The sequence below is a fragment of the Caloenas nicobarica genome, chromosome 15 (genome assembly GCF_036013445.1).
Source record: "Caloenas nicobarica isolate bCalNic1 chromosome 15, bCalNic1.hap1, whole genome shotgun sequence".
NCBI classification, from domain to species: Eukaryota; Metazoa; Chordata; class Aves; order Columbiformes; family Columbidae; genus Caloenas; species Caloenas nicobarica.
In genome coordinates, this window is record NC_088259.1 from 12,972,454 (window position 1) to 13,043,851 (window position 71,398).

Genomic DNA, 71,398 nt, shown 5'->3' on the forward strand with positions numbered 1-71,398 from the left:
GGAGGACGGCCATGGTAAAGCACGATATACACCAGGAGAGCTGAACAACAGTTTCGGACAGAGTGGGGTTTTGTTGGAAAATACTACCTGATCAAAAGCACTAAGACTCCTCAGAAAAGACAACAAATATCATATGAAAACAAGGAATTGTAGTAAGATCAAAACCACAATTTAAGTTAAATTAGACTTTAAAGTCTTTAAAAAAAGATAGAAGACGACCCATATTACTGTCGCCAACGAGAAAGCACATGCAGAATGGAATTGTTTTACAGCAAAGTTTAAAATCTTTTCCCCCATAAGCACACACTTTCCATTTTAAAGCCAGGATTGTTCTCAAACAAAAAACAACCCCACGCACTGCAAATCACTCTGCAACACCCAGTAGTAGCCCTGAATTCACACTACATTGCCAACATAACAACAATCGTAATCTTGAAGTTGTGACTTGTACGGTACACTAAACAAAATCCAATGAGACTACACCTGATTGTGCATTGTCCTTTCACGAAAACAAAGCAAAAAAACTATTCTCCTGCAAGAGCAAGGTTAGATTATTGCTTCAAAAATAGAGCAGATGTAAGATCTTCGCTCTACTGAAATTAGGAGAAGATTCACTGATCTGTAGTTTACCTAGTATATCTGTGGTGATTAAGAAGGATTAAAAAAAATATGAAAAAGATCCAAAAATCAAGTAACTGGACATATAGATATCCATTGGGCAACTACAGCCGTGCACTGCACAGCCCTGAGCGCTCCGATAAAGTGAGGAACTTTCCTTCCAAAAAAGGAACTGTAACATGGAAACATAAGCATCAGTTGTGCTAAAGAGCACTAATCTGAGTGAGACTTTAAGTAAGAAACCAGAGTTTACAGCTGTAAAGTATGTTATATACACACCACAACATCAAACCACATGCAGGAACAGACACCTGTGACTTCGTCCACTCCCTGTATTCTGTACAGCCGAACACATGACGGGAGGAAACATTCTCGATTTCTAGTGCAACTTTGCAGCCCTCAAAAGTATACGAGCTAATGCAGCCATACGTTAAAAATAATTCGGTCTTGGGGACAGACCAGACTTGAAGCACCAGCGTAATCTTCATTAAAATTCTCTTGCTCTCAAAGAAACAGCAGCCACCTGTGCTGTCCTCTGCTGCCCGCATCAGCAACGTGCTCCTGCATGAACACAGCAACCTAAAAAGCTAGGAACACAAGGATTAAACCATGAGTACTTACTGCAGCTTTTGCCATTGAGCCTACAGCCCCCAGCGAGGAGACATCCCTGGCTCTGCACTTCTTCAGGCTCTTTTCTCCTCACTCTAACTCCATTCCTTGGATGAAGACTCAGTTGCAGCTTCAAGTCCCAGCTCCTCCTGCCCCCCTCACTCAATTTTACTGTCCTGGACTATTTGTTTCTGCAATCCATAAGCATCTAGGTGAAATCCCAGCACAGAGACACTCAGCTATGGCAGCAATACCTGCAGATGTACCTAAAGTATAACTAAATACACCCCAAACTTCTGATTCCAGTTTAGAAATAGAAAATTGACAAAGCAAAAGTGAGAGTGGGATGCAGGGGAGAAGCAGCAAGGGAAGGAAGCTGCCTGGAAAAGTGACAGTCCCTGCGCAAGGAGCAGGGAAATGGGTCACTCAGGCATCCCAAGATTTACAAGAGGGCCAAAAAGTGACTTCCTGCTATTCAAGTACAGGCTGAAATGTCATAAACCACTGCCAGCACAACACTGACTCATATCCATCAGATTTATAAATCAGTACTTTGACAATGAACGCTCTCTCCATTGGCTTCATCATAGATAAGTCTGAACTGCTAAGATGTTGTTTAACCCACTCAATGTTTACTGCCGAAAATGTTTACTGCTGAAACAAACAGTTCTGTGGCACATGTTAGAAGCAATATTAAAAAACGGGCAACTGAAATACTGCCTACTGCAAATACAGAAGGCTATCAGATAGCCTTTATGACTTAAAGACTTGCAGATTAACATCAAAATTAGCCCTACTGGGTTTTTCCTTTTCCAAATTATTTAATCTACAAAGAAAAAAAAAACAACAACTCTCAAAGCTCCTTCTTCAATCACTTGTTCACTACAAAACAAACTCAAAATACATTTTAAAAAACAAACACCCCCCCCTCCAAACAAACGAACAAACAAAACCCAAACCAAACTAAACACAAATGCAACCAACCAACCAACAAAAACCATAAAATACCTACAGCATAGCCTGTACTTAGAAGGAAAGCCACATTGGTTGGAAGTGTGATTTCTTACCAATACACTCAGAGCACACAAGCTTTAGTCTTTACACAAGAGGTGCTCAACCCCCTTCTCCTAAGAAGAAAGTACACCTTCATGGACGCTTACACAAGTACAGCTACAACCACATCAAAAGAGGCTGTACTTCCAGAATAAAAACTTGGAGCACTAGGACTCAGAAAACCATGTTTTCTAAACATCCTTAGAATTCATCTCCTCTCTTACAGGCTACAAACAGATACTGAAAAGACCGGGGCCAAATCTTGCCATTTATCACATGCGGTACCACGCATGCCTCGAGCGGGTAGAAGGCTCTTAAGTTATTCGCAGACATTTGAAAATATCTTCTACTATTCCAAGACGTCCAGAGTTTAGCAATCCACCTGTGCAGGACAATCTGTGCTCCACCTGCAGCATGCTGGGGGAAGGGGGAGTGGAAACATTTCCAAACCCCTTTGACTTACCTGAAGGCCAATACATGACTTCTATGACCGTTTGTGTTGGGGTCACATAACAGACAAGCTCAGATACCACAGCACACAGGCAGGTAAGGAGAAGGTGCCTTTCCATAGGGCTTCCCCAAGGAAGGGAGCCCAGTGCGGAGCTGGGAGCCCCCACAGCCCAGGGGTCGCGACGAGCGGCGGTGCCGCAGACAGCTGCTAGCGCGATGAATCAAACAAGCCTCAGCCTTAGAGCCTGAAACTCCCCCGGCGTGTATTTTAGGAGGCAGAGAAGGCGACAGCAAAAAATTAACACACGTATAAAAATTTCGGCTTTCCCCGTACAGAAAAATTCCATCAGCTCAATGAACTCTCCTCCTCCTGCAGTCTCAGTGAGTGGCTTCATGTCGACAACTAGTTGTGGGGGAGCGGACACGGCACCTTTCGCGGGGGGGAGCAGGCACCTTTAGGCGGGGTGCGGAGGGATGTCACTTCCCTCGGGCGGCCACAGCGACAGCTGCACCCGCCGCCGGGCACGGCCCCCCCGCAGCGGCGGGACCCCACGGAGCCCCCCGGGGCCGGGGACCCCCCGCACCCGCCGAGGTGCGGCCGCCCACGTGAGCGCGGCCCCAGCCCGGCCCGCCCGCGGCCGCCGCCCACCGCACCCCCGCGGGGCCGCCGGGCACCGGCGCTGACAGCGGCTTCCGGGCCGCCCCGCACCTGCCGCGCCGCGCCGCGCCGCCCCGCTCCCGCCCGCACTCACCGAGCAGCAGCAGCCGGTGCGTCTGCTTGTACTCCCGCTTCTCCGCCTTCAGCGTCTTGTCGATGCTCTTGCTCCGCTTCTTGTCCGCCCGCTCCTTGGCCACCAGGTCCTGCCGCAGCCGGTGCCGCACCTGCGGGTCCCCGTGCTCCGCCGCCGCGGAGGACGCGATGTCCACCTCGCCGCGGCCGCCGTAGGGCGCGGAGGGGTGCGCGGCGGCCAGGCGGGAGCGCAGGCTGTAGCACAGCCCCATGGTGCCGGAGCTGCCCGCCCTACCGCGCCGCGGACATGCTCTCCGCCGGGCCGGGCAGAGCAGAGCGAGGCGGCGGCGCCCGGCGGCCTCTTAAAGCGCCCCCGGTGCGGCGGGGCTGCGGAGCGCGGTGTCCCGGCCCGCCCCTCCCCTCGGCCGGTCCCCGCGCCGCGGCCGGCGGGAGGTGGCCACACGTGATGCGGACATGTTTACCGTATTCTCTGGAAAGCGGCCCCCGCCGCCGCCTCCCGCCTGTGCTGGGGAGAGGGGGGAGCGGCCGCCGCCCCCCCCGCCCAGCGCCGCGTGTCCCCGCGGGGTGGACGTGTCGGCGTCCGGCCCCGGCGGGGGCCCTGCGGGGTCCCCCCTCGCTTCTGCCCCGCGGGGAAGCCACCGGCCAGCATGTCCCTGCGGACAGGGTACGGGCTGGGGGAGCCGGGAGACCCTCGGGCAGCAATTCCCATTTCCAGCACCCCAAACCGCCGCAGCTCTCGCTGGTTGGATGTTTCACCTGGCCTCGGTGAGGCTCTCGCCCCAGCCGTGGATCCAGGTTGGGAGTTGAGGCAACATCTCAGCCTCTGGCATGTCGTGGGGATGCTGCAGCGGGCGGGGAGGACCATGAGAGAGCTCACGCCCAGTTTGAGCACTGCTGCTGAGATGCTCCACCACAGCACCTCAGCCCACTGGAAATAAGGATGAGACACCAAGACATGCGCCATTTTCATGCCCCAGTTTGTCTTCACTTCCTGCCACGCACACTCATGTTTGTCAGTGGCTTCTTGTTATTTTCTGTTGACACCGTCATCCAGTGGAGAAGTTAATGATGGAGCTTGCTCCCTCACTCACCGCCTCCCTTCTGGACGTACCACATCTGCTTTCGAACAACAAACTTCAAATTCACCTCGGTTGCTATCCATTTACCTGGCTTGGAGTGACGGTGGCTGTGGTAACATCCGCCCCACTGGCAGCACGCTCCCTGCACAGCACTGCCAACTTTGTCATACTGGATTTTATACTCATCTCCGGCCAGCTCTGAACATTCACTTACAATATGACTAATACTCTCTGGGGCCTGGCCACACATCCTGCACTCTGGAGTGAGCTCTTTCCAAGCAGCTATCTGTGCCGTAGCCTATCTGCAAACAGCCTGCGTGGTTCTCACTGAAATCCCGTAGAATCTCGGTTTCTCCTTTCAGTGTTTTATCACAAGTTAGATGTCTTCTTGATACATTTTTATCTTTCAGACTCTTCTGTGAGTCTGAGAAGGACAGATCCGTTAAGAGGGCTGCAGTGACCTTCTCTTCCCTCTTCAATAGCACCATCTAAAAGGCTGAGCGGGTCGAATCCCATGTGAAACCTTCAGGTGTTTCTGTTGCTGACTCAGCAGGAATGATAGAGCTGCCCACGGCGCTCACTGTTAACCAGGTGAGCTGACCAGCTCTCTTTTTTGTACTTCTTGTTACTCCTAGTCTTGGGACCCAGCCTTAAATCAACCCGTTTGCCATTGCTCCCCCTGAGCCCTGTCCTGCAGGAGGGAGCTCAGGCTTCTCTGCAAACTGGTTCCCTGGCATCCTGTTCCCAGAGTGGTTCCAGGAACAATCAGTGACGGCAAATGGCGATGCCAGAACAAAGTTCAGGAAACATGTTTAAACGGTCTGTGAGTTTGGGCTCAGGCAGAGACATGAGCAAATGCTTCACAGTGGGAACGTGCCTGGAAAGACTTGCACCTATTCCATAAGGCGACTGTGTGTGTGCGTGTCCCTCATAGGAAGGACGTTAGTTATTTCAACAAGTTTATTTCTGTTTCACTCACTTTCTGGTGACCGGTGGCCTGATTTCTACCTCATCACTCCTGGAAGTTACACTATGGAAAGTCAGTGAGCCTCTTACAGGAGAAAGGCATCACCTGAGCGAAGGGAGAGAACATCTCCTTCTTCCCATTTATCGAGCTGCCTATGCACCACTCAAGGCACCTAATCAATACCCTGCTGCCTGGCTGTTACAGCAATTAGTAAGTGCACAAATTAAACCATTATACAGCAGACAAGTTCACTTTACACATCACTATGAGCCCAAGCTTCAGCAACAGTTGCCGCGTGTTGCAAGAATTAATCCATCTCACATTAGGCTCGAGATGCCGACGACTCACTCTCTGTCTCCCCTGCTGCAATGCCTTTTCCTCTTGGACTGAGAACTCGTCCTTCTGATGAATACACCCCTGAGAATGTAATGTACCAAGAAAATGTAAAGGTCAGCCTAGAGGATTATGAATAGCAGTTTTCTTTTTCTTCCTGTGCTTTTTGGAGAGGCACTGGAACATGAGGAAGGTCATACTTACAGACAGGACAGTTCTGTAAAGCATGCTATGTTGTGGGGATCTATCAATGTAGCACCTGCAAAAGGAAATCAAAAAGGCTGCAAACTACCAAAAAAAAAAAAGGTCAAAACAAACCCAAAAGGTAAAATGTGAAACTAGAAAGCAGCACTCAGTCTATGAATTCCTTCCTCTGGCTCTGTAGGTAGACAAGCAGAGTTTTGCTGCTTGTGCAGCTCATAGCAAGACAAGTTTAAGATCAGTCCATCTTGGTTTTGTTACCTGGAAAACCTTTCTAGTGCAGGTGACAAGTTCTGCAAAGCACACCAAGCCTACCTTTGCTGCAATGCCCACCCTCTCCCAGGTATGACCTGAAGTAGAAATCCAAAAATGAAGTAGGATTTAAAAGTGGAAGACAGGCTTTCCCTCATCCTATTATTCTAAACACCTAGAATAACTCATAAAACTTACGAATTACTCGTTTCAGGAAATCAGAAATTTCATGTCCTGGTATACTCCTGGCTACAGTCCTGCCTATAGTTACAGTATAGATGTAGTTTCTCAAATTCCAGCTGTTAACAATGTCAGAGACGCTGTTCATCGGCTTCCCAGCTTACACCGGTTTTAGTTGGTGGCAAAAATGACAGTAAGTATAAGGTCACATATTTCATCTGGGTAAAGAGTGCATGACACAGGTTGACAACTTTCTGAAACTGACACAGGTTTCAAAGATCAAGAAAATTACCTCAAAAATCAAACCATCTTCTGCCATATATGAATATTGTTCATCTGCATAGTACTTGGAGCATCTGGGAATGCAAAAAATACCGAGAAAGAGAGGCAATAACTGTGACACTGCAGTGTTTAAAGAAAGAGACATGGACACACAAGAAAAAAAAAACCCACACAAACCTTGGATCAACACCAGGAAATAAGTCAGCAAGGAAATGCGAATGAGTAAAATTTGCATTTATTTGTACCTTGGGATGGAAAATGATTGATTGAGCTCAAACTCCCACCCCTGTTACTGTAAATGATCTGTACATGCAATGTTCACTTCTTGTTGCGAACACTCCTGTGTCAGACCTGCTCATGACCTCGCGGTGCTGCCCTCCCACAGACCGTCCTCCCTCCGGGGCGCCGACCTGCGCTCAGCTTTTCCAGTGTGGGTGGCTGCAGCCTGGCACCTCTGGTAAAGGCATCTCAAGTAAAGGAGTCAGCTTTTCAAACAGGCCCCATAACTGCTGTTCGTGATGTGGCTGGAGGAACAAAAGGTGCTGAGCACCCCTGAAAAATAAGTGATACCACTGAATTGCAAAACAAGGCTTTTAGGGCATAAGGAGAGGAATCTACATTTATGAAGTTTGCTCAGCATCTGTGCGACTGACCACCCACTACGGGCTGTGAGTGTTTTCCGTTAATTTTAGTGGAAGCAGGTTCTGTCTGGTCTTCGTGTTTGGTCCTTTGCTTCAGGTCAATACTTATTTTTCTGTCCTTTCTCTGGTTCCTACACTGAAGTCTAGATTTAAAAGGGGGACTGAGCACCTAACTTCAATTATGGATTCATAGATTCACAGAATAGTTTGGGTTGAAGGGACCTTCAAAGCTCATCCAGTTCCCCCCAGCCATGAGCAGGGACATCTGCACCAGCTCCGGTTGCTCAGAGCCCCGTCCAGCCTGGCCTGGGATGTCTCCAGGGATGGTTCATCCACCACCTCTCTGGCCAACCTGGGCCAGGCTCTCACCAGCCTCACTGTAAAAAATTTCTTCCTTAAATCTAGTCTGATTCCTCAATCCTCATTTAAATATCAATCGAAACTGTTAACCTTTCGTCTTCTTTCAGATAGTGTGAGAGCCAAGAATTCCTGATACCTATAACCACAAAGCCACTGCCAGTGGCCTTGTGACATCTCTTAACTTAAAAGCCAGTTCACCTCTAAAATAAACATCATGATACACCAAAAAGGCAGAATGGCAGAATGACCTGCATTAGTCTCTAGGGAGACCAGCTGCTCCCTGACAGGTCAGCTTCACTGGGCACAGAACCAGCCAGTGTCACCATCCAAACTCCAAAGTACAAACTTTTCACTCTGTTGAATACAATAACATTTGCTACCTTTCCCCTTGACTATCTCTATGGACACTTGGTTTTCAGCATCATGCCCCAGTTTTCCTTCAGGAATATGAAAATATTTTCCCCTTTTTTCTTTTTACCCACTGCAGACCATATGTGAGGTTCCCTACAGTGGCTTTCTGGGTCCTAGAGCTGTCACCTGAAAAAATATTTATGACTTCAGGTGGAAAAAAAAGCATATTGTGAAATTCCTTCCATTCAGAAATCACTTAACCAGATGACCTACCCAGTTCCACTAATTTTACTGAGCATTAACCTGCTGTGTAAAAGGTGCCGCAAGCTGGGCTGGAAAGCCACTGGGATTTCACTTGTAAAAAAAGCAAAGCGATATTTTGATAAAGCAGCTTATTTCCATTTCTTAACTGCTTTTCCTCCAGCCTGCAGATACTTCCTGCTTCCCCTCCGTCCTTCTCCAGCAGATAAAGTGACACGTTTGTTGTTGAGATCATTGTGGCACCTTTAGCAAGCCGGGGTTGTCATGGGACTCCCTGCACAAACAGAGCAGGATTTCAAGGATAATACACAGCACAAATGAACAGTCTTGTTCTGTCAACAGATGTCTGTGTGTTTATAAGGACCCTCAAATGTGTTTTTAAAAATACTTGGGCGAGTATTTTTAGCTGTGAGAGCTTCTCCAGCCTCCCCCAACACACCGATGCTGTTTTGGGTGCCGTTCTCCCCCTCTCCCAGGCATGCCGCAGCATCTGATGCTGAAACTCCCACCGAGGGATGTTTCTGCAGGAGCAGAGCCCTGAGCAGCACCACGGCCTCCTGTTACTCAGGCTGCACTGACATCTGTTGGCTCTTATCAACCAAGGTAGGAAAAAACAAACCTGGTCGGTTTTATACACTGAGATAGCGCTTGTGGGCAGAAAAAAATAACTGGGTGAGCAGTCCTGCAATAACACTGGCTTGCATCCAGGGGTGATAAGTAATTCATAGACGGGACTGTCCAGTGGGCAGGGTCAAATAAGTTTAAAAGCTCTTATACAGCTGGTGATGTCCCGTGTTCCCTGTGAAACATGCCATCCCCAGCGATCTTTCCAATTCTGTGGCTCTCCTCATACCCTGAAACACCGGGAGTTGCCTTTCTGAAGGATAAGGCTCGAGCCAGCTTGAAGAAGCTGTGGGCTTCTCTTCAAGCGTGTTGTTCCAACTGTGTGACTAATTAAACCAGTAGGACATGAACACTCATTTCTGAATCAGTGTCTGAAAAGATCACACAACCTTTTGGAAAAAACAAGTAAGAACTGAGCAAAGCATTTTATTTGAACTAGTGAAGTCTTACTCAGATGTACAATTCTGATAATACAACTGTATGTTCAGTGTTATAAGCAAAGAACAACTGGATGTCCTGGAGTTCAGCCAGCATCCTGCTTTCGTTAAAAGCTCCATCCTGCAAATACTGTACTCATATGTCAGAGCTCTTATTCACAGAATTAACACAAGACTTAACTGAAGTAGATAACAGTGCTACCCACTTCTCCATCAGGCTCAGCAATGAACCAATTACAGGTCTCCCTTTTTTTTTTTTTTAAGTGACTAGTGCCCTAAGTGTGGCAAGTCCCAAATCTGACGGTGCAGTCCAAGGGGTTTTCTGAGAAACGCTCTGCAAACACGGTGCCCAGCTGATCTGGGCACTGATGTGACCACAGCACTTTGGAGAGAAAGAGCAAAGAAGTAGCACAGAGGTATTGTGAGCATGGGAGGAAGTTACACAAAGAGGACTTCTAGGATGGTATGGACAGGAGGGCAGACTTGAGAGAGGTGGAGACTACCATCAGTTTCCTTTTTGAGTGGAAACAATTCCAGAAATCCTTCTCCCTGCTGTTCCTCACAAATATTTGTTAAATACCGGGGTCAAGAGCATTTAATTTTGGCCTTACAAAGTATAATCTCATTTTAAAAAGTCAAATCTGCCCTTTAATTTTAAAGACAGTTTGTGCTGTTCAGGTTTTGAAATAATTTAAAACAGAATTAGCTTATTTTTCAGCTTTATAAATATCTCCTGGTTTGCTCCAGTGTAAGCAGGTTGTTAAATTCTACCAGTAAAGATGTCATCATTTCTCTGAGCACCACAGCTTAATATTTCCCATGGAAGCATTGAGCCAGGCTGACTTTGCCTGCAAAACTTCGATGTTCTCATGGAGCTTTAAAGGAGAAAATGGCACGGAAACAAGGGATCTACTTTCTTGGTAAAAACCAAAACCAAAACCAAAACAATCCTAAACACTGAACATGAAAGTATTGCTAGCTGCACAGGACAGAGAGGTATCTCCACCGCCGGCAAGCCCCGGAGCAGCCTGGCAGCTCTGCCGCTCAACAGTTCTGTGCCAAGACACTCAAGAGCCAAGGTAAAGAGTTGGAGCTGCCAGGACCAACCGGGGCTCTCAGGACAGTACTGCAGCGGCACGCCTCAAAGAAATGGGAAGCAGCAGCCCTGCAGAGGAGTTAAAGCTCCCACTTACACCTTCTCTTCATATACTCGCATTGCCTGAACACCTGCCTCTTGCCTTTTGTTAGGACTGCGGAAAACAGAGGCATCAATTCACCGTAGCTGCAGCTGTAGTCATAACTCTGATTATTTGTGCACTGCTTCCAGGGCAAGAGACTGTCGGTGATTGGGAACAGTGGAAATACTCCCCAGAGCACAACAGTGTCTGCTCTGCATCACACACCGTCACTTGACCCGGCTCTGGGAACCGTGTCAGGGAGTTTCCCCAGGCACAGACCTTTGATAAGTCAATCAATCATAGTAGTGAAGGAACAGATTTTGCCTTTCTATTCTTTGCTTGCAGTAGTACAGCTCACACTATTAGTTAATGAAATCTGAAACTACAGTGAGGGCTGCAGGATGAGGAAAGCACAGTGTTTTCTCAGGGGGCAGTTTCATGTGCACACAGAAGGGTTTTTGGGGTTTTTTTAAAGTTTTCCTCTGCTACATCACTGTGCAATGAGTTTATCTGGCAGCAGAAAACGGCACATGATGGGAAGGGCCATCATTCCAGCAGCGTGAAGCTGCGGCCGATGCAAGAGCACGAGTCCTCTAGATGTCCCCAGTGCCACGGGCTTGCAGGTGGCTGGTTCTGCAGGAACACATCCCTGCAAGCCTCCACCGAGAACAGCGGCAGGGTTACTGCTGCTGAGATGGCCAGCTTTAAAGCCATTCTCTAGTTGCTAACAGGACCCCAATGTATTAACACCAGCCTCATTAAAAGCTAAAAGCAAAAGAACAAACCCACTTTGTTTCTTTTTCACTGTTCAGGCTGTCACTTCACAATTTCCTTTCTCACATCTGCTTTCTAATCAATCCAGGTGTCTGCATCTCCCGTGCTGGTTAGTGCTTTGGGGCTCGTGTTGCAGGCGTAAAAGGGAAGTGAGTGATCAGTAATTTACAACCTTTCCTCCTCTGGTGCAACAAAAAACCAAACCAAAATAAAAACAACAACGCCCCCCCCGCCCCATACACACACAATAAACAATCTTGGAAAAATACAGTGTTCCATCTCATCCTCCTCACTCGATGTATTTTGTTATCCCACCAACTGCTGTATTTTTCAACTTCCCAGTGGTTCTCATACAGTAAGAACTGGTTAATCCTTTGCCTGGATAGAGCCGAACCACATCTGGTTGGAACGTCCAAGCAAAAGACTTGTGTTTGTTGGGACAGACAGCTGCCCTTTGTTGGGACAGACAGACCCTTCGCCCAGGAGGGTCCTTCTGTGCTGAGCTGAGGACCTGCATTAGTCACTGAACCAAATGGAAGGGCCCCAGGTGAAAGAGAGAACAACTGCGTTGAGGAAAAAAACTTCAAGCCTCACATTTATAAAGGCCTCCTGGAAGTGCAAAGCATTCATGATTCCCTTTGCTGTTATTGCCACTGAAAAAAATACAAGAGAACAGAACAATGAAGACAATGAAGTCTTTTCATGTTAAGAAACTGTTTCATCTGGCAAAGAGGACACCAAAGGCCGTACTGCTTTACGCTCTCAGCAATGGGTACACAGGCTACGAGAGCAAAAAGACAAAAATCTATCATTTTCTGGATGTGAAAGCAAGTACTGCCAAAAGATTCTTGATTTCAGAGCTGCAAGCCAGAATTTTAGTATTCTACACCAGGGAGATTTTTTGCCAAACCTGTATCTACATTACGAATTCAGCCACTTTTTGTACAGCTAGTTAGAAAACATGAAAATAAGATTATTTTTTAAACATGCCATTTTCTCCAGATATAGCCTTTGTCAGAAAAAAAAAAAAAATCCCAAGGTTTTTTTCAGAGTAGATTTTCATCTATTTCTTAAGCACAAAGATGACACCTTGCTGAGAACTTACACAACCTCCAAGTTCACAGGGCTTGTGCCTTCCTTATATTTCCCAATTCCCCACTTCTCCATAGCTGTAAAAAAACCCAAACCAAACCAAAAACCACAGCAAAAAAATCAACCAATAAATCGCTGCAGCATTTTCCTCTAAACCACTCGAGAACCTTTATTCTGTTTCCTCTGACTAAACAAACTCCTTGGTGCCGTCAGATCGGGAGAGCTCAGCACATCTGGCTGGAGGCTCGGGCAGCTTTCCTTCGCCTCACACCGGGGTGAGGTGCCAGAGCCTTGTCCCTGTCACACGCTGTCCATGCAAAAGCATGCTGTGCTTTCGTGCAGCCGTAGGTTTTAGACTTGGCAAATAAGGGGTGATGAATAAAGATCTATCTGCTGTAAAATCAAGAGCTGCTCACTAGCACCCAGGGGTTTTCTGAGCACAGCAATGCTCTCAGTGCAGCTGGAGGTGATGAGCTGGACTTATCAAACAGTGCTCACGTCCCACCCATGTATCTGAGACTGTTTCATACTAACGCTGAGTTGGTTTTAAAATACCTTTACCTTCCATAGTGTATATATCCCTCACACGTTACCTTGCTTTGACTTTTGGATAGAATGAAATTTATGATGACATTTAAAAGTGCACATTATGACGTGTTGGCTAAAGATCAAGTCCAAAACTCTACCCCAGGACAGAACAGCCAAGTTTTGTACCCAGGGTCATCCATGGCTACACCAGCAGCATGAGGGTGAGGACGCGTCAGGCAGTGTAGAGAAAAGCAAGGCACAACAGTACAGTAGTTTCTACCAGTTTCTAGAAACTGCTCTATAGGAAAGGGCAAACATTTGTATTTTATGACATCTTCTTATCGCTTTAATAATTTCTTAGTTTACATGATACAAGAGACTTTGTTTTCTATTCCATTTTAAAATGTGCTTTTCCTTGCAATGATGTCAGTCATAAGTGGTATTTGTCATTGGTCAGCAAAGGAAGTTTTGGTGAGCTTTATTAATCTTTGCTGATGACATTTACTTGTGCTCCCATTATGAAATGATTCTTTCTACGGTCAGCACCAGAGTAGGTATCTGTGGTCTTTCCGACAAGATTTTAGGTGCGGAATGCCTTCACATGTCACAGAGAGGTTTATAGGACTGAAATTCTACTGAGAGTGGAAATAACTTGGAGGTGAAACACATAAACAGAGGAGTGCATGGAGCCTGCACGGTGTCGTTCCTTGATTGACTCGCTCACGCTAAGGGCTTCAGAGAGACTTGTTCCTCGTCAGGACTGATGCTCCACAGAGACAAACTCCCTTTGGACAGGGTGTATAATTAAGGCACCGGTCCCCAGCTAATCCCCGTTCCAGCGTGGGAGCGGGATGCAGCTGCCCAGGGCTGGAGAGAGCCCTGGGAATCGATGCGACTCAGGGCACAGTCCGGCCACCTGCATTATTTCAACCGAGCACACGCATCCATTTGCTGACTAGTACAAACGCTACAGCGTTCTGGCTCGTCTCTGGGGTGGGAGCTCTGGTTCACCCTGTGATTAATTTCGTTTAAAGCTAACAATAATGTAAAAGGACACACAAGAACCAGCCTCAAAAGAGCTCGTGATTGCTTTTTTGGCAAATTATTGTAAAGAGCTCCGTGTTTTCAGAGTCGCTAAGTTCATTCACAGACAAATTTGGTAACAAGTTACAGACCCACTATATAGTCTCTGTTGGATTATCTACTACAAAATTCTCAGCCAAAGATTAAAAGGAAAATTAACAGATATATTTCAGCTTTCACAATTTCAGTAGTAAATGGCTTCAGTGGATAATTAATATGACAGAAAGAGGATTTGCTGAGGCAACAGTACCAGTATTGCTATATCAACTTAATCGTGTTCTGCTTTGCTAGTTAATCCTGCTCTGAGTATTACTAAAGACAAAACTCAGGCCAAGTACTGTGTCAATGTACCTCTGCTGTTCCCCGTCTCCAAGCTGGTGTTCTCGGAGCTGGATTGGTGTCTTCATACAACACCGGGCTGTGCGAGCCCGGAGTTTGCACTTGGAACTACAGCTCATACAAACAGCTTCTGCTCTGCCAAAGTAGACACAGCGATGTGGGATGAAGAGGTGGAAATTTGGAATATTTAATACTGTAGTTATTCGTCAAAAGCACTTGAATTAATTTTGGGACATAATCATGTCCATAGACAGCTGTTTTCTGTCTCACTCCAAACACTTGTGCCCACACATCAACGCCTTTCTTGGGAATAAACTTTCTGGTGAATAATCCAGGCAGCTGAATGTGGCCTCTATGATGCTTAGGTTGATGCTCAATCAGCCTGTTAAGCATTTAAGGTTGTGTTGTGGACAGATTGTCTGCATTCATCTTAAACTCAAGAATTAGACTTTTGAACATTAATGAAAAAGAGAGACATCAGAACTTTATTTGCAATTTGAAGAACACTCCTGTTCTGACTAGTTATTTGTATTTGGAAAGAAACTCTAATTTAGAGAGAATGGCCCAAGAACCACATTTCAGAATACTTGTTCAGCAATAAAGAGTCTGGATTAAAGCAAAACATAAGGGATTAATAGATCCCATTTCAGAGAAAATGAAGATTATTGGACAGAAAACAAATCCCAGTATTTGGTTTGCTGATTAGAAACGTGTACGTTAGAAGTACCTGCAAAGCAATTGATTAACACAGTTTGTGCTTTCCATTTGAGAGAACTAAAGAAAGGGGAAGAAAACAGAAACAGCTCACTGGGAGTTTGCTTCCATTTTCAAGCAGTGTAAACAATTGCTGCCAGCCCAGAGCTTGTGGAAACCTCTCAGTTTGCTACACCAACCACAGAAGTGACGTGACCATCACGGAGAATAATTTAGCTTCTGGGTTGATTTTCAGAATAGTTTTGCCATTTGCCGTGACAGCAAGTACGACAATTTATTCATGGCTAGAATAATGCAGTGAGGTGATGGGAAGAGTGGGCAAAACTTACTCCTAAAGTAATCACAGGAAGTTCAATGAACATGAAGCAGGGCTGAAATGGAACCATGTATTTAAAATGTAGCCAATGTTACTAGAGATGAGAAGAAAAAAAAAAAAAGAAATAGAAAAACCTTGAGATTTAGAATTAAGGTTTTTAGAAGCTACATTCACTTAAGAGAAATCCCAGCAGCATTGCATTATGTGGAAAGATAAGGCACGGTCTGAACAAAAGAACTGGGCAGATCTGGAAGGAGAGAAAACCTCAGAAACTCTCCAGTGCTCAGTAACTCTCCAACATATTTATTTGTCAGAACCTTGGAAGATGTTATTTTTTTTCAGAAGAGTTTTCTTTTAGAGAACAACTTCAGAGAGGAATAGAGAGGGAGGGAGAGAACAATGATGCTTGGAAAGGAAGAGTTGCTATAAAAATGTCGTGCTGTTGGCACAGGGACACTAGGTTGCACCTCACCTTCATCGGCAGTTGGATTTCTTTTTTAAATACAGGATTTCTTCTCCTTAAAACAGCCTTACTCATAAACCGTACACGGCTAAAATTTTAGTATATTGTGTATAACTTCGTTTATCCTGCTGAAACTTTAGCATTCCTGTAGTTCTTGTACATTGTGTAACTTAGCATGGAAAGCTCTCCTGGAAAAAAAGAATAATTTTTTCTGATTTTCTATTATAGTAAGTTTCACAAACTTACTTTCAATTCTAATGGCTTAGTTTTTAATTATCTGATATGAACTTTTTCCTACACTTATTATTTTTCAAAACTTGTTTTGAAGAATAGCTTGTACAATACACCCTTGCCTTATTCTTTACACTTAAAGAAAATACTAGCTTAGTAAACTTTACAAATAATAGTACAACTTTGTACACGAAACAATTGGACAACATGAATATATGACCTAATTTATGAGTGTTGGTATTTTTGGCACACGTACCTTCTAGTGTCCCGTCTGCTTCCTACTGAAATAGGACAATAATGGCATTTGGAACAGAAAATGAAAGGCACAAGGGCTGCGTACACAAACTCTGTAAGTGCGCCGGTGACCAGGACCAGAAGGGTCAAGAAACGTGTTTAAAAGGACACTGGGCCCTGGTTCCCTAAAGGACTATCTGTCCTCCCTCATTCCTTACAGACACGCCAAACCAGGCTTTTGAATGCCCATTTGTTTGGTGCAGACATACAACGTTTTTACTTTGGAGCTGTTTAATCCTTAATTTTACTTTGCACGAGGGAATCAAAGCAGTAAGACAGCACATAGCTTTTCTGATATATCTAATTTTGAGGTCTATTGAAATTTAAATGGCAGCATTTCTTCCATTGCGTGTTTCTGTTGTCTTGCAAGTTTGGAGCATTGCACATTACCCCTGCTTGACTTTTGTTCTGCTGATTTGGTCCTGCAACATTTGGACGGCTTGTGACCAGAGGCGTTATGCCTTGCGTAGTTCCCCATTCCTTCCTGCTGGTGGGAACATCCTGCTTCTCCTGAGTTTCTTTGCAGGGCTAAATATCCCCCCAGAGGGATTCTCCCCTACAATCCGACAATCAGCTCTCATCAGCTTTGGCTTAAAACCATACTGACTGCTAAGCATGCCTCTTGGCACGAAGGTGGGAATTCCATATTTTTCTCATTCCTCAGTTAGGTGAGCCAGCCTTTGAGAGAAAAATAAAACTGTATTTTTATTCCCATACTGCATTGTACTCTCCCTCAACCTGCAATACCCAGCACCATGTTAGGAATGATGCAAGGGACAAACTTGGCAAAGGCATTCCTGAAATACACGCACAGTTTGGTGTGTATGTTTTCACCCTCTGAGGGCAGGTCACCTGCAAAGCCCAGCTCTCCTTGTTTGAGCCTGGGAGCTTGTGCCAGGCCTGCCAGTTTATCATAGCACAAGAATCTGGCTTTGTAAGAGAGCCCAGAGCGGTGAATGGAGCCTGCACAGGAGAATGCTGTGATGTTGGAAACACTTGTCATTTGATTTGTTGAAGACACTTCAAGGCAGGACGTGGAGTTCAAAGGGGATCGTGCTCTGTAGCCAAGTTAAACTTTTGTCTTCCTTTGCTAACTTAATTAACTGTCAGGGAAAACAGTCACTTGTTGTTACTGATGAAAAGTACAGCAATTAGACCTCACCCCCCATTTTCTGATAATGCTCAGACCTCACAGCGTTCAAGTGCAATACCGAGACAAAGCAACTCATGCCTCCAAAGCCTTTGCAACCTGAACTCCCTAATTTACACATATACAAGATATAGCTACTGGACAGACATCCCTCTGAAGTATGATCTCTTCAGAATTACTCAGATTGTTTGTAAGGATCTGGATCTCTATCAATTACCAAACAAGGAAAGGTGTTGCTTGTGTACCTCCACAACTTCTGTGGAAAAAATAAGGTACAAACGTGGTTTAATTGCAGATTCTCTCTGCATTCACAGTCTGGTTGTTGCTAAGGCAACACGCAATGGAGAGACACATGAAGGGTAAACACAGATCTCTCCAAGAAGTGATAATGAATGAGAGCAGTAAGGAAACAACACAAGTTCATCCTAGTGTGGTTCTCTGGCTTCCTCTTATAGCAACACAGTTGCGTTCAGTCTTGCTAAACTAAAGCTGGAACCTGTTACCAAAGTACTCTAAGAATAATTTTACTAAATATCGGTTGTGCAAACATGGGCACTGGATTTGCAGAGACAGCTACCTGGCTTGTCCATGCAGTTGCACGTGTGCTTTTGCAAACAGCTCAGCTGTGTGTTTGCTTCAGCGTTGGAATGACAACAGACTTGTAAGATATCACAGGCTCAATCACAACGTGCGGGACAGAGACGGGTGATGCATTCATGCTCACAGTGCAGACCTTCCAGCCATTCTGGGGACAACACAGAATATCATAAGGACCACGATGCTCCTGAAGCAGAAGTTTCTGCTGCCAGGAACATACCTTTGTTTCTATCAGTTTTTCAGCTCTCTCTGGTTGCTGTTTAGAGTAAGTGGATTTTGGACAGACAATTGGAACCCTGCCACATATAGCAGAAGAAAACAGGTTACACATATTCAGGAGCAGCAACAACTTTACGGGACTGTTAGTCTCCTCTGCAGTTTTGGCCTCCGTTGCTAGGTGACTATGTTTAAGGCAAGATAAGTCACCGACTAAGAGAGGCATTTGCAGCCATAAGCATGGATAATTACAAAAAAGGTGTCAAGATGATACAGTGATAGCATCATGCCAAACAGATTTGTTTTCTTCTTATTACAGAAGGGGACAAACCACATAATCTTCTTTTGGAAATCCTTGGCTCTCTGCTTAAGGGAATGCTAGTTAAATACTGGATTTATTTCTATGCCTGCAGAAGGTGCAGAGGGCTCCAGGAGTGCAATGACTGTTTTACCCTGCCTCCAGGTAGGAGCCTTAGTTTAATAACTGAAGGATTGCTGGAGCAATGTCACCGGAGGTCTAAGCAGTACCAAGCTCTGCTGCATATCGTGCTGTGGTGTTTACCAAGAGAAGGAAGTCCTTGCAGTATTAGCAGGATCTGCACTGATTTTTTTTTTCTTTTTCTTTTTTTTTTTTAAACACAGTTGCACTAACTTTCATTGTTCTATTTTGTTTGGTTTTCTATTTTAAAGAGAGCTGGAACATACTTTCCAGTTGGCTAGAAATTATTTAAATGACTTCTGGTTCAGTCAGTAGGCTAAATAATCCATTATTCGCATGGGATAAACAGGGTGTAAAAGATTCTTTAAAGAAAAAATCCTGTTTAGATATTTGTGACAGCAAATGGAAGAGAGAGGAGATTTATGAAACAAATCATATTTTCTCAGCTATCTTGGTGCTTAGTTCTTAGTTCACTTTGCTTTAAGCCCTCTCGTCCTAAAATCCTTATTACACAAGTCCAGAAACATTATTCCTCAAAATCACCACTGGCTCAAATACTTTAGTTATTGTTAACTACAGTACTACGAGAAGACTCTTCCCACATCACTGTATTGCACGTGTTCTGGGCTGGGAATCGTCTACTGATAATCCAGTTCTCACTGGGCTCCTGTTCCTAAAAACAACCCCAGAGAGTGGTAAACGCAGTTTTGCTTCCCAGCAGAGGAAAGCACAGAACAGCTGAGGCCCCAAGTCCCCTCCCTGCCCACGAGCAGCCCAGCCACCAAGATTCAACCGCCGTAGAGCCCAAAGAATGGCAGGAGGTGGCAGCCACTGCAATGAAATATTTAAAACAAGGAAGAAAAAGCAGCGAGAAGGGATATCCCAGAGCTCAGTTAGGAACTGGCAGAGTTCAGCTAGTGCTAACTAATGACAAGAAGAGACCAGAAAGCATCTTGGAACAGATCCCAATGAGCTCCTTCTGTTATAACCTCAAATCACCAGTTGCTAAGCACTGAACTGCATGTAGGGTATGCAGCTGTAAACATCCATCTTCCATTACAAAGGCTTCTGTTGACTCTTCCCAGGGCTGAAGTCAACTCACACAGCATCTCCCATCACTGTCACCAGCATTAGAGCACTATGAAGGTAGGTCCATGTTTATGGACAGACACATTAGCTCTGCACATCTTACCAGACACATCTTTTTCCTTCAGAGAAATGTCAGCGTTCCTGCATCACAAGTACGGAAACTGGCTCGGGATGTTGTATGTGACGAACCACCCCTCTGCTAAGAAGGCCCCATGAAGGGCCTCTCCCCAGCCCATCCATTCCAACCCGGCTGAATGGCTTTGCCTGATTTTGCAGAGAGACCTGAAGCTGCCTAGTGCAATCCTACAGCTAAAGCTAATCGGCAGCATACTTTTCTGCCTCTTCTGTCTTTCCAGATGACTTTCGACTTCTGCTTTCTGCCTCCCTCCAGTGGCAAGTACTCAAAGATGAGGGTAAAGCTTGTGTGAGAACATGGGCAGGAGGACAGGTGGAGGTAAAGTCGTGATTTGGACCTGGCTGCCCTCAGCCACTACGGTCCTGCACCAAACATGGTGCACGGCAGTTAAGGGCCAGGGAGTTGTTACAGGTGGAAAGGCAGGATCTTTTGATAAACACACTGCATTAGCATGAACTGGGATTGACCCCTGTACTTTCTCACAGGCTCTCCAAAAAGCCCCGGCACTAAAACAATACGTTCTGCGACATACCCACATGAAAGCCTTATGATAAACAGAGCTCATTGGAGTCCTCCACTGGAGAAACCTCTCTGCAGATGAAGAGAAAACAAAGTAGTAAAATTTTCCTTTAAGAGCAAGGGGAAGCGTGTTAAATCTAGACCTTCACAACGACCCTGATCTGTGTCCCAGCAGGGATGTAACAGGGCCCACGTTTATCTGCCTGGGCACTACAGCACCACTTCTTGGTGGAACACCGCTAGAGACAGCACGCGGGCTTTCCGTGTTGGAATAATGAGGCGCATGTTGATTTTACAGTTAGGACTGAGTGAAGCCTTCTCAATGCCTTTCTAGGCGAACAAAGATTGATCAAACATTTCATGCTATCTGCAGCAGAATCTCACAGATGTTTCCTTGCAGAAACCTTAAGCAGAATACCAAATGTTTCAACATCACATACAAAGCTGGTCCAGAGCCAAACCTTTACGGTGGTGTTTTGTGTTTGCCTATAGTATTGCATGTGCCTGTCAAATCCGCTTCCTGTTTTGGATATTAGATCTTGGGATGGAGAATTTCCAAATACTAGCCAGGTCCAAAGTAAGCTGTGCTCCACAAAAATAAAAACAATAATATCAGAAGAAGTATAAATATTCAGATGAATAATTGTCCCTTTATTATTTCCTGGCTTGCAAGCTTACATGTGTTCATAGGAGGGGGGCAATTTTAAAAGACATGCTATGTTCCTGATGGCCAAAGATAAGAAAGCCTCTGTTACTCTCACAGCCTTTATATCTTACATTTCAAAGTGATATCCAACAAACTATGCATTTAAGACCCACCCCCACCCCTTTTGATATTCATACAATGGGCTTTGGTTTAGGTTTGTGAGCTTGTCTGCTGTTAAGTCTGCTGAAGACAAAGAGAATGCTGTTTTGGCATCAGCGGCTGTATTTCAGACAGGTATGAAAAGTGGCGAAGTGTTATGAAATTGCTTGCTTGTGAAGTACGATTCAGAAAAAAAACCCCCATGTTGGTGGGATGCCTAATCTTATGAGAGTGTGACAGTCAGATGGGTAAGAAAGTCGTGTGTGTGAATGTGAATACCCATAACAAAGAAACGGCTGGAATTTTAAACACCAGATCTACGGCCATTGTCTCCTTGGCTTTAGTCTTAACCTTATGTCTTTGGGAGAAATACTTCCAGATTTACAATCTGGATTAATTGTTAGGGCTGGTTTGAAAGGAAGTAAAAAATTATGTAAAATACAATAGAATAAAAGTAATTGACTAGCTAAAACCCCAAACAATCATTTTATATTAAAGTAATTTTTAAATAAAATCTGAGTTTTCTGGTCATTTCTATAACACTGAAGTTGCAGACTCTATGCCCAGAGTTGGCATGAGGACAGTGTTCGTAAGGCATTGAATTCAGATAAAGTGCACACCTCATTTAGAGCCGTTCTTGCCTTAATTTTGGTTTCAACCAGTAGGATGAAACTAATCAAAATAAGAGAGAAGAAATGTGAGAGTTTGAAGCAAACCCTGTGATCCCACCAGACAAAGAGCAGCATCTCCAAGAGCAGAATCATGTTGCGTCTCTGCTCCTGTTTTCTCCCTGGGTTCTGCAGAAAAATGGTGGCTAAGAGAAATGGTGGAACCCTGGCTGAGCTACACCTTGGGGAAGTGAAAAGCCAACGAGCCATTACTAGTAGGAAAGATGATGTGTAGGAGCGGAACCAACACACCCTGGTGCAGACGTGTCTCTGCACACAGCCGTGGTCTGCGGGAGTGCAACCCCCGGCTCTCCAAGAGCCACACCAGGACCTGCCCTCGTTTAAGGGGAGGGTGTGTATTTTAGCAAGATGTGCACAATTTTCCACTCCGTCCCTCCCAAACGCTACTCTTGCCCAACATACTTCAATGTACATGGAAAATTATTTTTTGTCCCAGATGTTTCTGTTTAGAGTTCAATAACTGCCTTAAACTACATTAAAATTATACTAAAAATACTAATAAAGAGAATAAAAACATTAACTGCATGTTCCATTATGCTATAGTTAACTAGTACTAAAAAGTTACACATACACACTAAGACGTCCAACAGCACACACATGATTTACAGGCACAGTTCCTTGGGATTTTGAGGAGAGCTGTCTTTCTAAATCATCTACACAACTCTGAACTCCACAGTTTCTTAGTCTGTTTTAGTGATTTGAACCAGTGTCACGACCTCTTGGAGGCTGAGTGTGAATAGGAGGAGGACCCAGGGCACGTGAGAAACCACAGGTGGGTTACTTGCCGCTTCGCACAAGCCTTCTCTTATCTCTATCTAAAATGATCATCGTCTATTTTTTTTTTTTCTGGTAGACTCAGAAATGTTCAAAACAACACATTTGAGCCACGATACCGAAGCAGCAAGTGGAAACGAAGCGGCAGAAAGGATGGAAGTTGAAGACGGCATCAAAGGCAAGATGCCAGAGATGAATCCATCACCTTCCCGGGCTGGAGAGCCGTTCATTAGCTGCAGCAGATCACATCCCTTCCCCATCGATTCACAGGAACAAAGAAGCAGGCAGGCCATTAAATGAATAGTCAGCTGCCAGTGAACTGTTTCTGAACAGGCAAGAAAAACCTAAAAGCAAACCTACTTGTTACAATACACATATGATTGGTGCAAAATAATTGTAAAGTGATATAGTTTGCTTGCTGGTACCCGGTGTGAGCGTGTCTGCTGCCCAGGGCTGCAGCCTCTGCCAGCGCGACCGGCCGCGCATGTGCAGGAACTGATGCTCATTGTCACACGGTACATTGTCTCTGTGGCCTTTTAAAGAAAGTTAAACTTTTGACAAAGTAATCTGGCAAATGTTTAGCGCCCTGTTTGACATGTAAGTGTAAACACACCCTTGTAATTCAGGGGAGTTACAGAGCAGGTGCAGTTTAGATGATTTAACTCGTATCCTTTCGGTACCTATAAATCAGCCCTTGTGTCTGAGACTGTGGTTATCACTGACAGAGCCAGCAAAGGCTTTTATGAAAGACTTGGTCAACATGCTGTTACCACCTCACACCTGCAGTTCTTAAGAGGTTCCATTATGCCACCTCCAGGTCTGATTTATTTCATCATCTGGGCTCAAAATGCTGTTTAGGAGTCTCGCACCGTTTTTTCTTAGAAAATAAAAATGATTCATTTTAACTCTTCCCACCCCACTTCTCCCATGGATTTCAGGGTATTTCATGACAGTGAACTGGAGGAGTCAGGGAAGATTTATCAGTTTGCCTTGTGCTTTACTCTGTACAGTGCTACGGTGTTCAAGTCAGAAAGACTCTGCTATTTCAGGATCATTCTGAATCACAGAATTTCTGCTTCAGTTCTCGCTTTGGTTCTGTGCTTTTCTTTTCTGGGTCATTTTATCTGTTCTAAAGGCCAACAAAATCCTTCTGGATGACAGCTATTATTTATATACAGATACATTTTTCTTACTACTGCTAAAGTTTTTCTTAATATTGAAGTAACTTTGCAAACAAGACATTTTTGAAGTACAGTGAATGTCCTTTACAACTAATGTTAGAGTGGATTAGCAAGGATATAAGACTTCAAATATTTTGTTCATGAACTCTAGACAATTCATTCACTTGGAAATGAGAACTAAATTGAGTAAAAAGAGAAAATATTTATCCACCCTGAAGTTTCACTGGCTTTCAGACCAAGACTTGTTCTCCAGCGTTTCAAACCATTAAGAATGTCTGTTGGAACCATCTCCTATACTTTAAAGATCTGCAGAGTCCTCTGAGAATAATTATAGTTCAAAATTCTAGCTCATTTGATTCCCCACCCCCTCTAGATAACAGTAGTTGTCAAATATTTCCACAGTTTGGATCCTTTCCCTGGACCACTATATTGTATTGTGCCATCGATGCAGATGAACCATTCGTTCTGCCAAATTTTTGGGACCGAGAGGGCGGCTGGCTACGTGCGCTTTGATCTCATCCAGCCGCTTGCTGTGTTACTTCACAGATCAATCCGCAAGGTAAATTTTCATACATACAAAGAGGATTTTGTTTTCCTAACTCTGATGCATGTTTGCAGTTAAATTAAGTGCCGCCGAATCTACTTTGTCTCAATTTTTGTTATAAATCCAAAGCCGACTTTTTTGCTTTAACTAATACGGCCTCAGCGTCCAAACTTTGATTTGAAGGTGTCTCTCAGCTTTGTAAAAGGCTAAATCGCACACTTCTTATGTTACAACACACAGAGGCCTGTATGAGATCCACTTTATTCCCTTTAGCTGGCTGCTTTGCTCTACCACTAGGGACACGATGGGAATTTCCTCTGATGTACAGCCACTCTTCTTTGCCCGCTTGCTTTTCGATTCAGCCTTAACAAAGAAGTCAAATCTGCTACTTTTAAGTAGTCACATTTTTATTCTGTAAAATGAAATTCTTTAAAGTACTCCAGCAAATGCTCTGCTCTGCTCATTTCCAGGAGGCTTAACAGAAACCACATGGCTCAGCTTCGGTACTCGGTCAAATGCATCTATTTTGGTTTGCCAGATGATCAGACCAAGCATGGCTGTGGCCCAGTCTGGTCCCAGGCAACGTTCTGATGGAGATACAACCACATCCACCCTTATTTCAGGGGTAAGCACAGCAGTGACATTCAGCTTTCACAGCAAAGTATGAAAACTGCAAGCCCAGTCCTACCCACAGAGCAGCGCATAGGATGGTCCTACTGCGGTTTAACTCAGGACATTTGCGATCTGTGGAAAGCGAACCAGAAATCCTTTGCAGAAAATGAAAACAACGTCTGAATGCTGTTGTCTGACCCATATATACCAGCCACGTTTCTTACTGCTATGGTAAACCTTCCCCCTTCCTTCGTGGAGGACTGATCCAATTCTAAATAATTCTTCCATGAGCATTTCAGACACATGGTCTCATTTCTGGCAGCCTCCCCTACGCTAAATTCTCTGTGTTGCCTGGAACAGCTGCTTATTCCTCCAGCTTGGGCCTCTGAGATGTAAATAGTGTAATCCGACTTCAAGAGGCAAGGAAATATTAGCAGAATTTAATGTAAATATTGTATAAATCATCCCAAAATAGCACGGCCACAGGATGAGCCAAAGACACTAACTGAAAGTTAAACAGACTAAGTAAATATAGACTAAATATATTCCCCTCCTGGAATTGCCACTGGAATGGATCCAGAGAGGAAATAGGTTAAAATGCAGTCTTGTGGCAGTGATATTAAAAAGCCATTGGCCTGTTCAGTGACATTTATAATGAATTTTATGTACTGCATACATTTTTAATACATGCTGAGTTAAATATTATCAAATCTATAAAAAGACTATGGAAAAAAATGTCTGGTTTCATATGGGTGGACACTGCCTGGAACTTTCTCTGTGGGTTTTGTGCAAGAGAAGTGTTTGAAAGAAAACATGAAAAGGAGAAGTAAAAATCCCCACACTGCAGGTTTTGAAAACTGTTACTTGCTCGTTTGGAGCCTGAGGTCATCACACATCAAGGCAAGAGAATTTCCAGGGCATGAACAACAACGAGGACCAAGGAATGAGATGTAGCAATTCCATCCCATACATGTGCAAATGGAGAAAAATCAATTTGGTTGTCTAATGTAGCTTTGTGCAGCTTCGGATTCAGTGTCATGTAAGTATAAAAGGACCCTTTTCTTGCATGGGTGCTCTTTCAGCAGCTCCCTGACCACTGCTGTAGCAAACATGATTAATAGTAGTTTTGTGTATAGGTACCAGAAGATTAAAAGATGTCCTGACTCACCTGGAACAGTCTTGCAATACAGGGTCTTGACTTCATGTCCCAAAGACTATTTTTCAAGAAGCTGTTTTATCCAAATTTTTGTCTGAATTGCAAACAGGACGGGATTTCTGTGCCTCCTGCTCTCATATGGTACGCAAAGAAAGCGGTAGGTGTCTGTGGTCCCTCCAGCCCCAGACACCCAGCACAGCTCAGCTACAGCAGAATCCAAACCAGAAGCTGCAGATAAAGTCCAACACACCCAAAGGGAACCAAGACATGTCTGAACTGACACAACCCTCAGCTTCTCTAGCCAGATCTGTGTTTATATGATTTATATATAACATCTACAATTTAGATAACATTTTCATTATGAAAAACTGGAGAAGGTAAGTGACTCCTGTTGTGCAACCCTTTTTCACAGAAAATTCTGAAACGGCTGTGGCAAATTAACTAAAATTTTCTTCCTCTGCAGGCATATCCTCAATCGCTAAGAGACTTTAACGCCATCACCTGTTAACTGCAAACTGTTCAGTCCCACATGCGGAGCAGCAGGGAGGAAAATCACAGAGGAAAGGAAAGATGAGAAATGTGGACACACTGAATCCCAGTTTAGTTTCTTTCTGTTTTCCAACATCACAGCACATCCAACCACATCAAACATTTTATTGTCTGTGGTAAATGGTGCCCCAGATGCGGGAGGAGGTATTTGCAAACACCCGACCCCGGCTCCCGTGGTCAGTGGGAAACAGTTTGTCCTCGTTGGCAGTCAGACCACGGCATCCTCCAGAATAGATTTTCTCTCTACATAAAACTCTGGTGATGTGTCTGTGGCCTGTCCCCAATCCAGAGAGCATTTGCCAGTGCCAAAATGTGATAAAAATATGCCATCGGTTTAATTTGCTCCAGGCAAAATGCAGCAAAATCAGAAAAGGCCTTTCCTGCGGTAGGTTTACAAGTTGAAAATGTCACAGTTTTTTTCCCTGGCCGAGCATGGTGGTCTTGGACAATCCACAAAACGCTGACTTCACTTTAACAAGCAAACCAGCAAATAGCCTTGTCCTCCCCTCCCAAGTCTGCCACACAGCTCATAGCAAACTACTGCACAGAGGACACGGTTGTCACCGAGACAAAGAGCACCGCGGCTCTGCTGGGGACCATCCGCCCCGGAGCGGACATGGAGGAGCTCCCTGACTCACCTGCTGCCTGTCGGCTTCCCCTGGGCCATCCTCAGGTAAGGGCAGTACAGCTACAAGAAAGAAACGAGGGGAAGGAAGTCTCCTGGGGGAGTGCATTGCTTTGCGCTTAATTGTCACCCTGTCCTCTTAAACCTGCTGGGCCCACAGCTGTAGTAATTTAAGCTCTAATTCCTACAAAACAACCCAGCCAGGCACCTCCCTGGCTGCACGCTGCTTCTGGAGCCTGGTGTCAGGTCCTGCGTGCCCCTGTTCTGTCTCCTGCGGTTGCTCAGAAGGCAGCTGAGGAGCTGCAGGACATCTGGGGACTGGAGCCTGGGACACCCTCAAGTTTCAGTTCCCTGCTTAGATACCAAGATGATCTTCAGCAACTCACTGAGCTCTGTGCTGCTTTGTTATCTTTGGATAACCGGGGTACCCCACAGCACAGAGGATCCAGGTGTCAGCAGTTTTACAAAACTATGCAGGTGCGCAGTGCCCAGTGTAGGAGTGTTTCTATTTAAAGTTGTTTAAGTGGCACCAGAGGACACTTCAAGTGCAGTCACCTAAATTCACTGAGATCAACCACTGGTGTCTGGAACCATTTCCTGTGAAAAACTACTGCTTTGTCACACAGAAGGTGTGACAAACTTTTAACTGTGAAGTTAAAAGCATTAGTAACTGTGGTGCACTCGGTCAGGACGGCTGCAGAGGCTGTAAGACCATCAGGTTCTGTGACATGCCCACTTCAGGCTGCACAGCAATTAGCAGAAGTGGGTGGCAGCTGCAGAGACCAAATCTCCTGAAAATATGATCAAGTGCACCAGAGAACCAAAACAGCAAAGGAGAAGCAAATATAGGAAATAAGGAAGTTCTTTTTCTTTTTTGTAAAGTTACATTCTGCCTAAGAATCGAATATAGCCACAAAACCAAAATGAAAAATGTTTCTTCTGCTCACTTGTGCATTAAGCTTTCCATGAGGTCTTTAATCAAAAGGACTCACAACTAAACCAGATGTGTACCTCATTATTGGAACTCCATCTAAAACCCTGCACCAGTTCTCTCCAGAGATCCGCTCCGGCACAGGGAAAGTTGCAATTTGTCACAGCTCAGCTTGACTTTATCTGCAAAGCAGCCAAAAGTGTGTGCTGGGTGGGATTTTTCACCATCAGCGCTTTGGTTGAGCCAAGAAACGTTTCCAACAGCTGATGCTTGAGGCACCGGGCAGGGACCGGCACTGATCAAAACCTGGTCCCTGTGTTCCCAGACCTGCCACTGACGTTACCTCAGCTGGGACGAGTCAGTTCCCGTGGGCGTCAAATCCAAACTATTGCTCGTGAACTCCTTGCAACCGGCTTATACAGAAACTAATACTATGCATCCCTGACTCCTGTTGAATCAAACAAACGAAGTGAATCAGTCAGCATAAATTCTTCAGAACAGCCCCAAACCATTCGGTATAAGCTGTTACGCTATTAGTTGTGTTTTCAGATGCATGAGTGCTGGGAAAAGGAATTTGAACAGAGTAATGATGCTGCACACAAACTTTTGGAGCACTCAGTGTTCTCAGCAATGTAAATAACACCACGAAACGCCACATGGGATACATAAGCTGCTTTAATAATAATAAATTTATTAAGTGGCAAGAAGCCACTATGCTTTGTAAACCGATTTTACTCAATCACAGTCCCTCTATTTTTTTCCTCATTTAACATGAATACATTCTGTAATTTGTATGTGAAAGATTTACATAGAGATATGTTCTGGACCACTCTTGCTGATTTTACTGGTCAGAAAAACATTAAACATGCGGAAACAGCACCTTATTAAAACTATAGGCCTTTTCTCATTACATCTCCTTTGCTGCTATGCTAAATTGTCACTGAGTAAGCCAAGTCTAGAGAGGCTTTTTTTCCTTGTCCTGTGTTCTGAGATGTAGTGGGGCCTGCAGAAATGTCTGATAAAACCTCACATAAAATAAGTAATTCAGAAGGCTTTGTAAGCAATAGCTGCAGTTGCTGCTTTAGTCTAGAGAGAGCTTCTCATGCATTAATGCACTTAGTTAGGTTTTGTGAGGAGCTCAGAGGAGGATGTGCCCTCTTCCTGATACAGTTAGTTGAGCCTAGACTCTGCACCACTGATATTGTTCAGCAACTGTGTGCACCAATAATTTAAAAAACAAAACAAAATAAGAAATCAGGCTGTTTTTATCAGAAACAAGTACTAAATCTTACCATGATAGTAAAAAAAAAAAAAAGGCAATTTCTGACGTGTGACATTTTCATTGCTTGAGAATGAATCAGTGCAAAGTGAGGTAACCCACGCACCCCATCACTTCGGGCTGGGGACGCATTAAACCAGGCGCCGCCTCTTTGAATCCCTCTCCATATCCTCAGCGGGAGAGTCTCCATTGCACCCCAGAGGGGACACCATGTTTAGCAACGGGTCTTCAGACGCCCCTCCAAACAGGGACAGCAACAAAGCCACGCCATAGCCAGTAGCTCGTTCACCCTAGGGGAAAAAAAAAATTACACACTTCAGACTGTGTAATTTCAATCTAGTTTTAATTTTCTTACTTAGCAAGAGCAGTGATGGCACCTGGCCACAGTGAATACTTGGGGTCCCTGGCAGGCCGGCTCATCCTGTGCTTCTGTACCCTTCCTGCTATTGGAATCTGTCCCGGTTCGATTAAACCAACACGTTGCTTGATTCATGTGAGAACAGAGCTCACGCCGACTCAAGGGTGGATTTATAGTAGCATTGTTCAGGGCAGGGAATGTTCCACCCAGCATGAGCATGCATTTGGAGTATGAACTGAGTTAAGCTGGGTTTCAAAAAAATAAAGAGGCAGGGGAAGTAAATTGGCCCGTTTTTTAGGAAAAAAGCATATACACAAGTTCCATCAAAGGGAGGAGGAGAAAACCCCACAAGGGAACAAATGTTTTCCCTGCTGCAGGTCAGCGGGCAGGATCATCAACTCTGGTCAATCATCTGAAAACAACACGGGTGAAAATGGAAGGCTAGGATTATTGCCACGAACAGAAAGTAGGCAAGTTGTCGAAGCTTACAGCGATAAAGATGTTGCTGATTAAAGTGACTGTTAGAATGTTTTAAAACCCAAACGAAAAATATGAACAGACGAAGCTACCGAAACAAAGACATTCCCACAGATGAAGAGTCAAATGCTTTTCAAAAGAACTCTTCTCCACCTAATTCTCCCACTTTGAATTTGATGGCACAGGATTCAGAGTATCTGCAGGCACCAGCAGTTTTCTTTACCCAGTTTGCTCACCCAGGAAAATGTCAGAAGTCATGTGAACATACTCACTGCATGAACAGGTGCAGCAATATCTATGTGGACCCAGACTCCTGGCCAGTCAAAGCCGATGTGAGAAGCAATGAAGAGCCCAGCACAGGAGCTTGGAGTATTGTCTCGGTCCTGTAGAAATAAAAAAATACAGTTGGTCTTGCAAGAAAAGAAGATATCGATGTTTTATTCTTGCCTACAGAAAAGACAGTTGCACGAATGCAATTCAAAGATTAACGAATGGCCCTGCCACACAAGTCTGTGCTCACCAGCTCTGCTGTAAATCCTTTGACTTGCTCCCTGGTAGCGGTCTGGCCCCGCTCAATTCCTCTTCTGCTCCTATTCTGCAGTGGTTTTGGAACTTAACTGCACATTGTAGCTCTCAAACACAGCACAAGCAGCTGCAGCAATCCCCGAGGCCTCTGTCCTCAATTCCCTGGTTTCTGCAATCCCAGTTACTGTCTCTGCTGGTTATATATGATCTGAGGAATACCCACCTTAACTTCTCAAACAGTCCCACCCAGGAATTCAGCATTTATCATAGGGTCATGCTTAAAAGGCAAGCAGCCCAAAGATACCATTGCAGCAGGCTACCCTGTTTAAAATTGACACTAAATAGCAGCACAGTGACATACAGCCTGCAAAATCCCCAGGTACAATACTCTGAAGACCGTAATTATATGGCTCATTTCTAAAAGATTACAGCCCACATGAAAAGCTTTCAGCCAGGTATGGACAGACCAGCACATTATCTAGAAAACATATGTTCTTCTGTAATAAATGAAATGTAAAAGGGAAAAAAAAAAAAAATCTTACTGCCACAGAGTTCTTCATATCAGCTACAGCAGAGGTGAATTCACTGAAGTGGAGCTCCGGGCAATACACAAGAGGATGGACCAAGTCTCCACAGTTCCTGCCAGCTTTAACACAAGCCTTTTCCCACTCCTCGTTATTGGTAAGGACAGCAGCATGATACTTTCCTGTAGCGATTCCCTAGTGAGACGTATGACAAAATCAGGAAGGATTCACCTTAACCATGCTGGGCAGAATAATTCTGTACTACGCCCTCTCAGCATTAACAGCTGCTTTCCATCTAATAAAACCACCAAGAAAAAAATGTCTCAAAACTACAAGAAGGTTGTGTTATAAATGCAGACAAAGACATTGTAGCTACTGCTGAATCTTTTAAAATTGCTGAAAATCCATTCTGCAGTAAACAGTCTGCATCTGTCTGGCCTATTCAAACCACTGTCCTACAAAAATATTTCTTTACAGTTACCTAGCAAGCAAACTATATCACTTTACATTTATTTAGCCTTAGAAATAAAATTAAATCAGGAATAAATTATAAATAAAACATCTAACACAGAGACACACAGAGGATACCCCAGCAACGTGTGTCTGAATGCAACACCTTCATTCATCGGGATGGTTGCTTCCTTCCAAATATGCAAAGCCCAGAAGCCACCATCACATCAGTTTTCCAGTAGGACAATGATGGGAGACCTTCAAAAGACTAATGTTTACACCAATGCATGCAACGTTCATGCTTCTAAAATTTGCTACCATTTCTCCTCCTGATATGAAAACCAATTCATTTTCTAGAAAATTAAACCACAAGAATCACTGTTCAACAGAACCTCCTACAAATCAGGAATAGATTTCAAAAAAGAATATCATTACATCTGTACCCTTGTGCCATTCTGTGTTTGACTTACAATGTAAGCCATTTTATGGACAAGAAAATTTCAAATCACTATCATCAAATTATAAAGCTACTGAATTGCAAACACTGAGCACTGGCTCAGTTACATCAGCTGCTAATGCCATTAGAAGAATTTCATTTTTACTTAAAGAATGCAAAAGCATAAAAGTTGCATAAAGATGAACAAAAAAAACCCCGCTTGAGTAATTTAGTTATAAATGTAACACATTCACAGCACATGTCATGTGCACAGAATTACAGGTTACTGGGGTTACTGTTGGCAGCTTTCTCTTGCACAAGTTCTGGAAGCCACCATCAGTCACAGTAGTTCACAGTATCTCCCTTCCACCAAAGACGGGCAGGACAGTGGGAAAGCAGCGTATGATGCACAGACAGCAAAGGGACGCGCACCTCCTGCCCGCCGGCAGCTCCGTATCAGTACCTGAGCTCCGGTAAGAGTGGCCATATCAAGAATGATATCAGCTCCAAGATCTTTGCATGCGTAAGCTACTCCATCAGCCAGTATCAGCCTTCCTTCCGCATCCGTGTTATTGATTTCCACAGTTCTAGGAAGAAGAGAGGGCATTGAACACAACAGCGCTCCAGGCTGGAAGTTGAGACTAATCTATCCAGACTGGAATACTGGATGAGAAAGCAGACTCACACCCAACGTGCTCTTACTTGACTCTGCAAGCGTGTTTGGCTGCTTATTCCCCAGCTGCAAGAATCCAGACAGCAAACATGGGAGAGGGTTATAATAGTATTGCCCTCGTGGTCATGTCTACTTGCTGGGCTTGAATGATGCTTAGTATGTCAAGCTGGGATTTTACAAACTACTGCCGTACAAAGAAATATCACACTCTGCTTAAAACAAGAGATTCTTAGCTAGCCTGCTTCTGCAACTGAGACAACATTGACTACAGACGGACACAGAAAACTGGCTGTATTGGAACAAATGCAGAAACCTGAGCGCTTTATGGAAACTTCAGCACATGATATATGATATGTATTTTGACATGCATTTATACACCCAACAGGAAACTAAGCGCACTTAAAATTCACTACGATGGCTGGCTGAAATCCTGATGAGGGAGAGGTACTGGATGTACCTCTGGATGGTACTCGGATAAACAGAACCAAAGATAACGTTTCCTCCCCATGCTTCTGTGAAAAGGAGAAACACAATCTTACTTTCCAGAGTAAAGAACATGAATGTCGTCAGGTCTTGTTGCACGGGGTCCGACTGCATTCTCAGCCAAACAAAAAACAGCAGGAAGATTGTCTTTGAAACCCTGTAATGACAATAGGAGATAAGTGGGGTTTGAGTTTGATTGACATCAAACTAATTTATTGGGACTGAAAGCAATAAGGGATTACAACTTCTGGACAGCAATGCCACTAATTACATGGAAAAACTGTGATGAATGTCTTACATCCTGAAGCTGAGGCCAAGAGGTATAGAAAAACAGGTGAGAATGAGGTAACCTCTAACACTGGTTTTAGAGCTGTCACTGGAGTGAACGAAATGGGGAGGGGATCTAGAAACCTTCCATCAACTGAGCAGCAATCAGGACAATCTTCTCTCAGTGGGAAGGTCTCCCAATTAAAACATCTTTTGTACTCTGCGCAGATGCGACTGGCAAGGCTGATGTTTAGACAAACCTGACTGCCTGGGAAGAGCACTAAACTAGTTACCCCCATATGAAAATCAGCAGGGTACATCTCCAAAGACACTTAACTCCTCTAATTTCTGTACAACCCTAACACTGACCCACAACAGAGATCACAAACACCACGTTGGACTGTGTAGCCCCTTCACCTTCCGTAGCCACAAAGATCCAAGTAACAGAAGGTTTCAACGTGACAATCACAAAGGCTTGTGAGAGGACATTACATGACCAGTCAGGATGCTTGGGATTATTTTCCAAACCCTGTGTTTTCCACTGCTTTTATTTAGCCTCCAATAACAACAAAGACTCAACTGGGGCCATTTGAGAAACTGAGCTCCTCCCTATCACTTCTGCAATATTGGAGAAGAGCCTACAGTAATAGTGGAAAACTATGGAAATAATAAAAGCTAATATGCAGCCATTTGTGAACTGTATACTTTTCCTAAAAAACCAACCCCAGATGAACAGAATTAGTCTCTGAGAATTTTGTTGGAAAGTAACTTTGGTTGTGGCAGTCCTGGAACCGACGGCACTCGGTGTCTCGGTGGATGTCCCGGCTGCCAACAGAGCTCACTGCCCTTCAGCATCCACCCTGCACCACAGCTCGGACACACACTACCAGGAGCTGTCCTCTCTCTTCCCACGTAAAATCAAAAATATCCATGGCTAAGATGGATTTCGGGGGGTTTTTGTTTTTTTAGAGAGGGTGGCAGTGGGCAGGTGCGTGTTCGTTAGGTTGGTTGGTTGTTTTAATGTATCATTCCTGCTGGGAGGCACACAGCATTTTTGCTCTTTTTTTTTCCCCCCTTAGCCTCCTCTCTTATGGCACATCCATTTCTGGTTTACTTTGGTTTAAAATCAAGCGTTTATAAGATTACAGATGACATTTTAAAATCTGTGATCATTTTGCTATCTGTACAACGGCTGCATTGTGTGGAGGGATCCTAGAAACAGAAAGCATCCTAGAGACAACAGCATTTAACAAATAAAAACACAGCTCCTCCTCAACTAGGATAGCTAGCATTAAAAACTTCAAATTCCTAGGAAAACCAGGGTCAGTTTTACTGTTAATCTCTTGATGAAAGTCCGTAGCTGAAGAAATCTGGACTTGCTGAATCGGCTCATGTTCTGAAGTCTAAAGGGCAAATGCATCAATCAAAACATTTCAAAATCCTGGGCAGCATCTAGAAGCCACAAAGTAACTTTGCAGTTTCTAGTCCACCCAGCACACAAACAGCGCTGTCGATGAGATAACCTTTCATCTGTGACCCTCTGCTCTTCCAAAATGGTCTGTGCAGCAAAAACCCCACTCTATTCAGTGTGTCTCACTGGACTGAACCAAATTTTCCTCCTCTGAGTGGGAAATGTGGTTAATTTACTGTCAAAAAGTGAAAACCCACTTCCAGTATCAGTTGCCTTTTCCTCAATCTCAATCCATCTGTAGCTCTTCAAAAGCAGGATTCACTAGGTCAACATGTAGGATCAAGAAGGATTTCAACAATTTAAGTGAATTTTTCTTCCTCTTCTCCCTTGTGTTGGAAAGCTCACAATGGACGAAATGCATCTCCAGGAAAACAACCACTTGCTTAATTTTGCTATCCAAAGCCTTTTAAAATCACATGGTACAACTGCTGAAGAGCATGTAGGCAGATATCTTCTGAAGATGGATAATAACCTCTGCCCCTCTTCCCACAGAACTTCTATCCAACACGTTTCCAACTTCAGTCTCTGAGACAAAGCACAGCTAATTTAAACCCCTTCCAGCTCTACATTATTCTTAGAGCATTTAAAAAAAAAAAAAAGTCAAGATCATTCTTTTGTTTTTACACATAAAGGCAGAGATTACTCCTGAGGTAGACAGCCTTGCCAGGCTCGGTTTGTCCAAACATATTACTGCCAGTTTATTCGTTGTTACAGTAATTGCACACAAAATGACAGATCATTTACAATTACACCGACTGTGACTGTGAATGCAACTTCTCTCCGTGCAGATAATTACACGCAAAACTACTTCTGAAACATGGACTGAACCACTGAAGGTAAGTCCAGCATCCATGGCTTTGCCAGACTCTTCCAAAGCTCTAAGTTCCAGCTCTTGCCCCTAGCAAACGTGTGATCGAACTTTGTGAAGTTATGGAACACTGGCCATTTTGCCTAACATGCAGCTCACAAATCTGCTTTCAATTTTAAGTCTCTGCAGATAACTGGAAAGTTTACAATCTTTCCACATGAAACACGCTGCTAGGGCCAAGGCACAGAGCTAAACTGTTGAGAAAAGGGAATCTGGCGCTGATCATCCCCTGGACAAAGCTTCCGTCAGATCTAGGCATTAATCTGCAGCAGCAAACGTCCTTTGAACTTTGGATACTCCTTGGAGGCAATAGCTGCTCTGTCAGCAAGACTCGGTCACTGGGTTTGTGGAGAGGGCAGTTTTATTGGCAGCGGCCACTTCTTTTCCCCAGTTCCTACTGTTAAATCATAATATGCATTTTTAAAATTCTTCGTATTTCAATACGTGGCTTCCTCTCAGCTCCCCTACTACTTTCTGACCACAGAAGCAAACCAACAAGCACTTGCTGATGAGACCAGAGCTGCCACTTCCCCAGTAGGTTAATATTAGAACTGGCACAGGATTTGGAATACGGACAGACTTTGCATCCCAGAGTCACTCATTCCCTTCTTTGCTAAGGGGACGACAGCTGCCCCAAATCCCACAGCTTAAACAAAGTCAGCACAGGATAACTCAGGTATCAATCTGATTCAAGGAACAAGAAACCACTCAGTCTGCAGAACAAACCCTGAAATTCCAGAAAGACTCTTAAATAAAATATAGCACTCAAGGAATTTCTCACAATTCTCAAGATCCTGGTAAAGATTTGAAATATTTTCCTGAAATAGCAGAAAGAGCAGAGTGGCCAAGATCAGTAAGAGCAGTGGCAGGTCAGAACTTCAGGATCAGACTGGCCCCCATATCTGGGAATATATCCAAAAGCCAGACTGCTCTTGGCAATGCTGGGATACACGATATCAATTAACACATTTTACTTACTTGCTTTACAGTGGCTTTGAAGGCACCCAAAATAGCAGCTGCTCCACCACAGTCTCGTTTCATTCCAGGCATAGTAGTCTGTTTAAACAGAACCACAGATTTTTTTACTTTTTCTTTGAAAGAAAATTTCACAGTAATGCCTGCTAAAACTAGTATTTCTGATGCTTCTGTACTTCTGGTCTTGACCATTCTCAGCCATAACAGAAACATGGACCACGTGCATCTGCTTATTGGTGGATCTTGCCTTAGAACTGCAAAATACTAAAACTCTGCTGCTAAATTGTTAGTAAATTTTTAAAAAGGGTAGGGTTTTTTTGTTTTGTTGTTTTTTTTTTTTTTTTACAAGATTCACACTGAGGACAACTCCAATGGGTTTTAGATCTATCTCCAAAATCAGAAATTCAACATCTTTGTTTCTAGCTTTCTCCTGGCAGTGGGTAATACTTAAAGGGCAATAATATCAGGTAGCTATTTAACTGCTCCACAAAATGCTCCTTGAACCCTGTTCGGTCTTCTCCCCTGGTAGTTTGTGTCCACATGGATGACAGTAGATCAAGTGTTTACTCAAATAAATATACTTTGTTTTCCTATGGACATGAACTGAATTATTTCCATCAGAAAACAACAGCGCAAGCAAAGGCAGCAGCAGAACAGGCGTTACTGTACCTTTCCCTTAATGCTGAGTCCTCCGGTGTCATACACGATACCTTTGCCCACCCATGCAATGGTCTGTGTGGCACCGTCTGGAGTGTGACTGAGAACTGCCAGGGCTGGAGGGTGCAGAGCTGCCTTGCCAACTCCATAGATACCTGCAAAACAGAGGATTCAACCACTTGTGGGGAAGAAAGGCTGTGGGAGCAATCTGTGGCTATTTTCTGTAAAACATCTTGGAATACTATGGGCAATGAAACTGTTCCAAAAATGTGCAAATAAAACATTCCAATTAACTGCTAGGAAAAAAGCTGAGATTTCAACAAGATATACCTCCAAAGCCTCTCTCTTTCAGCTCCTCATCTCGAATAATGGTAGGAGTAATCCCGAGATCCTTGCCAACTTTTTTTATTTCCTTAATCATTAAAAGAAAAAGGACACCGTCAGTCAGTCATCAGGAGGACACATTTGTGTCTTTCCACACATATGGGTACCCGCACAAGGGTTTTGTGTGATTTTTGCATGCGTATACACACAAACATTCACAATCTGGGGAGTGGTGCTGGTTTTCCAATGGTCTAATTCCACTGAGACATCCTTGATTTACTATGGCGCGAAATACGGATTTGACCTTTAAGCTCCCCCAATAAAAGAAGACTTCAGAGGTAAAGGCCAGCTGTTCACTCTGTTGGATCATGATACCGTACGACAGGAATATTTTCATTCTCAAGAGCTTGCCAGATCTTTACGATAAAACTCATTTGGAAACATGTCAATGTCTGTCCCATAATTTCAGAAACTCTTACCACCATTGGGCTTTAAGACAACACTGGCACTGGTAAAGAAACCAATGTCATGACCGAATCAAGAACTCAGGTCTTCTGGCTCCCAGTGCCTCACCTCAAGCTTTACACTCCACCTCCTTCCAACTTATCAACGTTCTAGGAAATATTAAAGGCCAAAGAAATAGCTTCAGCATCCTCGGACAGGTTCTTTGATGTGCTGCCCACTGCTGACACACAGGTTTTGCTAAGAGATAGCAAGTCTAGACTTACAATTAGTAACTCTTACTCATCAGGTGTATTACCTACCTCCAGGAAGTTATCTGTGTTCATCTCATTACATGGGGTGTCCACAATTCGAGCAGCCAGCCTGACTCCTTCTGTAGCACTTGCCAGACACTATGAAAAGAAGCAAGAATGCCTGAGAACTGGCCTTGGTTTGGTTGGCTTTCTGCACAGCTTTGCATTTAGCCCTGCGCAGCCTACACCACATGTGTGGTTCCTCTGGAGAACATTAATGTTCTAATGCAATTAATCGCAGGCAGTTGTAGAGTATTAACTGTCAATCAAGCTAACCATTATTTTTTTCTATGTGCTATTTTTTCCTGTGCTCTCACTCCTAAGCAACTGTATTCCTTCCCACGGTGAACTGATACTGCAAAATTACCAGCCTTCTCCACTATCAAAAGGAGACCAAGAAGGCAACGTGAGGTCGAGAAAAGAAAGATAAGAGAAAGCAAATTCAGGAAGTCACAATGAGCTTGTAGGCTGCTGGGGCTGGAAAACTGCAGAGATTACACAATCTACAATATGGGAAACCGCAGAGTTTATATGCGGCAGGCAGTGAGTGCAATAAAGATTACTACCACAAGACATTCTATATGACTGGCCCATGGGGAACGTGGAATATTTCATATTTGTGCAAAACCTGCCTGCATTTGTTTCCTCATTCCTGTGGCAAAATGGACTGACCCTCACCCTGGACTGAGTAAAAACTTAACTAAGAGTGGACAGAATGAAAATAATCCAGAGTGAGCACGTCAAGGCTGCTTCCTTAAAGAAGGATCCTCCTGGCAAAAAGGACAACAGGAGCGCTGGACACTAACCTTTACCTCCTGGGCACTAACAACTTGAAACAAAGACCAGGTGGAAGGAAACTTTATTCAAGCTTCCCAGTAGCCACACTGCAGTGAAGACCACACACACCAGGAGGGTGAGTCGAGATGGGCTACAAAGGAATCTGATGTGTTGGGCAGTTACTCGTGCTGAGGTATATGAGGTTTGGCTTGGCCAGACTGGCCTAAGGACTCTATACATTCCATATCCCAGCAGACTCATAAACCTTGGCTTGCCTTGGAAAGGTGCCTGATTCCCTACAATTAGTTTTGATTGCTTTACTTCTCGTAAAGGGATAAGGACCTTTCAGGAGCTGAGTTAGGTTTGGAGTGATTCACCATTAGGGCCATGCAGGTGAATGGAGGTGCTCTAACCCACAGGCCAAACGATATAACTTAGAGAAATAAGCTGTGCCTGGTTTGGCTTCCAGGGTACTCAAGAGAACCCGGATAACGGCAGCCTTTAATAAGCGCCTTGTAAAACTGTGACCATCTCTGCTAGTCCTCACCATAAAATATCCTGGACAATGCAGTAGGTGCAAAATACAGCAACATGCCAAGAGAGAGGTTTAGCTAAAAGAATCCTACCACATGCCTCTTCCACGCTCTACATTAGCTGTCTGGTGCTGGATGGATTTAAGGGGTGAAAACTGACCTTGGAGGAAGTCAGTAATAGTTTTGGCATTGACATCAAGGGGAAGAACAGGAGGTAGAAATAATTTCAGCTTTGTTTTGTAGTTATAAATAACCCAAGTGGTTTGGAATCTACCTATCCAAAGGAAACATTTTTGACACCAGTTACGTTTTTGCTGATTTGGGGCATGGAAAAATTGAGTCATCAGCAGTACGTCTGTCACCTTCCTGAAAACTGGTCTGGCATCATTTGCTGCGGCCAATTCAGTTCATAGAGTAAGGACAAAGTATGGAGGAAAAGGTACTGAAAGAAAAAGAAATGCCCTGAAGTCACAATTCTGTGAATTGCGGGTGCAGCAACAAATCCACTGCCACGATTTTTAGGGGATTTGAATAACCTCACTGGCTGATCGGCCAAGTGAGCATCCATCTGCACTGAAGCACAGAACCTGGAGCAGAGTGGGAGGTCACCTAATAGTTTAAGTACAAATCTTGGAATAGCTTCTAAGTTAGGATCTTGAATAAGAATGACCTAACATACTAAGTTACCTGATGTGGAGTTTCCTGTCTGTAACAGTCAGGTGAAAGGGAAACAGTCTTTGATTATCTGCTACTGAAAGCCAACTTGGACATATTTAAGTTATGTAAAGCTCATCCCCAAGCTGTATCGTTCCTTAGGCTCTTGCTTCTGGCTACGGTTCTGCTAGAAAAACTCAGCCAAAAAGGAACATCAGACAGAAATAGCAGAGGCCATATGTGATCCCAGAATAAACAACTTTTAGTGACTTCACTGTGATATTCACCTGCACAGCCACATACAGATTTTGCCCACATAAAAGAAAGAGTGAAGCCCACACACTGAAGGCAATGTAATATTAGAAGGAAAAAATACACTATTTGCACCTATGAAAAACACGAGAAAGGAGACGTTTTCTTTGTGCTACTTCTTTAGTGTTTTCCACCCTTGAAATCCAAATTCTGAATAACACCTTCAGCCTTTGCTGCAGTAGTATGTTCAATATTTCTGCTCACAGGTGCTGTGAACTGATCAATTTAAAGGAATTTTGATCTGCAATAATATATCACTTTAGATATAACACCTATTCCATGTGTAGCCTGAGACAGATGTATTTGTGCATGCAACAAATTGAAGGGGAAAAAAAAAAAAAAAAAAGACATTTCAGGGAATAATGGATAAAACTGAAGACGGAAAAAACCAAAATCTTACTTTAAGTGTTGCCACTTCTATTGGTCCATTGTTTTGTCCAACCAGGTAAAACTCCACTGTGACCGTTTTCTTCTCGGTGCGTCTCGAAGCGCTGGAGCGGTGTGTGAACAAGGGGAAAGCCCTGGCCAGCGCACAAGCAGAAGCGAAGACTTCAGATCGCTCACAGACCATCTGAAACACCAGCCAGAAGACAAGACAACATCAGGGCTGCGGAAAACTACACTTAAGAGGATATGTTACCTGTGATATTACTGGGGAAGAAAAGGGGCTGGGTGGGAAATAAAAGATGTCTGAACCAAGACATGCTCATCGTCACGTTTGGCGTGGATGGGTGGCAGTACCAGCAGTGCCACACTGAACCGGCTCCGTTCATTTCCCACATGGAAATGAATTACACTGCTGGACTGGACTGTGTGGGAATTAGTACATCCTTATAAGGGAGCTGGGCTACTTTAATTATACTAGTGCAATTAACACACGTTAGCCTACAGATCAAGACAAAAAAGCATGGGAACTATCAATGTGTGTGCAAAACAAACACAAATGATATGAGAATGCAGCTAACGTTAACCCAAAGCTTTTTAACATGCAGAATATTTTTCTGAAGTTCATTACAGAAATTACCAATGGAAAGCAGTTTTAGCTAAACATTTTCAAAATTAACTGTAAGGGAAAAAAATTAAGTAGAGTCATTACTCTTGCAAATAAGTTTTCCCAGAAAAGAGTAAAATTAGATTTTGTTACTGCCACTGGCTATGTGAGCTTTCTCTAACAACCTAGAAATCTGAATTAACCTGCGGGAGCTACAGAAACAAGTAACAAATTCATCAGGCTCACACAGAAGATGACCCAAGCAGTCCAAGAGCTTGTCCTGCAAACGACTCGCACTGGAGCACGAGTTTGCATTAAGACTTTAAAAACTCACTGAATAACACAAACAAGGCACCTTGAACGGGACAAGCAATAGGGAATAGCACCCTGCATGCAGGCTACGTCAATCTTGTAAAGCGTGGGCTAAAGTCATAAATCCTAGTTTGCAAAAAAGCCACTACCTGTTCCCTTTGCACAGCAATTCCTGATTGGAAGACATTTCATACATATCCAACCTCAGCTCCCTCCAACTGCCTGAGCATGCATAAGCTATTATAGTTAGGTCTTGTTTACACGTCAGTGCAAAACTACTTAGAAATGTCAGTATAATTACATCGGCAAAATTTGCCCACCCCCAGTCTCCTTGGATACAGCTAAAATCCTGAGAAGTCGAGAAAATACTTGACTAGACATTTCACCAGAAGCGTTTTCAAACAGCCACTTACGACAATACATCTGTTGACACCTCCTGGAAGGCAATTCCTGACCAGGCGGGTGATGAACTGAGCTGCAGATGGGCTGTTGTGCCGGCTGACCCTGGAAGGCAAAGCGGCCACAGTGGCGTAATTCAGGTAGAGCGGACAGCTGTCGGTGGGGTTGGGGTTCAGGGTGCTCAGCGCGGACTGCCATATCTGGGGAGAAAAGAAGAATTTAAAGACAAAGAACTGTATAAGACTTTTCTTTCCATCTCACTCCCAGTGTATTTAGGCACCCTTTAGTTGCAGGATTTTAGGTGTGGGAAATAAAGACATTATGCACGCACTTTCAAATGCAATAACCTCTAGAGTGAAAAGAAACAGGAAATATGGCAAACCTGTTATTAGCCAGGAAATACAAATGTACTTTCCATTACAAGCATCTCTTTTAAGCTATATGAATGAAAATTTAAAAACACACCATACAGTGCAAAGGCTGCATCAGAGCCTTTTTAAGTTGAGGCAGCTTTGCAAGTGATAAATAGATGGATTGATTAACTACTCCTGTTTCACGTAGCAATTTAATTAAAAACAAACAAACAAACAAACAAAGAAGGCTAAATACTGTCATAAGAGACTCAGGAGTCCAGTGAAAAACCTGCCAAACATCTAGCGACCTAAAACGCCGCAATGCAAAACATTCATCATTTCACCACAAGCCACCAACACCGCCTAAATAAAAATAGGTCGGCACATCCCCCCGCGGCAGCCGAGCGCAGGGGAGGGGGAACCTGCTCACCCCGCGCAGGGGCCGACGCTCAGTCACCCGGGAACGCGTGTTTCGGTAATTGTGGTAATTGCGGACTCGCCCGTGTCCCCCCGCCGCGGTGGGCACAGGGGGCTCGGGGCCGGGCGGCGCGGGTCCCCCCGCCGCAGCGGCAGGCTCGGCCCGGCCCCCGCGGCCGCCCCCGAACCCGGCACCGGCTCGGTTCCCCCTGATTTCTCCGTTAAGGGCCGCTCTGAGGGGGTTCCCCGGGGCAAAACCCCTCGGCTCGGGGTTCGAGGCCGGGTGTCCCCCGCCGCTGCAGGCCCGGCGCCGCGCAGGCAGCTCGGGCCGGGCGAGCCCCCGCCTGCCCCGCACCGCGAGGCCGCTCGGGGCCGGGGCCCGGTTGGGCCGGGCCGGGGGCCGCGCTCTCCCCGGGCCGGGGCCGGCGCCTCAGCGGTTCTGTGTGCGCGCGTGTGTCGGGGGAACGCGGGCACCGCGCTGCCGGCCTCACCTCCTCGGTGACCCGCGGCTGCAGCTTGCCCCGCAGCTGCGCCCAGGGCAGGCGGTGCAGGTTGTGGAGCTGGCCCAGGACGAGCAGCGGGCGGCTCTGCGGGTCCGCCTCGCCGGCGCTGGCCTGGAACTCCAGCTGCACGTTCGCCATCTTCCTGCCCCCCGGCTCGGCCCGGCCCGGCCCGGCCGCACGGCTCCGCCCCGGCGCCGGCTCCGCGGGGCGGGCAGCGCAGCGCGGCGGGGCGGGCGGGCGGCCCCCGGCGGCAGCGGCGGGCACGGCAGGCGGGCAGCGGCCCGGGCGGGGCGCGGGACCCGGATGCGGCGGAGGGCGCAGGCCCGGCCCGGGGCAGCGGGGCCCATCCTGTCCCCTCCGAACCGGCCCCCGCGGCGGCGGCCCCTCACAGCGCCGGCGCTGCCGGTGCTGCAGCCAGGCCCGGTGTGCGGCTCGTTCGCGTCGGGATCCCCCGCGCAAGACACGGGTGACAGCCGTGCCCTCCCTGCCTGGAAAAAACCCGTGTGCCGGGGCTTTGTGTTGGACCCGGCCCCCAGAAAACACAGGGGTCGATCGGGCGTTTTACAGTTTCACAGGTTATAGAGCAAACTGGAAAAAAAACCCAAGCCCACAGTAACACTTGTGCGAAGTGTGAGATCCCGCGTCCCACTGCGCGTGTGTTTTTAGAGAGGGAAACGTCCTGGTGCCAACCCAGCTGCCTCGGCAATTGTGTCAAGCTGGAGGTCCCTATTTCCCCTTCACAAAACGGTTTCAGGGTGGAAATGCTTCATTTTGAAAATAGGGAGATAATAGTGATGAAAAGGGGAAAAGCTGAATTCCTCTTTTCCTCATAAAGTTAAATATCAGATAAAATGTACATCTAAAAAAATATTCCAGAAACAGGGAAAAGTCAAGCTTATTTCCAAGAGCCTGGGAATTCACTAAAAGGAAACAATTTTTCAAATGCCAGCTTTAATAGTAGATTTGTATGTTTGTTTTAAATAGAATATTTATCCTCATAAAATACATAATGTAATGAATAATGTAATGAATTTCATCTAGGGACGCTCCTGGATTTGGTGGTGTTTGGTTTGGTTTTTTTGGGGGGGGGGGGTGTTTGTTTTGTGATACAGTAAATATACTTTTTTTTTTTCCCCCAACAAAATCAGTTTCACTGTCACCTATCAAAGATACAATTCACAAGGCTGTACCCAAACCAAGGTTTCTAAGGATTTAAGCAAAGGAGATAAGACCCCTTTGTGAACACTGCATGAATTATATTAATTCAAAACCTTTAGCACATTCCAAAAAAAATCACTAAGCAAAATACTAACGCTTCCATTTTCCTTTTCAGTTTCTATAGAAAGCTTGCAGTAGAAATAAATTTGCCATTACAGTGATTTTAATACGGTCTTTTTTCACATATCACTATCAACTTCTGTTATCAGAGAGCAGCAGCTCATTTTCGCACACACGTGCATTTTAACAGAGAAATTCTGTACAAACCAATGGCTTTACAGGATGTTCCTGCAAGGTGGGGAACCACAGATTCTTGGGAGCTGCTCTAGCGATGCTGCTCTGCTCGAGTCTTGCAGCTTCCCACAGCACTTCGTAAGGAATCAGGTTCAATACAAGCCGAGAAGAAGAATCCAGCCACCACAAAGCAGCCCCGATGCAGACACTGTGTCAGCTTTCCCTGCAGCACACGGAGACGGTTGCAGCTGGACAGAAGCACAGGGAGGATGTTCATGCAGCTCTTGCTGCTCTAACAGCCACTGTTCAAGCCAAGTTACTCCTCAGTTGCAGTGGCTTTTTTGGGCTTCCCATGGCACAGATGGTACCTCTTCTGTAATACTCCATGTGGAGACACATCCAAAATAATTTAGAAGCCTGGAAGTTTGTGGGGTTCGTTTTTTTTTTTTTCTCTTCTCTTGGATATAATCAGATTCAATAAATTATAGCTCAAGTTACACAGGACAGTTGACATCTGAATTTAACCTCTTGTCCAATGCAGATTAAAAATTCATTTCCTTTTACAGAATTTGAATAGAAAATACATAGCCATTTATGTCAGTGCAGTGAAGATACCACAGGCTTTTCAGGGACAGCTGGGGAGGGAGTTACTCTTGATAAAGCAACTTACATTGTGCTACAGAAAGTTACACTTCCCCCCCCAAGATATTTCATGTCACTGATGCTTTCATTTAATTACAAAAGACTATACAGAGACACATTACAGTTCAGTTTATACTTCAAAAAGGAGCAATTGACCAATTAGGTTGGAAGTGTTTTATTACTTCTTTGAATTCATTAGCCATGATAAAATGTCAAAAGCACCAAGACAGAAATAAATAACACAATCTCATGTTAGAGAGAAAGTTGCAAATACAGTATATTAAATTATAGCAATATGCTGCTTCACACCAACCGATGTAGACAGCACGCTAGGGAGACAGTAGTTATACTCACGATCATTGAAAAGATCTATTACCAGAACAGGGGAGCTGCACACCCACCTACAAGCATCATTCTTTTGCCAATTTATGAATTTAATCAAGGGTTTGAACTGGCAGGTTTGGAAGTTCACCATCCCCTTGGTCTGGAAGTAACAGGAGTGGTACAAAGCTTTTCACAATGAGCCACAAAAAGCCAAGGCTTTCACACCTTTGTAGTCTTTGCTTTCAGGTCTGTTCCTGCACCAAGTCAGTTTAAAGCCACATCTTAGCTCCTCCTTAGTACATCGTAAAGATAAAGTCAGGGCAGGCAACATATGCAACATTAATATCATAATATGAAACTGCACTTCAGCGGCTTTGAGCAGAGCATCTCTGCAAGTTCATGGGGAGCGCTGTATCAGTCAGAAAAGGAAATAAATTACAGTCCTTTGGGGAAAAAAAATCCCTACAGAAAAGCCATATTAAAAATATTAAAGCAAGGCCTCTACAATTGCACACCACTTCAGGCCTGAGTTAAACTGTGAGCGTTCTGTTAGATGTTTCCCCAATTTCTCTTCTCTTCTATAGCCTACAGCAAAGTTTTCCACCAAGAAAAATAGTGAAAACAGCCCCAGATTCTCTACTGAAGGCCTGGTAACATGTCATTTGCATGACATATCTCATAGTCAGTAAAAGAGCACAAACACATCCTAATCATCATAAACACATCCTCTTCCAGGCAGGCATTGGGGGGGGGCGGGGAATCTGTCAGGGAAAACCGATGTAATACACACTATAGTGAAGTCACTTCTTATACAAAAATAAACAGCTTATACAACAACTCAAGTATGAAACACCCGAGACCTACTATAGTAGGTCAGATGGAGCAGAAAGCCAAAAGGGGAACCGCTGGTTTTTAAGTTTAACTTCACTACTGCTTTACTGTAATGTTTGTACTTTAAACTAAAAAAAGGGGTGCATGAAAAAAAAAAAATACGATCATTCTGGTGAGGAAAAACAGGATTACTCAAGCTCAGAACATTCTTTAACTAAATGTGTTAAATTAGGCCAGTGATTAAAGTCTTGTTATTTACAAGATCAAGTACTACTCTGATTCTTAGTAATGGTGCAGTATCTAAATTAAGATCACAGGGGCTGGATTATGTTCCGGCTGCAAAAAGCTTCTGTTTTTAGCTCTCTATCCAGTTCTTTGGAATTTTTGAGTCTGGAAGAAAGGAGATGAAGTCAAACATTTTTGTGCCTCATATTCTGCATCAAGATGAATTTTTGTTATCTAGTCCCATGACTTAGTAGAATAATTTAAATTTGAAGCCTGTAACAACTGTAACATAATATAGAAGACACACTTTTGTTCGCAGTAACACTAATTACTGTACTCACTGGTAAACTTAAAAATAATTACAAAATTGAAGTACTGTGTTTCCAAACACCTCTGCATAGAGCGCCAAATTATTTGTGTGGGGGCAAATTTCCTGACATTTTCCATGTAATGTTTACAAACACCTCACAGATCACCAGACTAGTACTTTGAAGAATTCTACAGAAACATTGCACAGACTTTGCACCACAAGGGCTTATACATTCAAAGGCAGTTTTCTGAAGTGCAGGTCCGTCCATTCACACGGGGAAAAAAGTTCACATCGACTCCAAAAATTAGAAGATGAAGTGAAACCTAGTGTGACTTTACACCAATAAGAACAACAATAAGGACAATTACTATAACAAACAAAATTAAAATAACAAGCATCTTCCGATTCTTCTTTTGATATTGCTCTGCCTATAGAAACATAAAAGAAAAGAGTTAATACTTAGATTCCTGCGAAGTTAAAGTGCAGACTCTTGTTTGGTACAAGTGAAGTACATGTATCTCACAATTGTTCTTAGGTAAGCTGACATTTCATACAACGTATATTGCAAAGAACTCCCACAAAATAACTCTGGTCTGCACCACAGGCTTCAGTGAAGGGCAGTGTGCACTGAAGTGACATTTATCTGTATGAAAGAGCAGGCTCCCTAAAGAAGAACACACACTCACGTTGGTTAAACACCCTTCCTGCGATTTTCCAGCAGCCCGTGAGGGCCCCAAACCTGCACAGACAGAGGAACCATCGCTCACTGGAGGAACATTGAGCTATGAAGACCATGGAAACAAGATCAGGCGACTGGGTACGTGAGAGTCCAAACAGGAAAACTTGGTAAGGTATTTTAAATCCTTTTGCTGATATAATATTCCTGTATTATATCTGAAGGACACTAAAATTCACAAATTCATTTTTTAATAGGCATTTTTATTGTACCTGATTCAGTTGTGCCTTTTCATTTTATTTCAGTTAGAACGAAAAAGCTTGCTTGTTTATTTTGTTCTCAGTTTTGTTTTATTCCTTCTTTCTTCTAACCACATTTTCTCATTCCTTTCCTCTTTTTTCCCAAAGGAATTAAAAGGAGGCAATGTGGAGAAAACTCTCCAAAAGCCAAACAAAAGTCTCCTAATACAAGCTAAAACAAAACAAAACTTGCATTTAATTCTTTTTAAATTAATAAACCTTCAAAATTTAGAGGGAAAAAGATTAATTTTTCTCCTTTATAGTCCCTGGAAAGTAATTATTATCAGATCTGCTAAAGAGGTGTTTTTGACCCGAAACTATGTAACATGCAACCACTGTGATTATTTACTTAATTAGGCTTTAGGTATCAAAGCCTGACAAAGTATCACGACTGCTGCCAATTTTCATGTGAAGCAGGAATTGGTGATATGAGTCACTAGTTACCAGACTTCTGCAGTGAATTAATGCAATTCCTGTGAAAGTGCTGTCTCAGTGGGTAGAAATAATTATGCCAAGTAAAACAACACTGAAATTATAGATATTAAATCAGAATAAAGTTACCAACAGTATTAGAAACAGCACGGTATCTCTCTGATATAACTGTGCAGACCTGTGTGTATACTTTCCATGACAGGTGAAAAAATTCCTATGCTGTACTGAAAACAGGTATATATTGCATCAAAAATCCATAATTTAGTCAGCAAGCCAAACAGGGGTTTGCTGACGATTTGTTAACTACCACCAGACTAGAAATAGTGTCGATTCCAACCAATTCATTTATTTCCAGTTCAGTTTGTGCAAATTGCTTGTAATTACTTTAAGCCTTGTTCATCAGTCAATGCCTTACTTTAGCGAACCCCAATTTACTTTTATGTATAACAAGAATAAACCTATAACCAATTTATTTTGCTTTTCCTCAAATGGCACTTTTTTGCTGTTTGTATTAGAAGTCTACTATAAGTTGAGTGTGTAGTAATAAGATGTCCATGCTTCCAAAACAGAATGTTTTACTTAGAGGCTTTTGTATAAGTCTCTCATTCTACTTTATTTCCAGCAACAGAAAGACTGAACTGAGCTGACAAGTCAGAACTCAGCTTAAAATCAAAACAAAACAACCACAAATCTCTGTTCTGCTGCCAATTCAAGCTTTTCAGATGTCCATAGGAAAAGCTTCACATTAAAAGCATAAGGTTGGGCCTAACTTCTAACAAGTGTCAGATGGTCAGAGAAAACATTAAAAATTGTTCTTCCTGTTTGCACTATTGAGATGTTTTCAAACTAGCATATTTCAACTGACTGAAATATATATATATGAAGTACCCAATAACCACTCCTATTTCACAAGTGCTGGGCTCTCCAAACAGAAGAAATCGCAGATCGGTCCCACCAGGTCAGCAATATAAAGATCAAAGCCCGTTACTTGGATACCCAGAAAGTTGTTTAAGAAATTACCACTAGGCATCAAGCAGGACATTAACAGAAGATATATGGAAAGTACCTACTACAGTACAGTTGGACATTTTACACTGTACAGCAATCATTTCTAAAAGGGATAGTGTCAACTGAAAGATGACTGCATAACCTCACAGCTATTAAATTATAAAAGATTATTAGCTATGCAAACCAGCTTAAGTATTCCATTGGCTTACCTTATGTAGTTGTTTTAGACCCTCTTCAGTTTTCATACATGACTGTTCGACATTGTAGTCAATTCTATCCAGAACTGTTCCCTAAATAAAATGGAGAGAATGAGCGCCAAATTGAACCTAAATGAACTTCACAAAGTAATTACTATTATGAGGAATAGAGTAATTAATAATGCTCACAGCAAACAACTAATGAGCTATGTAAATTAGGAACCTTTACAGGAGAACTAGATGGAACTTCATTAAAAGACCTAGTTGCTCAATGACTAACTGGCAGCTCTGTCACCATCTCACACCATATCCCTTAATAATCACCTTACTTCCAGGTCAGGCGACCAACAGAACTCCGGAATTCTTTTTTTTTAAATTAATTTTTTTTAAAAAAAATTTAGTCCAAAACCCATAACCAGTTGATTTCCACCCCCCCCATCAACTCATTATCTGGCAGATTTCAAGTAGAGGAAACCTTAAGCTGAAGAGGTAATTTTGGAAAAGCAAGAAGCACATGAATACAGGAGGTTACACCATAAGGAGCCTTGAAGCCTTAACACTACATGGAATCTGCTGTTTCTTACTAACACTGTGATGCCAACATACCTGTTCTACTATCATTGCTCCTAAGTCTCTAAATATTTCATTGAGGTCGGAGATTGACTGTACAATCTGACGGATTTCTCGTTCCCGCTCTTCCACCATTAATGTGTTTTGCTCTACCAATGCCAGCTGGTCATCTGTAAAACCCTGTTGAAATAAAATATTTAGATGTTGAACAGTTATTTCTAGTGTTTTCACACTAAGTATTGTAAGATTTCATAACACAATAGTCCTTTTAGAATTTTCTAACAATTACTCTTACATCTGCCCAGAAAGCTGGTGTGACACAGAACTGTATTTACAGACCTAGTCCCAGTCAGTCGTGGCACGATTATCTTAACATCACAACAGCAATACCAGTTAGGAAAATGTATCGCGAATCTGCAGAAATAGAACTTCCACGTAGCTTTGTGCTCATGGCGTACCATTCTGATATTTTCATACTGAAATTAAAGGTACATTAAAAAGTTTCTTCATATTGAATTTGTGTAATAACATCTTAACTTACTCTGTCGTAAAGTGTATCATCCTCCCCATCATCCATCAGCGGGACTGAGGTGTCAAAGAAGTGTTTGGATCTTTCTTCTCTGTTTTTCATGCCTGTAAAAGACAAACTATGTTTGAGTATATTTATGCACACTAAAATCAGAGTAAAAGTAAAGTCTGAAGCACCAAACAGAAGAGCACAAGAAAAAAAATCTGGCTAATAAATGACAAATAGCAGTAACTAAGTTTTAACTGTCACAAAGGCCATTTAGCAAAACATAAGTTCAACTCTGATTAAATCAGCAATTTTAAGTGATTGTGTTCCACGAAGTTAAAAAAAAAAGCTAAGTTAAAAGCATTAAAGTGCAATCACTCTAGGCTATTTTCTAACAAATTCTCTTAGGAACATCCCTTGTCTGAATTGTGATATTAAGTTCCACATGTGTCATTTATACCACAAGAAAAAGAAATATTATATTAGTATTAAATTTGAAGATCAAGTTTTTGTGGTTTTTTTTTTTACAAGATTAAAATAATCTTACTTAGCTGAAAAGAGCACTGCACACAATTTTAGATTTTTGAACAGAAGATACTCCATTTCTGATCTATTTACAGATACAGAATTTTATCACAGATGACCTTTTAAAGTTTAATCTATCACAGAGTATCAATCAACAGCAGGTATCATGTCTGAGGACCACGGGCTGCTTCAACCAGTGCAACAGACGCAGCTCTGAAGACCACAGCTTGAGAAGCAATGATGCATTAAAAATGTGGATGGACGAAATACACTGGTTTCATTGATACACTTAACCATGACATTTCTCTTTAGCAACATGAAATAGAGAGGCAGAGTAAACCAGTTTGAACATGGGTTGTGAACCAGAAACTCCCAAATTTTAACCACCACTCTACTATACTCCTAGTGTTCCTGTGTGTATCACTTGACCTTTCTGTGGTTCAGTCTTCCCAACCAAGAAAATAAGCACACTTAATTAGTGCTTTCCACAGGAGCCCATGTATTACTGTATCTCTTATGCTTACGTTTGAGATAGTCAGACTGTGCGTGCCTAAAGTTGGTGGATAGATCCTGAAGGGACTGTGCTAAGGAAGACACTACATTCCTGAGAACACGAGCTTCTTGTTCTGTACAACTACGTGACCTGCTCTGCAAGACCTGGACTGCTCTCTGACATCTGTGAAATAACTGAGAAAACAATTTAATTAGTAAAAAAATCCAGCAACACACACTTGAAATATCACATTGCAGAAGTTCCAAATGGAACTAATATTTTGATTTCTAGATTTTAAGTGAATTCCTTATATTGCCCAAAGTAGTGTTTAAAAAGGTCTGGAAACACAGACAAACGAACAAAAAGCTAACAGCATAGCAGAGTAACACAACTACTGCTGGCCAAAGACACTTGTTTCATTATAACTGCTTGGACTGGAAGCCTTAGAAAATATGTCTGTATTTCTCCGAGACACTTGTAAATTATTTTTATTAATTCTCCCAATCCTATTCCAAGTAGGAAAGTGAAAGGTAAGTAAAAGAACAGGGAGGTTAAGTGACTTGTTGAGGTGTTCACCGAGACAGAATTGCAGACTGGTTAGGGTTAGAAGCGACCTCTGGAGATGATCTTGTCCAATCCACCTGCTAAAGCAGGTAGACAGTGAGCGCAGTACCGAGCACAGAGCCCAGGACTCCTGGCTCATCTCGAGACTCAATGCAAGAGAAAAGCTGTGCTCAAAAAGGAAAGCCTTGCCTCACCGCGATGCGTTATAGATATGTCAAACTGCAGGATGAGAACTGAAAGCAGTCTGTACCTGTGTGATCTCTTGGGTTGTTATTTCTATTGCCCGTTCTTCTTCGCTGCTGTCATCCAGCGTTGGTCTGTTTAGATGTTTATCATGAAGACTGGCTAATTCTTTCATCTTCTGTTTAACCCTGGCAATATCATACTGAATCTAAAACAGAAAGCCCAACAAAGAAAGGGAAGTGACTAATGTTTCAGAGGAAAAGGTTCTGAAAAATGCTAGATGAAAATAATTGAAAGAAAACTGTATAACAAAGAACACACTAAAGATCATTTAAAAACAATATAAAGAGCTAGGTAGTAACTGAGTACTCTCATATACTTTGAATTTGTTGTTTTTTAAATCTACTCTTGTTAGTCTTAAGCAAAGCTGCTGTTTTCAAATATGCTTCACTAAGTTGGCATAATATTATCATTATATAATTAATATCATAGTAAGAAGGTTTAGCCAGCTTCCAAAAATATAAATGAAAATTCAGGTCACACCTTCAACTCTGTCAAATATTGGATAGCCTGAACTTAACTGTAGAAGTTAAATGACGTGTTCAAACAAGTCATTAAAAGTAAATCTGTAAGGATGATTATTATTATAGTAAAAAGACTGATCACCTTTCTGCACAACAGGTTCTATAAGCACAAACTGATGAGCCACCATGTGTTCTGAGAATACATTTTGAAAGGATTTTCTGAAAGTCAGGAATAGCTTCATGCTCCAAATACTGGAAAAGGTTTTTAATGGGATTCCTCCAGAATTATTCCCTTGTATCATCCAAATACTTCCATAACTTGAAAGGCATCAATATTGCATAGGCAGAAAAAATTCTCCTGCCAGAACATACCAACACTTTCTGTTTTCACCATTTTAGGGTCTATTCAACTGGAACCCTCAAAGGGTTCAAACAAAAGTCCTATCTTTTTGTACCCTTCCTTCTCAGTTACAAACTGGAAACAACTTTGGTTTGCTAAAAGCTTCAGGACCTTTCTGCAGCCTCAAGTCTAAACGCTCAGCAATAGCATGTCTATCCTAATGGTCCCAGTGTACCGTTAATACTGAGCTCCCACTGATGATGCAAACCCAGTCTTCTGGAATTTCTGGCCCTAGATAATCTCCCTTTATTTCACTTGCAATATATCCTTCAAGATAATAAGTCACAGCTTGCCTGATACTCTCCTCTAAACAAGGTTGTCAATTTAGAAAACATTTTTTTCTTCTACTACTACTTCTATGATAAAACTTAGAGCACTGACAATGTACCTGACAACACTAATAAATTCCTGCATGAGAAATCCAACTCTGCATTGGATTTGCCACACAACTTACTTCGTCTGCTCCATCAACCCATTTGGGAGGTAAGCGTTTTGTCACTCCAATTGCTGCTTCGGGATCTAAACTTATTCCTGATACCAGTGCCATACGATCATCTGCAAGCTACAGAAGACAAAAAAAAAAAGACAGCAAATTAATTTTACTCAAATTGGATCCAAAACCTTGAATATAAGGAAAGAGCACGTGCATGCCTTGCCATAAAAAATTAACCTCAAAAAAAAAAAGTATTTTCACACAATGAACGTGTGATCAAGCTCCACATCTCCTGGTTTGTCCCTATACGCTAATGAGCTACATTTTCCTGCTTCCTACAGGATCTGAAAGATGAAAGTTACTCCTGGAATCAATTCTCAGCAGAGTTCCAAGGAGAAAATACCGTACTGCAGTAAGAATTCAAGGAATTCTCCTATTGGTACATGTCATATTGGACAATGATTCACAGCCAAGGGATCCCAGATCAATAATGTAGCAGGGTTTATAGCTGGCCAGGTAAATTTGAAAATCTCATTTGGGAAAATCTCCCAAATAGAAGTGTTTATTTTATCTCAAAGAAATACAAATAGTAACCCACGATTGTTCTCCAACAACATTGTATTTAGCCAGACACTCACCTACTAGGCAGCTGAGGAACACTCTCGTAAACTGACATGCAACTAAAACTGTTAAATTCATTTAGTGGAAATTAAAAGGTGCTAAACAAAAGCAGCCAAGGCAGTGACCAATCCACACCTCCCTATATCACAATGACACATGCTTGCTGCTTCAGCTATTTGGTTTGTAGCATACAAAATAGTGAATAGCTTCATTGTACAGTGTCTCTATATCCCATATGTATGCAATAAGTCAGACTAGTTTATACATGTATCTATTAACAATGTAACTTTACGTCACTAAATCCTTGTCTTCTCTATGCAGCCTTGGCCTTCTACTGTACACAGAGACACCTCATCCTATATAACGAAATGTAATAAACTAGCCGAAATAGAAAGGAACATTTTAGCTCAATGATGAATACTTGATGCACCATGGCAGAACAAAATGTGAAAAACAATACCTCATCCAGCTCCTGAAGTGATTTGTGGATCCCATCAGCCCCATCCAGTTAGAGACAGCAAAAGATAAAATGGAAAAAAAACATAGGGCAGATATAGGATATGGTCAGTTGAGAAAATACTAATTTATTTTTTAAGCATGATGGTTTACCAAGAACAAAACAAACTGGCTTTTAAAACACAGCTATTCAATAAATACAGCATGATATTGTACTTTTGAAGTCAGCATATTGCTTGATGCACAAACTTTAAAAAAAAAATATTTCAGTTGCTTGGTAAACAGAAAGAACATAAGAGATCAAGTTAAGAGCTTGGCTTGTTTTCCAAAGTAACCGCACAGTGAAGTTTCTAGTTATTAAAATTTCAAGTAGAAAAACTGCAATAGAATACATTGAAGTGTGACAGCAAGGGCAATGTGACTGCAGTATTCTACATCCACTGGTGAGTTCAAAGGTTTGATTACAATTGGGAGATGCACATCCAAGCTTTTGTAAGACATCGATCGACAAGCACTCCAGTTATCACAGGATAAAACAGACAGAGACAAAAAGCAAAAGCAGATGTAGTATATGCTCACTTATATACACAGTTTAATTACACTCCAGTTTCAGCTAATATCAATCCTACATGCATCTGAAAAAATACAAAAGGCAACATATCTGCACCTTCTCTATTCCTCAGTCTTTGTACTGTAGAGGGTATGTGTGAGCAACAGGATATTTTGCTGGAAGATTAATAAATCAGGCACGTCAGAGCTAAACCAAGGATGAAATACTCATGGTTTAACAAAGCAGCACGCTTCAACTAGTGATCTCTTATCCTATATCAAGCTTTAGAAATAGGACTACACTGTTAAGAATGCTGCTTTGATTATCTGCGTTTATGGAGTGGTCAAGTGTTCACATGAGAATGCATCTTCCAGGGCAGAATGCAATTTTTGACAGAGAGCTCTCACCGTAAAGGATTCCTTCAGGAGAAGCCTAGAGAGTGAACTAAGGTTAAACTGAAGTAGGATGAGTTAGAGTTTGTAACACTGCCCTGCTGGCACACAGCAGCACTGCTCTGGGGATAGCACCCAAAGAAAAGGGAATTCACTGCAACTCTGCCAGGGACGGGCACCTTCGACACACAAAATGAAAATAGCTCATACTACTGTCTTCACACTGCTTGCTGATACAGTGCACTTGTAGTAACTACAGAACTCTCCAGTGCCTGCCAGGACCAAAGTTGAGCCATTGACTCAGTTCAGCCACTGCACAACAGTGACAATTTCCAGTCACTGTTGGCTTTGATTGCGTTTGAGTGAGCACCCTAACCAATAGCTTCGATTAATGTTAACACTGTAAATAAATATTTTTGCAAGCGCTAAGTGTTGTTGCACTCACTGTTGAGTAAAAGTGTAGTTTCACTGCTCAGTAGGCTGTGAGGTTAAGCTATCGCTAACTTTCCTATGTGATATTTAAAAAAATTCAAGGATCTAAAAAAGTTATATTGATATTGGCAAAAAACCCCCATGTTAACAAGAACTAAAGGCAGTGCAAAATTAAACCTCTACAATACACATTACTATTGACATTTCCTGTTCTACAAATGCAATTTAACACATAGCTTGTCAGACACAGGTGTAATAAAGTTAACAAGGGACAAAGACCATTCAACAGCAACTCATCAGTTGATATAAAATTTGCAGCACTAAGCACTGCTTTTCCTAGCAAAAATGCATTAATGCAAAGCAATTTCAAATGATGAGACTGCCAGCAGATATTCACTGGTGCCTGTTATAAATAAATGATAAGTCTGAACAGGAACTGGAAAAACCTCAGTAGAGCTGAGCTGTCCAGCACAGCCTGACTAGCTCAAAACTTTGAAAAAGCTGCATAAACTGCCTCTGAACAAATGACTTTTTGAAGTTTCTGCAATGGTGACTTACACTAGAATCTACTGACTCCCCTCTCTCACAGATGACTTTTGGTATTATTTGTATTTAGGGGAAAAAAAATTAAAAGGGCAATGGACATCAAACTACGGAAAAATTGAAGCAATGAGAATAATCTACACCAGAGTATTTAACAGTGCACACACTTAAGTGAATAGAAGAGTTCTGCCCTATGAAATAACTCAGGTATTTCTCTTCGGGGAAAGGAGGCATCAAAAAGTACAATGGACAAAATCCCCTCATGTCCATGCTAACGTGAGGTTATTAGAATAACTGTTAGAATAACTGTACTTATTATTCATGAAGTGAGTAGAGACGTGATCAGCACAGTGACAGATCTCTTCTACTCATTTTACATGAAGGAGGAGGAAAAAAGGGACAAATGCGGGGCGGGGGGGGGAAGGTGAGAGGGGACAAGAACAGAGGCCGGGGGGGCCTGAGGAGAGGGGTCGGGGAAGGGGAGCTGGGGACGCCGGGGGGGGAACTCGGGGAAGGCGGGAGGGCCCGGGGTTGGGGGGGGGGACTCGGGGAAGGCGGGAGGGCCCGGGGTTGGGGGGGGGGACTCGGGGAAGGCGGGAGGGCCCGGGGTTGGGGGGGGGACTCGGGGAAGGCGGGAGGCCCGGGGTTGCGGGGGGACTCGGGGAAGGCGGGAGGCCCGGGGTTGCGGGGGGACTCGGGGAAGGCGGGAGGGCCCGGGGGGGCGGGCACGGCGCGGCTGCCCGGCGGGTACGGTAGGATGAAGGGAGGAGACTCACCGCAGCAGCCATGCTACGTGAACTCAGAGGGCTGGAGGAGCCGTAACTACTCACTTGCTCGGCCAGCAGCTGCCGGCTCTGCACCGCGTTGTTCCGCAACAACAAGAACGCGTCCGTTAGACGCCGGGTGGCCATGGCCTATCGCCCCGGGGCCCCTCGCCCCGGGGCCGCTCCGCGCCTCGCTGCCGGGCCCTCGGCCCAAGCTCAGCCCGGCGCCCGCGGGCAGAGGCGGCGGCCGCTCCCGGTGGGCGCTCAGAGGGCCCGGGCGGAGGCCGCCAGCGCCGGGTCCCCCCGGCCGCCGGCCCCATCCATCCCCCCCGGCTCCCAGCGCAGCCCCGGCCGCGGCCCCGCTCACTTCCGCGTTGTGCATCGCTCGGCGCCTTCCCCCGCCCGCCCCGCCCCGCCCGGGCCCGCCGGCCGCTGCACCAACGTTCCGGCCCCTCCTGGGGCCGGGGGGCAGCAGAACTCCACGTTTAACTCAAACGGCTGCGAAACCCTCTTAGGCCTAACAACCCCCAACCCTCTCCTGGCCCTAACACGGCGCTGTGGGGGCGTTATATTGGTTCCCCATAACGAGGGGCAGGTGTGGGCCCTGGGGACACGGCAGCCCCGCTGCCCCCACGCCTGCCCCCGGCCGGAGCCCGGCCATTCCTTGGTGAGGAAAACTGGCAAAATGGCCTTGTACAGCGAAGCCCTGACATTTTCATACCGTTTTCAGTTAACCTGCTGCTTCTCACTGTTGTGAAGCATCCTCGAAAGCATGTTTCATTCAAAGCAAGATACTGTAGTATGGCATTGGTATGATGGGTTCTGTTTTCCTTTTTTTTTTTTTTCTTTTGTATCCCCCCCACTGTCCCCCCAAATTCAGTGAATTTTCTGTCTTCCAAAAAAAACTCTCACAGCTCTTTTTGCTGGCTTCAACCAGCCAAAAATCAGGATATTCTCTGAAAATGAACAGTTTAAAATGACGCTATTGGGTTTGACTTTCTGAAAGAGGCTTTTGAATAAGTCGGACCGCAATTATTTTTTCCCCTGCCGCTCTGCTGGGCTGGCCTGGCTCCCCCCTGCACATGGCCAACGTGACACGAGGTGGGGTTTGGGGTCCCCCCCGCCAGGTCTGCACCTCGTACCCGCACCCCAAGGGACGTCCAAAATGTCCCTTATGAAAACACCAGCGGCCACCGCCCGGCATGGCCAGGGCATCTGCTGCACGCTGCTTGTCAGGAGACTCCCTGGCCTAAATTCCCCAAAACCAGCCCCCAAAACAACTGGTATTTACACATACGGTAGGAACAGCGACTATAATCACACCCACATTTTTTCTGGAAATGTTAGCCCGTTTTATCTAACCGCCTGGGCAAACTTGTACAGTGAGAAATAGAAAAAAGTATTCCTTTGCTATCGTAAGACATTTGGGGAGTTTTCTTGAGCAGCCCTTCTCCCTCAGCGGGAGAGACACGGAACTTGGAACTTAGCAAAGAAATCAGCTCCAGTCATACAAGGACTAACACACGCGTTTCATTTTTTGTGGTCTGGTGAAGCCTGTGTTCATTTTGGCTGCCTGAGAGAGGCTTTAAAAATATGTGTATGTACTTCATTTCTTCATGCTAATTTTTAATCTACTGTAACAATTTTTTTATTCCCTGAGAAGAGTTTCAGCTCATGGCGTTGCAGCCTTCTCTTGGCACTGCTGCTGTGGCTGTAGCTCGAGAGGAATTTCTCCTGCCGTCCACGGTCTCCCCACAATCTGGACGCGTGAACAGAGAAAAGCAGTTGGAGTATCTGACAGGGTGGGATGGCAAACGTGAACCCAACGGGAAGCTTAATGTGCTGGAAGCTGGAATAGGCCAGCAATTAATGTCTTTTACTTCCTGATTTTTGACAGCTTAAGAAGGTTTGAATGCTGGGCAGGCTTGGAATTTAAGCAGAGGGTATAAAAAGTATTTGGGCCTTGTACATAGAGGGATAAAACTCTGTAAGGAAGGGGTTCAGACCTAATGTGGTGAATAACCACTTCAAAGTGGATATTAGGAATAAGCAAAGGGAGTAGAAGGAATGGAAAAAAGGATTAATCAAAGAAAACTACGTCTTAGAAGTTAGGAAGTGTAGGCATAAAGGGAAACGTGCCAGAAGCAAAGCCGAGTTAGACCTTGCAAGGGAAACTAAAACAAATAGCAAAAAACTCTTCAGGCACACATACCAGGAGGCAAAGGAAGAAGAGGTAGAGGTGATGAAAGGGGGAAAGGCAGGACACAAATGCATAATATATAGTGGAAATGTACATAGAGGAAATGAATGCATGGAGATAGAAATTATCTCATACAAGTGGAACAAAACATAAAGATCATAATGCAACAGTGTTTTGGACGATATGATCATTGTAGGTCCCTTTCAACTGAAATGTTCTAATTTCTGGCCCAGACATCTAACAGCACTGGCCTATCAGATTATATTTGGCTGTGTAACAGCATCACTGCAGGAGCAATACAACACAATCTGAGAGCAGGAAAAATTGTTCCAGTATTTAAAAGCAGGAAAAACAATTGAAGTCTGATCCAAATAATATACAAGACTTTTGGATAAGTTTAGAAGAAAAGAATAATACCAGACATGATGGCAGATAGAAATGGGCTAAAATACAACATGCATTTCTTGAAGGTGGATAGTGCTAGACTAACCTGATGACTTTGTAAGATAACTAGTTTTCTAAACAGAGAAAAGATAGCAGATCTATTCTGTCTGGTAATGAATAAATGTAGTCAGGAAATTAGAAGAAAATGTTTAACCATCAGAGGAATGAGGTCCTGATATATCTTTCCTACAGGCATGGGAAGGGCAAACAAATGCATTATAAGGTAACGGTCAATCAGTTCCTAAAAAGGATTATATTTTCCCCTCCGAAGACAGAACATATCCCTAAATATATCTTTCTAAGCATATACTGCTAATATTTTGGGCTGTTGCTTCTTGGTACTAAAGCTCATGGCCATAGTTTTGGAGCCTGTGTCTTCCTTTCCCCTCTTATCTGCTTTTTTAACGCCTGCTCTTTTCTGCTGTTCTTAATGAGCAATGCGATCGCAATGCCGCCTGCGCTCGCGCATTCCTGCACCCACCACCTCCCACAGAGACGGCCTGATCCGAAATGGTGGGAACTTTCCAGTTGCTACTGTGACATTTGGATCATGCTTCTGGAGGAAGACAAAAACCCTCCATATTTCAGAAGAACATTCTATTTCGAGGTGAATAGCTAGACTTTTTTTTTTTTTTTTTATGGAAAGGTGTTCAGAGCCATATTTCAAAAGGCAGGTTTTAAACTGTGCTTACAAACTCCTTTCTTGCAGTATCAGCGCTGTTCAGCTACCCAGGCCAAATCAAGGGCAAACAGACCTTATGCTTTGGTGATCAGATGAAGGTCAATCCCCATGACATTTTATCTTGTGTAATCGAGTAGATACACGGAGGAGGTGAAATACTGCAGTCTTTTGAAGCCTGAACAATCGACTTGTGCCAAAGATAGGATTAATGGACCATTAAGTGCATTTTGCCCTGGAAAATCCCACCATCCTTTTGCAGCTGGGACACCTGGCTGCCAGAAAAGTTTGTCTGCAGGAAAGTTTCTGAAGAAGAAATCAGCAAAGCGGCTGGGTTAACTCTATCATTGCTAGACGTGCATTTCCTGTATGGGAATTGAGAGGCTCTTGGAAAAATAGACCATATTCCTGCCTATATCCTGTAGCAGAAGATTTTCAGGCTTCAGGGCTGTCAGACTCGCAGTTTCCAGAGTGTGTCAACCACTGAACCAGGATTTCTTTGCCAATGCACTGGGAATTTCCCGAGTTTTGGCAGTGGGTGTTTTTCTGAGAGCATCTCTGTAGGTGGTGCTGCAAGGCAGGGAGATGTAAGACTCACCTACGCTGTTTCTAAAATGCAACCCCTTGGTTTCTTAACCAGCTGTTAGTATTCCAACTTTGTTAAAAGAAAATTAGACATAGTTACCCATAATTTCTTTATTTTGATGAGCTATAATCTAAATACACCCGTTGGAAATATAAACAGAGGAGAACTGTTATTTTTTCTGGGTTCAACCTGTTTGCATTATGTACTCTTCCTGGAAAACTGCAGTTGAACAAACTGTCTTTTCATATTGATCTAACTAACTTAACCAGCATTTTAACAGCAGATGAATTAGAGAAGAACATCTGAAAAAGAATGATAAATTGGTCATGCAGACACCCTAAGTAATGGATTCTTAAATTATGAAGAGAAAGAAATTCACATCTCTAAGTGGGCTCTGTCCTCTTTTGCTCTACACTCAAACTTTGCCTTGACTTAGCTGCTCTTCTGTACACTGAAAAATGATAGAACAGATCCTGCAGAGGTGTCTGTGCCCCTCCCCGCCACTGAAATGCAATCAGTCCAAGTGGAGTCACGTTTTACTTCAAGCTGGGTAGGCAGTGAAGACTGCTGTGTCTGCTTGGAGGGGTGGGAGGAATTTTTTAATCCAAATTTAGCTGCAAAAGTTTGGTGTTCACAGGCAGACATGCTTCATATACATAATTAGACAGGCAACCTTGCTCAAAGGTAGATGGAAGAGTTACAGTCTATGAGCTCGTACCCCAGCCTTGTGACAGGCTAATAATGCCTGTGGTACTTAAACAATGGAACAAGTTTGCCATTTAATATTGTGCAGAATCCCTTTCCTCAGCTGGGCACTATATTAAATCTTTTGTGTCACCATGGTGTTGGGTCACCTCTGCAGCAAAGATAAAATATTGCTCGTTGTAGGCATTTATATCTCTGCTTATCCTAATTGCCTCTCCAGTGGTCATGTGAAGATATTCGGTATTTAAATTGATGTATCCAATGTAAAAATTTGTCACTGGTTTCTTTCATGTGAGATATATACAAAGATTTTAGATCAAGATAGCATGCCTACCTGTCATGGATGTTTGGTTTAGCTGAGCAAAAGTTTTGGAGCTGGATGTACAGTAGTGGTTCGATGTTCATCCACAGAAACAGCAGTGTGAATTCAAGACGTTTCTATCCCCTGGCTGTTTGCTATTGACCGCAGCAGTGATGCTACCCTGCAATTTAGCTCACACACTACACTCTGTGAGTGCTTCTCATGTGCTTTAGTGCAAGCTGATCAGTTTAGTTACTAATATAGCAGCTTTCCTTGAGAGGTCAAGCCACTGCAGCTGACACACCGGAGTGCTGAGGGGACTTAGCACGAAGCCACTCTGCAAACCCACATTTGAGGGTCGAACAGTCCCATGTGTGGAGAGGAGGGAAATGTGGTGTTGGCACAGTGCGGCAGAGTCCCACAGTGCTTCAAGTATATGCCTACATGAAGAGATTGTAATCAAAATAAGTAGACAAGAGAAGTATTTATTATTCCTCTTTTAGAGATGAGGAACCAAGCCACGAAGAGAATTGGTGAGCAGTTCCCCTGCAGGTATGCATAATGCAAGAGCTGGCAATAAAACACAGAATTCGTCATTACTGCTGTTTTACAGATGGAAAAAACAAGGCGCAGAACAACAGTGTTTTGCTCAAGGTCGCTCAGGGTATTTATAGCAAACCCAGGACCTGAATCTGGAGCTGCTGAGTCCTGGTCAGCATTTTTCCCAAGGGAATCGTGGATAAGGAGATTAATGTCAATAGTTTCCCCAAAAGCAGCAGAATTTCAGAAAGAGAAGGAAGACTGTTCCAGAAAAAGATGCCCGTGCTTATGTTAGAAAAAGAAGCTTTGACTCCAGCATCCCCGGCAGCTCATACCTACGTTCTTGTTATCCTAATTAGTGGCAATGTTCCACCTCCAGAAGGTTTTATCTCTTTAAAGTAGGTGGTGTTTTTTTCAACTGATAAAATTAGAGAGGGCAATTCAGAAAGATGTATTACAGTAGATCACAGTCTGACATTCATTCCAGCAATAACAACTGTTATCAAGGAAAGATCTTTTTCATAAACATAGGAAACAAGTCAGGCTGATGAAGACATGAATAGGTTTTTGCACATTACAATGTAAAAATAATCAATGATATAGTGAAAAAAATCTAGTCAGAAAGTCTGCATAATGGGTGTTATCTTGCACAGAAGTAGTCTGACTCTGCTTTATAATGAATAGCATTTAGCCATAAATCATTCTGAAACAAGAGGGAAAGAAGGAATGACCCCGCTAATTTCAATGCCATTTGGGAGCAGCAGAGGGCACAGAAGAGCAGGTTCCTACTTAACTACTCTTCACTTTTTTTGGCCTGGATTTTCCTGTAGAATCAGGAACTGTAAATACTGATTTTCTTAACGAATGGGTGCCAAGTGGCAAGCAAGTGGCTCTCCTCTAAAGAAGGAATCGTAGATTTCTAGACTGATTTTCTGTCACTTAGGACTGCTGCTTGCAGCTGACATATTATGCCAAGATACTGCCGTACTATTCTCAGATTTGCTTAGAAACGGGAAATGCTAGAATCTGAGATAAGTACAAAGATGATGTAAGAGCACAAGGAAGGAAGCTAGGCCAAGCAAAAAAAAAAAAAATTATTACATCAAGTGGAGCAAGGTGGCGGGGGGTCAGAGCTGCACCTGAGAATGGCCATGGGGAGTTGAGGAAATCTCCTTTCTGCCTCAAATAGCATCACAGTTAAAAAGAAATGTTTATTTTTTTAAAAAAAAAACCCTACTCTTGTTTCTTTCTCTTTTCTTCCTGTTGCTCAGATAAAAGAATTACAGCGTCTCTAGAAACACATTTACCACCATTTGTGAACTTCCACTCCACAGACCAAGGTCTCATGGGAACATGTCTTACAGTCCCCAGTTTATACATGAAGGAACTGAGGCAAGGGTGAGTGATGCTGATCTGACAATCAGTTTTTCTCCAGTCTATCCTTGTTTGATCTGAAGACATGGATGTCCGACCTTAGATGACTCATGCAGCCCAGACTCAACGGGTTTACCTCCCACTGTCCTGTGGCTGGATTTAGGCCAGGACCATCATCTGTTGCCTGTGGGCTCCAGCCAGTCTGTAGCGGTTGTGAATATCCCCTTCAAGCATCTGTGCCCTGAACACCCCGCTCACCCCCATTGCTGGGAGAGGATCATCCAGATCACTGTGAACGATGGCAGCAGTGGTCAGAGTGGGCAGGGGGTTATTTTGATCTCCCACCTCAGTGCTGCCATGTATCGGCTGATCTGGGAGGCCCTGTGGTCTCCGGGGTGTATGGCCCCATCCCTGTTCTCTGCTGTCCTTGTCACATTCCTGTTGCGAAATACAGCCCAGCGCCCTTTGGCTGTGCTTTGCAGGGGTGGTCACATCTTGCCATGCTTGGGGTACATCCACCAGTGACCACAGAGCACTTGGGATCCTTGGAGCCCTGAGTTGCAGGAAAAAAAAGACATGAAAGAGGGATGGATACAGCCTGCGCCAGTCCAGGCTAGTTGGTTATCCTGACACAGCCACCCCAGTTTTCTTGCGTGGGAATATCCACCCTGGCTTCTGTCCACTGTGGCCCCCTTAAAGTCTGTAGAAGAGGCCAGTAGAAACACTCAGCCAGCAGGAAACACCGAGCACAAGGACCACAGTGGGATTTAGGCTGCCTGAATCTGGGGTTTTCTTGATGCTTTGGTGTCCCAGCTAACAGCCGTGGCCTTCCCCACCATTGGGAAGGAGAGCACGTTAGAGACCGGGAGGTGTTCAAGAGCGGGGGCCAAGGGAACGGTCCAAGCTCTGACCTGCTTTCCCTGCAGCATAGCTGTGGAAGATGGTGGGCTGGGAGAAGTTAATGGGACATAATTTGGCTCCACATGTTTTCTTGAGGTATTCTGTCTAAGTAGGCTCAGCAGCTTTGCCTATCCCCATTTCGGTTTCCTGACCAAAGATGAGGTGCGAGGAACTGAACCGCATTCCCTGGGAAGAGCTGATAGAGCCTCCCCCTCCTCTGGTGCTTCAAACCAAAACAGCTGCAAACTTCTTGTGGCTGGAGATGTGCTGAGTGGCCTGGCAGGAGTTCAGGGAGAGGTAAAGGAATCCCACCCACCGGTAGCAAGGGCTCTGTGCCACCACCAGCCCTTGCGTGCCCTAAATCCTGGCTTCCTGGTAATTGCTATCTCCATAAATACCAGCTGGCCGGCAAGAGAAGGGACTTGCATCACTGGACTCTGTTGTATCGTGTGAAATATGAGGTGACACACAATACACTGGCATTAGGCAAAGGAGTTGTCTGCTGATGTGGTGACACGCTTGAGGCAAAGCTGGAAAATTTGATCCCTTCCTGCCTGCGGTCTCCCAGGCGCTGTGGTAAAGCTTGGGGATGTCGAGGGAAATGGGAAAATGAAATACACGGGCCAGCACCATCTGCAGTTCGTGAACTCAGACGAGTCAGGTTGGCAAGTGCCCGCAACACCGTTCGGTTTGCTGAGCTTGGGTCCTACCACAGCTGGATTATCCGGGATGAGCACAGCTCGACCATGTTGGTCCCGGGTGAGGCTCAAGGGAGGTGAAGAATGCTGAGCTGCTTTTGGCAGCGGTGTATCAGAGACAGCTTTGGCCAACAGTTAGTCTGGCTCTAGATCCAGCTCAAAATGTCTCCCTGCTGCACAGGTCGCCAGTTACCCCATCTTCCTCCCAGCAGGACCAGGATTCATTCCTATCGAATCAAAGAATGACAGAGCTGCATTTGTGTTTGATTCTCCTGAATATGTGATCAAAGCACAACAGAGACCAATGAACACCTGTCTGTGCTCTCTGCATTTGCTTCTCCACCTTTCTCTCCCTCATTTCTGTTTCCAGATAATTTTTCTCTTTTTTCTCTTTTTTTAAGCAAGATGGTAGCTGTGTTACAGAGATCGAAGCCCTGGACAAGGACAATTTGCCCTCTCCTGAAGCTCCACTGATAATTTCTTTCTGTTTTCATGGCCCCAGTGCCAGGATGATGCTGTCTGTAGAGCGACCATGAAACCGTATCACTGCAGCGAGTGCTAATAGTTGTAGCCCCAGAACTGCATCTCTAATCCACCTGTGGTCTGACAGCAGATCAAGTGCACGGGGATGCAGCAGACATGAACAGCTGGTGGGTGAGAGGAGGAATCTCCCTCCTGCTGGGGACTGTGTTGTGAATTGCACCTCCATGAGATGCCTCCTGTACCTCAGAGCAGTTCTGCAAATATCTGCCTCCCTCCAAGTGCCGCTCCGGAAGGCATCTCTGTTCCTAACGTAACCAAGAGCTAGGCAATTTTCTTTGGGTTCCCATGCGGATTTTGTAAAACCACTTTCAAAGAGAGTCCAACAAAGCCACACAGTGAATGCTAATTTCTGTCAGTTCTAGCACAGCACTTGCACAGGGAAATGAGAATCTCCGTCATGCCTGCAATGCTCCCCTGGGTGGATGTGTACACATACACTCATCCAGAAGGGTTTCTGGTTGTTTATGTAACACAAGTGTCTTGAAACGGATCTGTTTGCTCTGAAGAGCAAAGGATTAATGAATAGCATGCAATTAAAGCCAGCAGGACCCCTCCATCATATGCCCAGCAAGAAAGGCTGCATTCTTGCACTAGTTTTGGGCTCCTTTGAACATGATTCAGTCACTCTGGGTTTGGGAGCTCAGGCTTACGCTGGTGCTAACGTGAGAGTGAAGGAAGAAGAAGGGATAATCTTATGGGAGAAAAGTAAACCCTATGCTGCTGTTGACTGCGGAGAGCCACAAACCCAGGGAGTTCAAAGAGTTTCCAGCTCAGCTCATTGCCCAAATGGTGAACCGACGGACATGAATGTAGTCCCCATTTTGCAGGTAGAAAATCCCTGGCACAGGGAGGCTGCGTTATCCTGAGCAGTGGAGAGTCAGTGATACAAATAATGTCTTGAGTCTGAGCCCTCACCAGCAGATCAAGACCTCCATATTGCTACAAGAATGTGCTGCAGTATTCAGCGCACATATTGATCTCCTTCAAAGGAGCAGAAGTGTGCACATCATTAAAAAGAAATATTTTAGGCTGATCATTCCCACATGCCTGCACTGTGTCTATCTGGGTTTTTAAGCAGTACCCATTCTGCACATAGTGTCATGCATTTACATCTCACAAGGAAGATCAGACCTCCTCAGGATAAGGAATTTTGTTCTGCACCCCTGATAAAACCATTTTATGGAGATGAATAACTTGCGTGGTTTCATGCTTCCTTTCCCTGAAATGCCATTAGATGAACATCAAGTGTTTTTGCATTTATTTGACGGAATTTCCTTTTAGACTCTGCAAGCAGAAGACAATTGGGGATGGGAAGGGAGCTGGGACTGAGTTATGCCGCTAACTGGCAGTGCCTCAGTGAGAGTCGAAGAACACAGCTTGCTGCCTCGATTACATCCATCAGAGGTGCCGCGAGCTGCAGACTGGGATAAGTTACCTTGTCTGAAGGACTGAAATACCACATCAAAGCACCACGTGGATCAAAGGTGAAAGCAACAGGCATTCCTGGCTGGCTCATCTTTCAGACCTTTCTCTCTCTTTAGTTTCCACTTTGAATCTGATAATGCAGCCTGAACGCAGCCTTTCATCTGCCTTCATTCCTCAAGGCACAGGTGATATGGAGCATGTATTTCCTTGTCAGCGGGCTCATGGGGCGTAGGATTTCCAGGGCTTAGCTCTCAGCCATCACTGATGGAAAAGATCTATCATTCTGAACAAGGCAAAGCCTGACTGATGGAGTTGGCGCGGCAGAGCAGAGGCTCTCCTGCCCCAGGTACAGAACGGCGTGCTAATCTACAAAAGGCTGCTCAACAGTCAAGTACCAGTATTAATCTGGATCATGCAGTGCTCAGGGCCCTGCTAGAGAATCAAACCCATGATTCAAGCCTTATATGAAGACTAAAGCATCTGTGAGCCTTGGAGTGGACACACTAAAAACCATAGGGTAGCACTGTGAGAAGGCCACGTCTACTGACACACAGGTCCCAAGGGCACTTGGAAGCACATTGAAAATGTTTATGGTAAATGAAGTAATGTAAAAGTAAATGACTTTGGGGACTCCGAAAGAAGACTTTGACCCCACAAATGTGTGACTTCTGTCACACAGAAGATGGTAGGAGGCAGATGAAGCTCAGTGTCTATGAAAATCTGGATGTTAACTCTTCCGTACTGTAGGTTCCTCCTGCAGTACTACTTGTCAGAGAGGATCAGAGTCATCACGGCATGAAGGAAAGACCTCATGACCTGAAAAAAATCTTGATTCTGACATTTTCTGTCCTTCAGACCTTTTCATTTGTGTCAGCCAACTTTTACTGAGCCTGTAGTGGCTGTCTCTGGGTGGAAGTCTCCTTCTGATAGATGTTCTCAGCTGTGCATTCATTACTGCAGTTTGGTGTCAGAATCAATATATGTTCTTAAGTGAGATTTGTGGAGATATTGTCTTTTGAATTCAGAGCTCTACACTAGTACACAGGGCCCTAGTGAGTAGCTTTTGAATTCTGGACCCTCTTATGTCTGTGGTTTCATGAAATATGAAATATTATCTTACGTTAAAGCTGAACTGGATTCTTTTAAGTCGGGGTTGATCTCTGAGGTTTATGAAGACATTCAGATTTGCAGGGAGACGAACAACGCAATCGTAGAGCTTTTTCCCCTACTCCAATCTGCTAAAGGAAAACATTGTGACTCATCAGCCAGAGAAGCTGTGTTTTCTTCAGCAGGAAGCTTTGCAGATTCTTTGCTCTCAGATCTCATTGCACCCTTCCATCCCACCATTCTGGAAAAACTCCCACAGAAAGACAGACAGACATTTTAATCAAGAAATGGTCCTTATTTCCATTAGCAACAGCTGTTTTCCTTTTAATTTAATTCTCCATTCTCGAGTCTGTTTACGAAAGCTGCCATTAATTATGTTTTTCATCAGTCAATGTTCAGAAATGGCTAATGGCCCAGCACACCTAATTAGTCCTTCATGTATGATAATGTTTCAGCAAGTCTATAGTTAGTGTGTAAGGCTGATATCTGCTGCACAGCGGAGTTGTGAGCGGGGCTGTGCACTCTCCTGGTGTGTGTCAGATAGTGTTACAGCTGCGTTCCTGCTGCCAACATGTGGCTCGCTGGAGGTGTGATAGCAGCCAGTGCCAGAAGTGGCGTCTAATGTCACCCTGAGCATGCTAGCAAAAGGGTGAAGAATTCAACCTGCCTTTGGAAGCTCTTTGAAGACAGGGAGTGCAGAATCTGGAATTAGAGCTACTTTTATTTTTGTTTCAAGTGATGCACTTGATAAGTGCTAGTGATGGCCAAACGCACTGTGCTAGGGTGCTTTCCTTTAGCTTCTTCTGTGCAGAAACCTTCTGGTCACCCTTGCCTAGGTCCTCCCAGCAGACCCGTCTGTCTCGAGGCATGAAGGTGGCTCCTTGTGACGTAAAAAGTGTTGCTCTCTTTAATGTCACTGTGGAGACTCTGACATGACCTAAACTCACTAACCTGGGTTTAGGCAAGTCTTTGGCTAGGTATAACACAAAGCTTGACACAACTGTCCAGAAACTATGGGCACAAAACCAACCCATCTTTGTTCAACAAGAGGCACAAGTAAGTTGATTGAATTCTTCACATACCTTAAAGCTGGAGCTGGGTTTGAACATCATGCTCAGTTGGAACTTTGCCTTTGTTTTGAAGGTGTTTGCAGCTGCAAAGAACAGTAGTAGTTAGTGGCAAGTAGCCTCAGGTGAGAAACATCAAATCCTTCAGTACACAGATAGCTCTGAAAAATATCCACACCTGTCACGATTGCGCAGTGAAATCCAATGAGTGTGTGTGCAGTGA

At 44.0% G+C, this 71,398-nt stretch overlaps 3 protein-coding genes across 6 annotated transcripts in view; all 3 read right to left on the reverse strand.

Annotated features, from left to right (window-relative positions):
- GNAS (GNAS complex locus) overlaps nucleotides 1-3,864 on the reverse strand; it is a 152,323-nt gene extending 148,459 nt beyond the window's left edge. For both annotated transcript variants that reach the window (XR_010607028.1, XM_065645348.1), the window contains exon 1: nucleotides 3,483-3,864. Coding sequence is in view for 1 of the 2 variants with exons in the window: in XM_065645348.1 (XP_065501420.1) it covers nucleotides 3,483-3,732 (250 nt within the window). In the remaining variant the exon portion in view is untranslated. The remainder of the gene's footprint in view (nucleotides 1-3,482) is intronic.
- Nucleotides 3,865-29,130: 25,266 nt separating this feature from the next.
- NPEPL1 (aminopeptidase like 1) lies at nucleotides 29,131-44,475 on the reverse strand. Its single transcript, XM_065645543.1, has 12 exons — nucleotides 44,235-44,475; nucleotides 42,988-43,173; nucleotides 41,672-41,842; nucleotides 39,005-39,094; nucleotides 38,247-38,328; nucleotides 37,929-38,071; nucleotides 37,263-37,340; nucleotides 33,735-33,835; nucleotides 32,986-33,109; nucleotides 31,655-31,831; nucleotides 30,860-30,970; nucleotides 29,131-30,042 (listed from the first exon to the last, which is right to left on the reverse strand). Exons 1-12 carry the CDS (start codon nucleotides 44,382-44,384, stop codon nucleotides 29,884-29,886), a joined length of 1,572 nt encoding a protein of 523 aa, XP_065501615.1. The 5' UTR covers nucleotides 44,385-44,475; the 3' UTR covers nucleotides 29,131-29,883.
- A 705-nt stretch (nucleotides 44,476-45,180) lies between these two features.
- On the reverse strand, nucleotides 45,181-58,959 carry STX16 (syntaxin 16). 3 transcript variants are annotated; one of them, XM_065645935.1, is made up of 8 exons: nucleotides 58,673-58,959; nucleotides 54,870-54,977; nucleotides 53,559-53,699; nucleotides 52,776-52,938; nucleotides 51,754-51,845; nucleotides 51,249-51,392; nucleotides 50,655-50,735; nucleotides 45,181-48,458 (listed from the first exon to the last, which is right to left on the reverse strand). In XM_065645935.1, the coding sequence occupies exons 1-8, from the start codon at nucleotides 58,751-58,753 to the stop codon at nucleotides 48,354-48,356; spliced, it is 915 nt and encodes a 304-aa protein (XP_065502007.1). In that variant the 5' UTR covers nucleotides 58,754-58,959; the 3' UTR covers nucleotides 45,181-48,353. The 3 variants fall into 3 exon arrangements, with proteins under 3 accessions (XP_065502007.1, XP_065502006.1, XP_065502009.1); XM_065645934.1 differs by having other exon boundaries at nucleotides 58,619-58,959; XM_065645937.1 differs by lacking the exon at nucleotides 58,673-58,959 and adding an exon at nucleotides 55,930-55,966.
- Between the last annotated feature and the right edge of the window lie 12,439 nt (nucleotides 58,960-71,398).

Bases quoted from the DNA above. Each gene is read 5' to 3' on its own strand.
- NPEPL1 (XM_065645543.1), bottom strand. From the start codon at position 44,384: ATGGCGAACGTGCAGCTGGAGTTCCAGGCCAGCGCCGGCGAGGCGGAC. The intron at 38,329-39,004 runs GTAGGTAATACA...TTAATGATTAAG, and splicing joins ACACAGATAACTTCCTGGAG to GAAATAAAAAAAGTTGGCAA. The intron at 33,110-33,734 runs GTAAGATTGTGT...TCTTCTTCCTAG, and splicing joins CATGTTCTTTACTCTGGAAA to AACTGTGGAAATCAATAACA.
- STX16 (XM_065645934.1), bottom strand. From the start codon at position 58,753: ATGGCCACCCGGCGTCTAACGGACGCGTTCTTGTTGTTGCGGAACAAC. The intron at 52,939-53,558 runs GTACAGACTGCT...TTGTTTTCTCAG, and splicing joins CAACCCAAGAGATCACACAG to TTATTTCACAGATGTCAGAG. The intron at 51,846-52,775 runs GTAAGCATAAGA...TGTCTTTTACAG, and splicing joins ACAGTCTGACTATCTCAAAC to GCATGAAAAACAGAGAAGAA.